At 42.8% G+C, this 72,089-nt stretch overlaps 2 protein-coding genes across 2 annotated transcripts; both read right to left on the bottom strand.

Moving 5' to 3' along the window:
* Positions 1–18,491: 18,491 nt before the first annotated feature.
* Positions 18,492–44,898, bottom strand: LOC115177115 (Golgi-associated kinase 1A-like). Its single transcript, XM_029737635.1, has 5 exons — positions 44,520–44,898; positions 25,660–27,168; positions 20,472–20,594; positions 19,505–19,608; positions 18,492–19,120 (listed from the first exon to the last, which is right to left on the bottom strand). Exons 1-5 carry the CDS (start codon positions 44,520–44,522, stop codon positions 18,916–18,918), a joined length of 1,944 nt encoding a protein of 647 aa, XP_029593495.1. The 5' UTR covers positions 44,523–44,898; the 3' UTR covers positions 18,492–18,915.
* Positions 44,899–45,864: 966 nt separating this feature from the next.
* Positions 45,865–65,639, bottom strand: LOC115176812 (ectonucleoside triphosphate diphosphohydrolase 3). The gene is made up of 10 exons (XM_029737132.1): positions 65,354–65,639; positions 62,784–62,903; positions 58,514–58,631; positions 56,488–56,647; positions 56,024–56,183; positions 54,220–54,450; positions 53,252–53,512; positions 53,025–53,135; positions 52,121–52,258; positions 45,865–47,541 (listed from the first exon to the last, which is right to left on the bottom strand). Exons 2-10 carry the CDS (start codon positions 62,898–62,900, stop codon positions 47,350–47,352), a joined length of 1,488 nt encoding a protein of 495 aa, XP_029592992.1. The 5' UTR covers positions 62,901–62,903; positions 65,354–65,639; the 3' UTR covers positions 45,865–47,349.
* Between the last annotated feature and the right edge of the window lie 6,450 nt (positions 65,640–72,089).

The raw sequence follows: 72,089 nt of genomic DNA, 5'->3' as shown, positions 1-72,089 counted from the left end.
AGAAACGTCTGACCTCTGTGATTGCCAACAAGGCTTTTGCCACCAAGTGCTAAGTCATGTTTTGCAGAGGGGCCAAATACTTATTACCCTCATTAAAATGCAAATCAATTTATAACATTTTTGATATGCGTTTTTCTGGATTTCTTTGTTGTTATTCTGTCTCTCACTGTTCAAATAAGTCTACCATTACAATTATAGACTGATCATTTCTTTGTCAGTGGGCAAACGTACAAAATCAGTAGGGGATCAAATACTTTTTTCCCTCACTGTAGATTTAGGGTTGAACTGGGATGTGGACATGAAACTAGGGTTAGGGTTGAGGATAGGTTTAGGGTTGAACTGAGATGTGGACATGAAACTAGGGTTAGGGTTGTGGTTGAGGCTGGGGTTAGGGTTGAACCGGGATGTGGACATGAAGCCTCAACCCTAACACTATGCACAGCTCTAACACCAACCCTATCCCTAACCCTAGTTCAGCAATACTTATCATGACCTATGCCTAGATTAAATCCGTAGTGCGAAAGATCTGAGTTAAAGCGTGACTGACATTTAAAGGCAATATTCCTGTGTTTGCGGAGACTGCATTCACGGTAAAAGCTGCATATGTCGGCTCAATTACCTTCAAATGGCAACCGCTACAACATCTAGCATCTAGCACCTAGCATTATGAGTTTTTGTTGTAAGGTGCCCCATAATGAGCCATATTATACTGAGCTCAGCTGACATAGTCCCAACACTCTTGGGTGCAGTCGGTACAATTTAGTAACAGGAAACTAGCTCTGCCAGTGCACTGGTTAATATCATCCAAACACTTCCAAACTGGCAAATTTACCGGAACAGTTCATACTTTCCAGAGGGGAGAGGGAGTGAGCAGAATGAGAGTGTACTGTAGGTTGTGAAAATAACATTCTGTTCTCCAGTGTGCATGTCCTGTTGAATATCCTCTTTTTCCAGTTTCATTGGTCCATCAACTATTAATTTCAACCCCTTTCACCATTCCATGATATATTCCATGATTGAATATTGAGGTTTACAAAGCTGCATATCTTTACACATATTTTGCTTTCAGCCCTTTTCCATGTAGCCTATTTGTCATTGCCTCACATGGAGATTTCAGGTGAAATGGAAGTCTGCTTTTATTTGACAAAGTACCAGACTGGTGTTTGGTGTGAGGTTATTTTAGTTAGGATCCTCAGTTTTGCACTGCAACTTTATAGCTTTGCTAAGTGCTGGTTTGCCTGGAGGAATTTCTCTTGATGGGCCTGCCAGTCAGCAGACGCAATTACAAAGAGAACGAAGCCTTAGCTCTCTGAGAGATGTATAATTACCTCAAAGCATCTCTCACTCTCGCTCTCTCGCTCTTTCTCTCTTTTTCTCTCTCTCTCTTTTTGTGTAATCATAATCTCTGTGTTTATAACAGTTGCTCCCCTAGTTATGATTAATTGAAAGTTTGCCATAAAAATAATTACAAGCTCAGGAAACACATTGGAGACTTCTGTTGTAAGGACTAAGCTTGAAACCACAGTGCATTCCATTTGATTGGAGGCTGTGCCTTTATTTATGTTATGTCTGGTGGTGTGGTTTTTCTCCCCTAAAAGACTAAATGTTAGTTTTGGTAAATAGATCCACTAAAATGCAACTTTTGTGGAAAGGCTTATACATACCCATTGGCAAACAGATCATAGAAAAATAAGACATGATGGAGGAGATTGAAAATAATAAAAGAGGACAATAAATCATGTTTGCCAGGTGAAGATCAGAGATGAGAAGTGGAGATCATTGCTTTTTTAAAGCCATTAAAATGTTGCCCTTATCTGAGGCCAAATTACAAAGTGGCCCAATGGCAGAGGATGAGTCAGATTGAAGAGGGAGGGACAGGTGGCTTGGGGCCATGTCTATCTGCACTGACTAACTTTAACATTTACATGCGAATTAACTGGTAAGCGGCAAGTCCTCCAAGCATCAACACTGAGTTAGTCCGCTGAGCTGAAGCCTAGGCATTAGCTCACAGGAGCTAATGCGAGTCCTCAAATCTCAGGCAAGGTTAATCATCAGACAAGCATGGTTCTGGACCACTTCTTACACAAGCACTCTACTAGGGGTTTATTTGTGGTACATTGACGTCTGTCAAGAACATTTCAAAATCTGAAGATGGCAGCAAATGTGTAAATGTATTTTATTCATGTCTGGGTAGCAGTAATAATAGCATGCAGGGAATGGACTACCAATCAAGGGAAGATTTCAGGGGGAACTCATAGATTATAAAATGAGCTGAGCCTAAAGATTTGCACTGTTGAAACAATCAGGATTTATAGTATAAGCACTGACAAATATCCTTTCTGCACATTTACATCAAACTGACAAGAAAATATGATAACACTCCTCTTATCGTGATTAATTGAAAAAGTGCACAACTTTATTTAACTACAAAAGACGTATAGAACTTAGAGACCTAACGGATATCATTCAGATTCAGGCGTTTCCTCTCATGTTGGAACGATATGGAATCAACGTGAATGTAATGTCAGGGAGCAAACTCAATCACTATTCCTCAATGTCTGTGATCCAATTTAATCTTTTCACATGGATTGGGAGTACCACTGTCTGAAGCTTTTAGAATTTTTTGAGGAAGAGACTACTTAAATCTGTAGATATTATGAAGTAACTTCATGCAATAAATATTTCTTTTTTAACACAGAGCATGCAAGAAAGTTGTCAAATTTTTTACCAATGATCAGGTTAGCTCTTATAATAAGAGCACAACTGTGAACAACTGACTGACTGCTAAGCCATTGGACTGTAGATGGATACTACAGTACCATCCATGGGACGGTCCCGAATGGCACACGCAAGGCACTAAATCCAAATTGCTCCAGGGGCGCAGTACAATGGTGACCCTGGCCATGACCACAATCCCTGCGGTGTCTCAGGGGGACTTGGGATATGCAAGAAACATATTTCCATTACATACCTCCCACTGGACACAGATGTCAATTCAAAGTCTATTCCACGTTGGTTCAACATCATTTCCTTGAAATGACGTGGAAACAACATTGATTCAACCAGTGTGTGCCAAGTGGGTTGTGTGTAGCAGGACAAATATAAGCAGCCTCAAAAAGATTGTTATTAATATTATTATTGTAAATAGTGCCCTTGTTTTGACCAGGGACCTGGTCAAATGTAGTGCACTATATAGGAAACACTTTAGTTACCCATTCCATTCCATCTCACAGAGAGATAAGACAGTCTTTCTTTATCTTTATCAGATTTTTCTACCACTGAGTTGGTTCAGTGGTTGGGTGTTCTATTAAATAGTTTTCTATTTTTAATAAAATGGGTAGCATGGATTAAACGCTGTAATAGCCTCCAAAGTGAGAGAATTTATATTGAACACAATCAAAGAATGCAAAGACTCGTCTCTTTTAGAGGCATTTCATTTTTTAAATGTTTTCTCAGCCTCTTTATGCCTTACAAAATAGTTTTCCGTCTCATTGTGAGATATTCTTTTCTGAAACAATCTGTATTCTGTCCCCAATTCATACGCATTGGCTATGTAACGATTACTATTCACCCTGCAGTAACAAAGAAATGGACTAGCAATACACTACCGCTCCACACACAGATGGTCAGTCTGTCATGATGAATAACATTGTAGCTGGGAGGAGATTTTCTCCACGTTTAATGTTGAGTTTTCATAGCATGCTAGCCCTGACCTGTCTCCTGTTACTTCAATTATGCATGGAGAGTGCTGTGCTGTGCTCCTCCCTTAAGAATGTGTATGCGTGTTTGTCTGACATAGCGGGGTTGACAAGACACCAGACCAGAGGATCTTACTCACAACACATCCACCATGATGATGACTCACCTAGCTATGCATTATAATAATATGACTAAGCCGCATCCTTAATGGCACCCTATTTCCTACATAGGAAAAGCACTAGGAAATAGGGTGCCATTTAGGACACAGACCTGTTTAACATCTGTGTACTGCAGATTCTCAGGGTTAAGGTGCCAACCATTATCTGATCATAGATAATGTATGAAGGATCTAATCTTTTTTCTTCTTCTTTTCTTTTCTTTCCTGCCCTACCATCCCTACCATCCGTACCCTGATTGGAGTAAACTAACGGACAACAATACTTCTACTGTTACTTACAGTTATTTTCGCTCACATCTATGGTACCTGTAGTTAAATAATTATACATACAGTATATTCCTAATTTCCTCTTTCTTCAAGTGCTCCTCTTTCTTTAACCCACAGCGACCAATCCACCATTCATTCTGATCTTAACTTCACCCTTCCGGATCTAATTGTCTTAACAGTGGATAATATTTTAAGACCACTTGAGTTCTCATAAAACAAGAGTTCTGAATTTGTTGACTAGATTGGTCTCTCTCCCCCTCTCTCTCTCTCTCTCTGACATTTTGTATGACAACAGCATGGGTCAATAAATGAAAAACAAGAAATCATCTTAAGAAATACAACTACAGTGCTAATAATAACCATATTTTAGCTAACATGGTGAGATAAGATGGAAAGACACGGAAGTACCGAAGTAGGTGTTTATGCAGATGAATAAACGCCTACTTCGGTAGTTCGGTAGTTCAGTATTTACAAAATGTAGATCGACCACTGTGTTTTTTTTTAAAAAGCCCTAATTATCAAATATGGCAACTAAGATATTAGTAGAGAAAGTGTGAAAAATTGAACAGTAATTCAAGTGCTTTGATGTTGTGCCACTTGGACTAGCAACACAGTGGATTAGAGTGATTTGAGGTATTGTTATTGTTATTTGTTATTTTATTAGGATCCCCATCAGCTGTTGCAAAAGCAGCAGCTACTCTTCCCGGGGTCCACAGAAAACATGAAACATAATACAGAATGACATAATACAGAACATCAATAGACAAGAACAGCTCAAAGACAGAACTACATACTTTTTTAAAAAGGCACACGTAGCCTACACATCAATGTATACACAGAAAACGATCTAGGTAAATTAGGGGAGAGGCATTGTGCCGTGATGTGTTGCTTTACCTGTTTTTTTAAACCAGGTTTGCTGTTTATATGAGCAATATGAGATGGAAGGAAGTTCCATGCAATTAGGGCTCTATATAATACTGTATGCTTTTTTGAATATGTTCTGGATTTGGGGACTGTGAAAAGACCCCTGGTGGCATGTCTGGTGGGATAAGTGTGTGTGTATGAGCTGTATGTAAGTTGACTGTGCAAACAATTTAGGATTTTCAAAACATGAATGTTTCTTATAAAAAAAAGAAGTGATGCAGTCAGTTTCTCCTCATCTCTTAGCCAAGAGAGACTGGCATGCATTGTGTTTATATCAGCCCTTTGATTACAATTAAGAGCAAATGTGCCACTCCGTTCTGGGCCAGCTGCAGCTTAACTAAGTATTTCCTTGCAGCACTGGACCACATGACTGGACAATAATCAAGATTAGACAAAACTAGAGCCTGCAGAACTTGCTTTTTGGAGTGTAATGTCAAAAAAGCAGAGCATCTCTTTATTATGGCAAGACCTCTCCATATCTTTACAACGATTGAATCTATATTTTTTGACCATGGCAATTTACAATCTAAAGTAACGCCAAGTAATTTAGTCTCCTCAACTTGTTCAACAGCCACACCATTAAATTCCAGATTCAACTGAGGTCTAGAACTTAAGGAATGATTTGTACCAAACACAATGCTCTTAGTTTTAGAGATGTTCAGGACCAGTTTATTACTAGCCACCCATTCCAAAACAGACTGCAACTCTTTGTTAAGAGTTTCAGTGACTTCATTAGCTGTGGTTGCTGATGCGTATATGGTTGAATCATCAGCATACATGGACACGCATGCTTTGTTTAATGTCAGTGGCAGGTCATTGGTAAAAATAGAAAAGAGTAGAGGGCCTAGAGAGCTGCGCTGAGGTACACCACACTTTACATGTTTGACATTCTTTTATTTTTTATTTTTTTTTATTTCACCAGGTAGGCCAGTTGAGAACAAGTTCTCATTTACAACTAAGACCTGGCCAAGATAAAGCAAAGCAGTGTGACAAAAACAACAACACAGAGTTAAACATGGGATAAACAAACATACAGTCAATAGCACAATAGAAACATTGTGTGCAAATGTAAAAAGGCAAAAATAGGCCATAGTGGCAAAATAATTAGAGTTTAGCATTAACACTGGAGTGATAGATGTGCAGATGATGATGTGCAAGTAGAGATACTGGGGTGCAAAAAAACAAAACAATATGGGGATGAGGTAGTTGGGTGGGCTATTTACAGAAGCTGATGCTTATAGTTAGTAAAGGGAGATATCAGTCTCCAGCTTCATTGACTTTTGCAATTCGTTCCAGTCGTTGGCGCAGAGAACTGGAAGGAAAGGCGGCCAAATGAGGTGCTGGCTTTGGGGATGACCAGTCAAATATACCTGCTGAGCACGTGCTATGGGTGGGTGTTGCTATGGTGACCAGTGAGCTGAGATAAGGCGGGGCTTTACCTAGCAAAGACTTATAGATGATCTGAAGCCAGTGGGTTTGGCGACGAAAATGTAGTGAGGGCCAGCCAACGAGAGCATACAGGTCGCAGTGGTGGGTAGTATGTGGGGTTTTAGTGACAAAATGGATGGCACTGTGATAGACTACATTCAATTTGCTGAGTAGAGTGTTGGGGGCTATTTTATAAATGACATCGCCGAAGTCAAGGATCGGTAGGATAGTCAGTTTTACAAGGGTATGTTTGGCAGCATGAGTGAAGAAGGCTTGTTGCGAAATAGGGAGCCGATTCTAGATTTAATTTTGGATTTGAGATGCTTAACGTGGGTCTGGAAGGAGAGTTTACAGTCTAACCAGACACCTAGGTATTTGTAGTTGTCCACATATTCTAAGTCAGAACCATCCGAGTAGTGATGCTAGTCGAGCGGGTGCGGGCAGCGATCGGTTGAAGAGCATGGATTTAGTTTTACTAGCATTTAAGAGCAGTTGGAGGCCACTGAAGGAGTGTTGTATGGCATTGAAGCTCATTTGGAGGTTTGTTAACACAGTGTCCAAAGAAGGGCCAGAGGTATACAGAATGGTGTCGTCTGCGTAGAGGTGGATCAGAGAATCACCAGCAGCAAGAGTGACATCATTGATATATACAGAGAAAGAGTCGGCCCGAGAATTGAACCCTGTGGCACCCCCATGGAGACAGAGATCCGGACAACAGGCCCTCCGATTTGACACGCTGAACTCTATCTGAGAAGTAGTTGGTGAACCTGGCGAGGCAGTCATTTGAGAAACCAAGGCTATTGAGTCTGCCGATAAGAATACGATGATTGACAGAGTCGAAAGCCTTGGCCAGGTCGATGAAGACGGCTGCACAGTACTGTCTTTTATCGATGACGGTTATGATATCGTTTAGGACATTGAGCGTGGCTGAGGTGCACCCATGACCAGCTCGGAAACCAGATTGCATAGCGGAGAAGGTACGATGGGATCCTGGTTAAAGACAGCAGAGGTGTATTTGGAGGGCAAGTTGGTCAGGATGATATCTATGAGGGTGCCCATGTTTACGGAGTTAGGGTTGTACCTGGTAGGTTCCTTGATAATTTGTGTGCGATTGAGGGCATCTAGTTTAGATTGTAGGACGGCCGGGGTGTTAGGTATGTCCCAGTTTAGGTCACCTAACAGTACGAACTCTGAAGATAGATGGGGGGGCAATTAATTCACATATGGTGTCCAGGGCACACCTGGGGGCTGAGGGGGGGTCTATAACAAGCGGCAACAGTGAGAGACTTATTTCTGGAAAGGTGGATTTTTAAAAGTAGAAGCTCGAACTGTTTGGGCACAGACCTGGATAGTATGACAGAACTCTGCAGGCTATCTCTGCAGTAGATTGCAACTCCGCCCCCTGTGGCAATTCTATCTTGATGGAAAATGTTGTAGTTGAGGATGGAAATTTTAACATTTTTGGTGGCCTTCCTAAGCCAGGATTCAGACACGGAGACACTAGAGAAGCTTCCATTAAAGAAAACCCTTTGAGTTCTATTAGATAGATAGCTCTGAATCCACGATATGGCAGAGGTTGAAAAGCCATAACACATACGTTTTTTCAACAACCGGTTATGGTCAATAATATCAAAGGCTGCACTGAAATCTAACACTACAGCTCCCACAATCTTCTTATTATCAATTTCTTTCAACCAATCATCAGTCATTTGTGTCAGTGTAGTACATGTTGAGTGCCCTTCTCTATAAGCATGCTGAAAGTCTGTTCATTTGTTTACAGAGAAATAGCATTGTATTTGGTCAAACACAATTTTTTCCAACAGTTTGCTAAGAGCTGGCAGCAAGCTTATAGGTCTGCTGTTAGAATCAGTAAAGGCTGCTTTACCACTCTTGGGTAGCGGAATTACTTTGGTTTCCCTCCAGGCCTGACGACAAAGACTTTCCTCTAGGCTCAGATTAAAGATATGACAGATAGCGGTGGCCATAGTCAGCTACCTTCATCAGTAGCTAAGTTGTCAAGTTGTCTAAGTTGTCAATGCCAGGAGGTTTGTCATTATTGATCGATAACAATAATTTTCCACCTCCACTAACTTTACAAAATTCAAACTTGCAATGCTTTTCTATCATTATTTGTTTTTTTATGCATGAATACCATTGCTTACTGTTAGTTGTTGCCATTTCCTGCCTAAGTTTGCCCATTTTGCCAATGAAATAATCATTAAAATAAATGGCAACATCAAATGGTTTCGTGATGAATAAGCCACCTGATTCGATGAAAGATGGAGTTGAATTTATCTTTCTGCCCATAATTTCATTTAAAGTACTCCAAAGTTTTTTCCATCATTATTTATATCATTGATCTTTTCTTCATAATACAGTTGCTTCTTTTTGTTGAGTTTAGTCACATCATTTCTCAATGTGCAGTAAGTAAGCCAGTCAGATGTGCAGCCAGACTTATTAGCCACTCGTTTTGCCTCATCTCTTTTTCAACCATACTGTCACGACCGCCATATAAATAATTGGACCAAGGCGCAGCGGTCGGTGCGGACTCCGACCGCAAAACCTGAAACTAGATGGGGAGGGTTAGGGTGGGCAACTAGCGTCGGTGGCGGCTCCGGTGTGGGACGTAGCACCCGCTAAGACCGCGGATCCGGCCATGGAGCCGGGTTGAACGCCATGCCCGGACTGGGCACCAGCGCAGAGGAAGGCTCCGGCCATGGAGCGGGACTAGACGCCATGCCTGGACTGAGCACCGGCACAGAGGAAGGCTCCGGTCATGGAGCGGGACTGGACGCTGTGCCTGGACTGAGCACCGGCGCAGAGGAAGGCTCCGGCCATGGAGTGGGACTGGACACCGTGCCTGGACTGGGCATCGGCGCAGTGGAAGGCTCCGGCCTGTACACACGCACTGGTGGACGAGTGCGGGGAGCCGACACAGGTTGCACCGGACTGATGACACGCTCCTCAGGGCGAGTGCGGGGAGCCGGCACAGGACGTACCGGGCTGGGGAGGTGCACTGGAGGCCTGGTGCGTGGAGCCGGCACACGTTGCACCGGGCTGGTGACACACTCTTCAGGGCCAGTGCGGGGAGCCGGCACAAGACGTACAGGGCTGATGACACACTCCTCAGGGCGAGTGCGGGGAGCCGGCACAGGACGTACCGGGCTGGGAAGGCGCACTGGAGGCCTGGTGCGTGGAGCCGGCACAGGTTGCACCGGACTGATTACACGCTCCTCAGGGCGAGTGTGGGGAGCCGGCACAGGACGTACCGGGCTGGGGAGGCGCACTGGAGGCCTGGTGCGTGGAGCCGGCACAGGTTGCACCGGACTGATGACACGCTCCTCAATACGCCTGCGCTGCAGCATACTCCTAGCCAACACCTCTCTCCGATATCCCTCCTCAAACTGCTCCATCGACTCCCAGACGGTCTCTGGCTCTCTCCTCGGCTCGGTCGACCGCCCCTTGTGCCCCTCCCAAACAAATCTTGGGGTTGCCCTTGGGTTGTTTGTGGCCGCGGACCCCGGCGTTGTTGCTGTCCTCCTTTACTCCTCGGCGACTCCCGCCAAGGAAGGGTCTCGCATCCAACTAGTATCTCTTCCCATGACCAACTCTCCTTCACCTCCTGGACACGCTGCTTGGTCCTGTTTAGGTGGGATATTCTGTCATGACCGTCGTATAAATAATTGGACCAAAGCGCAACGTGAGTAGAGTTCCACATTTTAATGATAGTGAAACTTCCAAAACAACAAACATATAACGATCGTGAAATACGTTGCGGACATAGGCCCTCATACAAAACATACAATATCCCACCTAGCAGGTGGGAAAAAGGACACACTAAGTATGATCCCCAATTAGAGGTAACGATATTCAACTGCCTCTAATTGGGAACCATACACACACACCAACATAGAAATGTAATACCTAGAAAAACCCCTAGTCACGCCCTGACCTAAAAAACCATGGAGAACCCCGAGAGCTCTCTATGGTCAGGGTGTGACACATACAGTTTTTCAATTCCTCATCAATCCATGGAGCCTTAACAGTTCTAACAGTCAGTTTCTTAACAGGTGCATGTTTATCAATAATTGGAAGAAGCAATTTCATAAATTCATCAAGTGCAGCGTCTGGATGCTCCTCATTAATCACATCAGACCAACAAATATTTTTAACATCATCCACATCAGAGTCACAGCAAAATCTTTTGATTGATCTCTTATACACTATTTTAGGCCGGATTGTTGGCTTTCCAGGATATAGCCACTATATTGTGATCACTGCATCCAATGGGTACGGATACAGCTTTAGAACAAAGTTATACAGTTTTAGTAAAAATGTGATCGATACATGTGGATGATCTTGTTCCTGCAGTGTTTGTAAACACTGGTAGGTTGATTAATAACCTGAACCAGATTACAGGCACTGGTTACAGTAAGAAGTTTCCTCTTGAGTTGACAGCTTGATGGTAAACCAGTCAATATTCAGTTCCCCAAGAAAATAGACCTCTCTGTTTACATCACATACACTATCAAGCATTGTACACATATTATTTAGATACTGACTGTTAGCACTTGGTGGCCTATAGCAACACCCCAAAAGAAAAGGCTTTAAATGTGCCAAGTGAACCTGCAACCACAACACTTCAATAACACCTCCCCCATAAGCTTTTCTGTCTCTTATATAGATGTAATATCCTTGTCTTGCTACTGCTGTATCATCAAATTAATTATCTAAGTGAGTCTCAGAAATGGCTAATATACAGTATGAATGTTATCTGATGTTAGCAAGTTATTGATTTTGTGAACCTTATTTCTAAGGCTACATATATTAATATGGGCTATTTTCAGCCCTTTCCTGGGTAGCTTATCAGAGATAGACATAGTACTGAAAAGAGTAAACAAAGCAAGATAAATAAATATACATTCAGCAGTCCATTAATCAATTGGTGTGTGTGTGCTGCAGGGTTGAAGCTATAAACCCATAGGCTTGGCTCTCTCATCCTTTCCAGGTTTCTGGAAGGGAGGGTGGACAATGAGCCTGTCATAACGGATGTAAGCAATATCTCCACACCCTCTGGCAGCTTTCATGGCTGGGATCAGTTCTTTCCTCTTCTGGCGCACAGCTTCAGGATAGTCCTCGTTGAGGAAGATATACTGTAAGTTCCTCTCAAGTTCTTGGCTCTTTACAGAACAGCTACCTTGTCCTTGAACCTCAGGAACTTGACCACTATTGGCCTGGGCCTATCACCTAGGCCAGTGGGGGGAGTTTCCAGTCCTGTGGACATTCTCCACCTCAATCTTCCTGTGGTCCATCTTCTATTTCTCAGAGATCATTTCCCTCACTTTGTCCTTAGACTCCATCCAGGTCTCATGTGGAGATTCTGCAATTCCGTCCACAACCATGTAATTCCGCCTTGATTGTCCATCGAGATAGTCTGATTTATCTGTCATTGTTATCATGGATTCACACACAGAACTGATGTCCTGTCTCAATGACTTACAGTTTACTGTCATCTTGCCGTTCTCCTGTTTAAACTTATCAAGCTGACCCATGCTGGAGATGAAACATGGGTTGTGTCCCAAATGGCACCTTATTCCCTTTATTGTGTATTACTTTGCTGGTCAAAAGTAGTGCAATATAAAGGAAATAGGGGGGCATTTGGGATGCACCTGGATAAGAAGAACAGTACACTCCATCCATACATCAATTACAGTCAATTGTATTCACTCAGTAGTACAGAATGAACCGTCTTGTTATTGAAATGCAAAAAAATGTAATTATTCATAGAACATTGATCACTTGTCAATCACTGTTGGGTACAGTAACTAAATGTGTTATTGTTGTGTGGCGTAAATATAATTGTTCAGTCATAACAGTCAACAATATGAAAATATGAGAACATTTAAATCATACCATCTGTGCTTGACCCAGGGGAGAAAAACTGCCCCCTCTCATTGAAGCCACGGAAGTTCAAGGCAGAAAACACGATCCCCCATTATAGTGAATGGAAAAATGTCAATCTTCGTTGTCAATCTTCGTGTAAAAATTTTAAAAAAAATCTAAGACAATTATGGTACTAATAATTACTTCTCTTACACCATATTTATGTCCTTCAACCGATTATTATAAAATCACACACATAAGAAGTTATAAGGACAATTTAGTAGCCAATGGCAGCCTGCAGTATCCCGGTCATCCTTCAACTTAAATTACTCAATGAGAGAGGCAGCACTAAACTTGTCTGCAATGTCCCTTCTTGGAGTAGCTCAAACTGTGCATGTCATGTCTCCATGAATCTCCATCTTCACCGACTTCATTTGGCTTCAATTCGCTGCTGAGTCTTCATAAAGGAATGAATGGCGTCACGTGATCAATGGCTTGGTCCATTATATACAGTCATTGGCTTGACCTTACATACCATAACTCCAAGGAAACGTTTTATTGCGAAGAGATTAATCAACATATTCCTACTTGCAAACACCAGTGAATTCCTACCCAAACAAACTAGTTATTTTTTCTTGAAGTCATATACAGTAAAGTGTATAAAGGATCAATTGTCAAGGAGCCCAATCTTTTTTTTTGTGACCAACTTTTATTTCGTTTGGTAATTTTTCTTTTTCAAAAGAGGGATACAGGTACAAAAACAAAATAAATGCATACAAAGATAACCCCGACCTATTCCCACCTCAGGCCCCATCAGATATGTGAGTGAAGCGGATTTGGAGCGTACCCAATTTGACTGGAGCATGGAGTGAGATTCCCAAAGGCTGGAGCCTTCTCACCCACTCCAATTTTGCTCCAGTAGTGTTCCAGTAGCGGTCACTTCTGGAGCTGAGGGCATACCCAGCCCAGCATGCAATTGTAGTCTACTTGTGTGCTGCTATAGCCCCTTGCTTTAGACACTGTCATAGAGTTCGCTAAATATTTTCATAAAGAAACTAATAAAACACACAGGTGCTAAATCAAGGTGACTTACAAAGATGAGGACCAAGAGCAAGAGAGGTGGTGCGATGATTTAGTGTCCACAACTAAAGAATCATTGTGGAATCTCAATCGCACTCCACACTGCCCTTTCCCACCTGGACAAAAGGAACACCTATGTGAGAATGCTGTTCATTGACTACAGCTCACCATTCAACACCATAGTGCCCACAAAGCACATCACTAACCTAAGGACCCTGGGACTAAACACCTCCCTCTGCAACTGGATCCTGGACTTCCTGACGGGTCGACCCCAGGTTATAAGGGTAGGCAATAACACATCTGCCACGCTGATCCTCAATACAGGGGCCCCTCGGGGGTGTATGCTTAGTCCACTCCTGTACTCCCTGTTCACCCACGACTACGTAGGCAAGAACCACTCCAACACCATAATTTAGCTGGCTGATGACACAATAGTGGTAGGCCTGATCACCGACAACGACGAGACAGCCTATAGGGAAGAAGTCAGAGAACTGGCAGTGTGGTGCCAGGACAACAACCTCTCCCTCAATATGAGCAACACTAAGGAGCTGATCGTGGACTACAGGAAAAGGAGGGCTGAACATGCCCCATTCACATCAACAGGCTGTAGTGGAGCCGGTCCAGAGTTTCACGTTCCTTGGTGAACACACCAAGACAGTCATGAAGAGGGCACGACAACACCTTTCCCCCTCAGGAGACTGAAAAGATTTGGCATGTGTCCCCATATCCTCAAAAAGTTCTACAGCTGCACCATCGAGAGCATCCTGACCGGTTGCATTACTGCCTGGTATGGCAACTGCTCGGCATCTGACTGTAAGGCGCTACAGAGGGTAGTGCGTATGGCCCAGTACATCACTGGGGCTAAGCTTCCTGCCATCCAGGACCTATATACTAGGCGATGTCAAAGGAAGGCACCAAAAAAATGTCAAAGACTCCAGTCACCCAAGTCATAGACTGTTCTCTCTGCTATTGCATGGCAAGCGGTACCGGACCGCCAAGTCTAGGTCCAAAAGGCTCTTTAACAGCTTCTACCCCCAAGCCATAAGACTGCTGAACAATGAATCAAATAGCCACCGGACTATTTACATTGACACTCACCCCCCCCACCCCTTTGTTTTTACACTGTTTATTATCTATGCATAGTTACTTTACCGATACCTAAAGTACATGTACAAATTACCTGGACTAACCTGTACCCCTGCACATTGACTCTGTACCGGTACCCCCTGTATATAGCCTCGTTACTGTTCTTTTATTGTGTTACAATTTATTTTATGTTTTACTTTAGTTTATTTAGTAAATATCTTCTTAACTCCATTTCTTCAATTGCATTGTTGGTTAAGGGCTTGTAAGTAAGCATTTCACAGCACATGTGACAAATAAAATTTGATTTGAATCTGAAAAGACACTTATCCCAACAGCATGCTACGTGCACATGCTAAAAGAAAGGAACAAGGTGGGTAGATAACTAAGTGAGGCATTGTAGCTAAGCATTTATAAACTAAAAATCAGACCTCCCACCACTTCCCATCCCACCCAGTAACTGGGGTTGCTCATTGCCCTCACCCCCAAAACTACCAGAGACCACCCCTTCCCCATGGGCCTGAATGCAGAGAAAGTAACATTGGTTTGTATGTGTGGGAATTTAGCTGAGATTGTTCTTTACAGAATCAAGTATATTTGTCCAGGCCTCAATTGTTGATTGACTAGCACCATTCACTCTCGCTAGTGATAATTCTAATGTTATAACTTCTAATAGTAACTGAATCCACTGGCTAAATTGGAGAGAGCGATGTGGTTGCCATCTTAGAGCCAACAATTTTTTACTGCCTGCCAACAGTAATATTCTGGATCGATCGAGAGATTCAAGGGGCTATCATCGCTAAGTAATATAATAGATGGAAAGCATTGAATATTTAAATTCATGCACTTCGAAAGGAATGTTGTAACTTTTCCCCAGAAGCATTTAACTGCAGGGCACTCCCACATCATATGAAGGAATGTACCTACCTGATTTAGGGGACACAGTGATCAGTTGGGAGATGGGGCAAATTTCATTGTAAAATGTTTCCTTGGTATTAAATATAGTCTGTGAACAAATTTAAAATGTATAAATTGATGGTTCGGATTATGGGATGTGAAGGTCATATTTTTCCATATTCTGTTCCAGTTAAAGGGTTGTTAAGATTCAATTAGATCTGTGGACCATACTTTTTTAATGACTAGCTCAGAATATGAGCTTTCCAAAAGTTGTTTATATATTATAAATCAGTCTTTTTGGGAGATATTTATTTATAAATCTCACCATTGGATGTTTCGGTAGTTGAGTTTCCCAAGGGACACCATAGGCCAGCATAGGCCAGCATAGCTGTCTGAAATTATAAATATTATAGAAAAAGGAGTTCCTTGGTAATGTGTATGCATCTTTCACATTTTGGAATGTTCTCAAACCACTACATCGGTAGGGGTACGGATTCCATATTTGGACCATTGGGGTAATGCAAAAGGGCGTCCTCCAGATCGCAAGGCATTATTGAGGAATATTGAAGCATGAGCATGCTGTTTTGATTCCCAGTTACATTGGTTTTCAATTTTACGTCAAATAGAAATTGTGTGAACAATAACAAGACCAAAGGTTAGTTTACATTGTTTAAGGGATATATCAGTGAAGACCACCTCTTCCAGGGCAATAGGAGACACCATATTTATACCTATACTCAGCCAGGGGGCAGAATAATCATTTCTAAACCAATTAAGGATGGGGCGAAATGCTAGAGCCTGAAAATACAATTAAAAGTTTGGAACGGATAGTCCTCCTACGTCTTTCCCTCTTTGTAAATGTATACATTTTATCCTGGATAGTTTACCTTGTCATATATATTTTAAATCCACACTATGAATTCCCAATAGCCAGAAGAAGGAGCCATGGGAAGCATTGAACTATATGAATTCAGTCGTGCCAATATATTCATTTTAACAGTAGATATTCTGCCAGTTAAAGCAACTGGGATATTATTACATCTACTGAGGTCACATTGAATTGATTTGAACATTCTGTTAAAGTTTCTGGTAATGGTTTTATCTAAAGAAATATATATGCTCCCAAATATTTTAAATAGGAAATGATTGGGATTCCATAAGTAGAGAGGGGGTCCTCCATCAGGGTCTTGTGAGGCAGTTGGGCTGATTTGGTTAGATTAATTTAAATTGGATCGCCTTTTCTGCTGCTTCTAGTGACTCTAAACGAAGCAGAACAGATAGTGCCTGTTATAACTATGGCTGAGGGATTGACATATATTATTTTAATAATTGGAGCCAATTCCCATCTGTTCCAAAACAGACCAGAGATATTACAGTTCTGTTCAATCAAATGCTTTTTCTGCACCAAGAGATAATACAGGCCAAATTGCTGTTTTCTGATTAAGTATCTAAGATATGTAATAGTCGACGAAGGTTATCTGAGGATAAACACTTTTTAACAAACCCGCTTTGGTCCGTGTGGATCAACTTGGGTAAGTAAGTCTCGAGTCGAGACAACAACACTTTGGAAAACAGTTTAATATCTGTGTTTATCAAAGATAGGGGGCGATAATGAGAACACTGGGTGACATCCTATCCTTTTTTTATAAAAGCAAAATTAGTGCTGTATTCTCATGTCTCCAAAATTAACTTTTGTGAACAGCTGTATTAATAATTTAGAGCAATAGTGGACCTAATTGATTCCAAAATGTTATATAGACCTCAGGAGGAATATTGTCCCCTCCAGGTGATTTTCCTTTATCATGCTATCCATTGCACTTTTGAGTTCATTGAGAGAGATTTGGGCTCCCAAATGGCTTTTTCTGTTAAGAGAAGAAGAGTTCTTAATTATTTTAGAAAAGCTCTATTCAATCAGATCCACTTTAGCCGACATCCGCATAGCAGTTGTTTTGACGGTGTCGGAGGTGGAACTGCGTTAGAGCTGTCAAATCCACAAGTGCTCCTGGCATTATACCTAAAGCAAGTACAGGTTCTGAAATTTAAAGTAGTAAGTGTGGTGGTCAGACAAGCTCATATGTCAAATTTCTAGTTTCTTGATTGAAGAAAATAGAGGTGTACAGTGCCTTCAGAAAGTATTCACACCTCTTGACTTTTTTCGCATTTTGTTGTGTTACAGCCTGAATTTACATTTACATTTAAGTCATTTAGCAGACGCTCTTATCCAGAGCGACTTATTTAAAATCGATTCAATTGAGATTGTGTCACTGACCTACACACAATACCCCATAATGTCAAAGAGAAATAATGTTTTTAGAATTCTTTAGAATTCTTGAATTCTTTTTAGAATGTCTTGTGGCTCAGTTGGTAGAGCATGGTGTTTGCAACGACAGCATGGTGTGTGCAACACCAGGGTTGTGGGTTCGATTCCCACGGGGGGCCAGTACAAAAAAATTAATAAATTAAATTAAAATAAAAAAAATGTATTCATTCACTACTGTAAGTCACTCTGGATAAGAGCGTCTGCTAAATGACTAAAATTTAAAAAATTAAAAATTTAAATATAACAGCATACATGCAAGCCTAAACAGTAAAATATCCTCTTTGGTATTAGCAATATGGTTTAAATTACCTTAAACATAGAAAAACATGTTAAATAAATGAATTGTGTCGAAGCCTATGGGACTGGCCATCTATCCTAAACAGTTAGCCCATAGGAATGCAATGTGCTGTAGCCCCACAAGGAAGCAACTCCAGTCTGTAGGTCACTTCAATATATTGTCCTTTGTCTAAATGTCTAACATTGTCTAAATGTCCTGGAACATAGGCAATAAGTCCAATGTTCAGCAATAATAATAATAATAATAATAACTGTGTTCCTTTAACCCAATTGAGAGGGTTTCCTCATCATTGTCTTAGGAGCACAATCTTATAAAAGGTTTGGTATTTTCTTATCGACAAGAAGCCTGGATCCAGTTCGGAAGCTATTCATTGATCTAAAATTTCTAATTTTAAGATTACAGCCAAACGCTTATCTCATATAACAGACATTAAATAAATCTTTCAATCTGCTATTTTTTATTAGAAAATACAAAACTCACCTCATGAACAGGCAGGGAAGAAGATGGTGCAATTTCAATAACATAATTTGCATGGCTTGAGGGATGTTGGCAAGATGTATGGACACAACATGGATGGGAACCACAACCAGCATGGAGCAGGCATACTGTATCTGCGGCCCAAAGAGCACCCTCTTCCCTATATAGTGCATTACCTTTGACCAGGGCTTGTAGGGTGTTTATAGACAATGAAGGGCTGTGGTCATATGTAGTGCACTATATAGGGAATAGGGTGTCATTTAAGACACACCCTGTGTCTTTAGGCTGGCTGGGACCTTGAGGAGGCTTCCATGTCTGTCGCTGGCACCCCCTGCCTGGATGAAATGAATGTGCTGCTGGGTGCCTTCTGGGCCATTGGATTCACAAATCCCTGTTCAGTCTCAGTCTCTTGTCGTGGATGTGCTGCAGCAGAATCCTCCCTCTCTGCTCAACAGTGTGGATGAGAGGTTTCAGGCCACGTGCCCCCCCTCGGCTCTCCCAGAATTCCTTGTCCATATACAGGGAGCTCAGGAGCATGCTCTCCAAGCAGCCAGACTGGAGAACTGATACAGCTCTCTCTGGAAACCTGCCAGAAAAATACAGTAAGACTGTCAAATCCAGACAAATACCAGACAGCGGATATCAAACCCAATTGACTGAGCATATTGTGATGATGTGGGCTATTTTAGTTTAATCTACCAACAGTTATACTGCATCTCTGAAGTATTCAGAAAGAAATCATAACAATGCATCGCTAGAGTTATGAAGATCCGCCCACTCGCGTCACTGGATTTAGAAAACACACATCAAGGCTGTGTGATGTGGGGTTGATGTAGGGTTCAACTGAGCTTCTGTACACTAAGGTGCTTCCTAAATGGCACCCAATTGCCTATATAGTGCAGTACTAAGCCTATTTCCATGATTCTGTCTAGCCTTGAATAGAGACTGGATAATAGATGTTTGTACTCACTCATCGATGCCCTCTACTAAGCGGAAGTTGAGGTTGTCATGGGGATGATTTGGCCTGCCTGCATTGTCTATAAACACCAGTCTGGTAGGCTCTGCCCTCCTCACCTGTAGAAAAAAACATAGACAGACAGTATAGTTTAGCATAAAGTATCATCAACACTAACTGTATCTCTTTGATAGATATTAATATAATAATTATGAGATGAGATGAAGGCTTGGGAGAATAACTTTAAACTAGATATTACTTTTTTAGACCTCTCACTATATATCAAACTATAAATCGAAGTTTACTGGTCACATATAGTGTTATAGCGGGTGCAGTGAAATGCTTGTGTAATTAGCTCCTAACAATGTACTAAAAATGTCAAAGTACACTTAACATCTTCAAAAACGAAGAAATAAGAAATCAGAATTGTCAGGACAGATCCAGTTAACAACCCAAATAACACTGTATGAGTAATTCAAATGCAATCTATGTGTATATACTGCACATCAAGAACATAGACTAAGAATGATATGTACAGCAGAAGATACACTATATTACAGTGAGCTAGGTCAAGAATCCAGTATATAGATACAGTTGAAATAATAAAGCGTAATGTGCTTAATAGAATTCTATTTGTCTTTGTCAAGAGCGAGTACCAAGTATCAGCAATGAGTTCAGCAGGTTCAGTGGAAAGAGGGAGTAATTTTCCCACAGAGCAGTTGTAAAAGAATAGTGATCATCTTTGTCCAACATCGAAATTCTCTTTGTTAAGAAGAAAAGGTCTGGATAGTAGTAATAATATTAATAAATGTAGAGGTCTGTTTACATTGTCCTATTCGATTATTTAGACAAGCCTCCTCCTAAACCTCCTGCAGGCTATTATCTTACATTATGACCAAGTAAGTAAGTAAGCCTTGTCTGAGCCAGAATGGCCCATACATTATGTCCATGTGATGTTTCTTGGGTGTGATATGACAGTTACCAGGATGTGCACCAGCACTAGATCCTTTGAGTTCCTGCACTTGGTATGTAGCAGGTTCTCCACACATGGTTCTGCTGGGTCAGGCTGGAAACCGCAGCAGTACCGGTCCAGACGATCATTCACCTGCACGGGGGGGATGGAAGAACATGGATTAGTTGGGATTGACCATCAACAATGTCCTTTCCATGGAATTACATACAGAACTGTGTAGCAAGGGTTCCCAATTGTTTTAGTTTTTTACAATTCCTGATTGTATACCGATCTAAAACAACACATAAATCTGTGATTCTTTAAGCTAGAAACAAGCAGTAAAACACCCAAGGAAGACACAGCTCTGATGCACATGGGATTATATTTGATTGGTCTCTATGACATCCAGAAGCTGAGCTACGACATTCTAAATTCGAGGAGTGAAAGATATTGGACTATGCGTCATTTCAGACTATCATAATAAAACATATTTGATAACAGTCTAGACTACTTTCTTTATCCATTATTAAGATCATTATCTCTAAAAAACGTAGAATTGCAGGTAATTAGCTTCAGAACAACACCATTTTCCCAGGTCCCACAAATGAAACAAATTCAAGCTGGTGGTGTATTTAACATATGCTATCTCAATAAACAGTAATAAAAAAAGTGGTGGGGTGCATGACATTTTTTTACATGTGAAAAAGGGGCCCTGGTGAAAAAAGGTTGGGAACTCCTGATTTATAGGATCTCTTCAGTCCTTTCTTTATAAAGAACTTCAGACTCCAGAACAGCTTTCAAAGAGGAAAATCAAGGGTGACTTCAAGAAACAAGTTAAAAATATATTTTGTTGTTGAAATCATCAACCATAGCAAACAACTCTTACCGTTTGTTCTCCATGGATCATTTTGTTAACATAATTCCAAATGCAAAGTGTTGATAGAGTCAGTGACAGTTACAGCTTAAGCCTTTGGCATGAGAGCGAGAGCGAGAGCGAGGTGAGAGGAGGAGTGGAATGGTGAGAGGAGGAGTGGGGGGATGGTGAGAGGACGTGAGAGGAGGGATGATGAGGAGGTAGTTACTTGTGTGAGACAGACCCCTGCGGGAACTTTGACTTTGAGGTCAGAGGTCACCAGAGTTGATTACAGTAAGAGGTGGATCAGTCATTGCAGTGAGGGCAAACCAGAGCAAGCTAGCAAAAGCAGTAAGACTGCTTCTTTTGCCACCTCATTTATTGCAGCACGTCCAATTCTATGAACAAGAATGCTATAGTACAGCCAAACTTTTAAGTGTACTTTAAATTCATATTTATTGTAACTTCAGGCTGACTTCTCTCCACTTCACCAACTTCAATAATCACTGTTTAAAGAAGGAAGCTCTTTTTTCAAAGTTAACACCCATCATATTATATTTTTTCATGCATGTATGCATTTACTGCAGTTTATTTGTTTTTGCATTTTCACACAAAAAAACCGCTAAACACTATGATGCAACATCAACACCTGTGGTATTATTCTCTTCCTCATTACGCCGCAGAACAAACCAACTATCAGGGGAGGAAGGGAGCAATGTCATCACTGTTGTTAAACTGAGAAGTGAAGGTATTGCCACACTCCTCTGAGTGTTACCAAGATGAGATATGCCCCCAAGGCTGTCTGGGCCTCTCTGTGGTAAAACTCACACCACACCATTTCGCTTCACTTCTTTAGCGCCTTCAGGAGTTTTCACATCCCTACTACATTTCACCCTTACACTAGAATACACTCATTCGCGTAGGGACAGAGTACAAGAGTCTCCTGGATACGGTTCCAGTGTTGACATACAATATTACACAACCACCAAGTCTCTGGGAAACAAGACATGCTATTAAGGTCTATATCACACACAATAACATCACAAGCAAAGCAAAAAGCCTACTCACAACTAATTCATAACAATACTTTGGTAGCCTTCTTAGCCTACAATGGCAATTCAAAGCATCCAAGGCAATGAACAACAACGAGGACACTTGGCGCAAGGTCCTCTGTCTCCTCTGTTTTTCCCAGGCAAAGTGCGTGTGTGACTGTGTGTCCTTCACACTGTTCCCCTTGCTAATTGGTGTTAGGTTCCACATCAGAGCCATTAGATGTGTTAAATGAGCAGGTAGGAACAACTGTTACAGGGTCCCAGTCAGCAATTCCACTGAATCAATACAATCAATACAGTTGGCCATGTTACAGGTATTGACTTCTGCAAAGAGACTACTCATGTATTATTCATACAGTGGCTATTCACATCCCAAATGGAACCGTATTCCCTATATAGTGCACTACTTTTAATCAGAGCCAGTCAAATCTGGTGCACTGTATAGGAATAGTGTTCCATTTTGTATTCAGCCACTATTATCTCCCCCCATAGTTCAGTTACCCATTCTATTCCATCTCACAAAGAGATAAGACAGTCTTTCTTTATCTTTATCATATTTTCTACCACTGAGTTGATTCAGTGGTTGGGTGTTCTATTAAATCGTTTTCTATTTTTAATAGAATGGGTAGCATGGATTAAACGCTGTAATAGCCTCCAAAGTGAAATCATTTATATTGAACACAATCAAAGAATGCAATTTGTGACTCATCTCTTTTAGAGGCATTTAAAAAAAAATATGTTTACTCAGCCTCTTTATGCCTTAGAAAAATTGTTTCCTTCTCATTGTGAGACATTAATTTCTGAAACAATATGTATTCTGCCCGCAATCTGTACTGACTATGTAACGATGACTGTTCACCCTGCAGTAACAAAGGAATGGATGGAAAAAGTAAGCCCCACGACATTTTTCTAAATGTTTTGTTTACTATGTGGTGTCATCCACATAATTTTTCTGCCAGTCACAGACCACCCTTTTCAAAGAGCACCTAATACTAAGTCTCCATGGCCTTGTAGTTTTCATCCATCTGAGCGCACCAGCACACTCTTTATTTCTTCTGGGGTGTTCTCTAAACAAAGAAATTGACTTTCTTTTGGCAATAGAGACAGACATCGAGAGGAGCAGCTGCTATCACTTTCCTCTCAGTCCTTCCTAATGTGGACTTAGGCATCCGTGATTGCCGAGCATCACCATGGCAACCCTGACTTTGACTTCACACTGCCAGCTGCCAGTCATTGGGTCTTTAGAGGCCTGATGGAGACCGAGACTGGTGTGTGTGTGTTTGTGTGTCAAATATTGTACAATGTACTCTCTCTATACCATACGTACTAACTCTCTCTTACATGCAATAAACATCATTGGGTTGTTGGCTTTATTGCCACCTCTCATTCCCTAATGGCAGCTTAGATATTCCCCATGCAGTTTTAGACTGACATACTATTCCATTTAGAGTGACATTGTGGCAGAGCTGGCCTTATCAGCCCTGTTTTAATTACATCCTCTCAGGATGTCTCAGCTTTACAAACACACACACACACACACACACACACACACACACACACACACACACACACACACACACACACACACACACACACACACACACACACACACACACACACACACACACACACACACACACACACACACACACACACACACACAATGATCCTCCATCTGGCTCTTACAAGGACCATCAGCCATCATCTCTTACACAATAAAGATCTCCAACTTCATTATAGATCACAGGCAGTTCATAAACGAGATAGAAGCTAAATTAGAGACAAACATTGTGTTGATTTTTTATTGAACTGCGCTGATACATTCATCTACTGTAGTAGGGAGAATGATAATGTTCATTCATCTAGCATGGAGAATGATCATTTAAAAAAAAAAAAAATTATTTCACCTTTATTTAACCAGGTAGGCCAGTTGAGAACAAGTTCTCATTTACAACTGCGACCTGGCCAAGATAAAGCAAAGCAGTGCGACAAAAACAACAACACAGAGTTACACATGGGATAAACAAACGTACAGTCAATAACACAATAGAAAATCTGTATACAGTGTGTGCAAATGAAGTAAGGAGGTAAGGCAATAAATAGGCCATAGTGGCAAAGTAATTACAATTTAGCAATTAACACTGGAGTGACAGATGTGCAGATGAGGATGTGCAAGTAGAAATACTGGTGTGCAAAAGAGCAGAAAAAACAAAAACAAATATGGGGATGAGGTAGGTAGTTGGTTGGATGGGCTATTTACAGATGGGCTGTGTACAGCTGCAGCGATCGGTAAGCTGCACTGACAGCCAATGCTTGAAGTAATGACTTATTTTGTTGTATGTCTAGTAAGCTGATGGGATGCACTCACTACAATACCCTTCCACCTGTGATCCATGAAAAAACATAATTATCTGATAATCAATTACATTTATCGCTCCAGACAGAGAGATCTCCACACTCTTTTCATTGGCCGGCATCTTTCAATCAAAGGCAGTTTAGTGAGTAGAGTTCTTCAGATGATAAGACCTTGGCAATACAATCCAGTGCTCAAATAGGCTCATTATCAAGGACTGCCAGCCTACTATTAGACGAGGTCGGTGGATTTCATCCAGTGAGAATGTTCTTTAATATAAATGCAAAACAAGAGTTGCATCCCAAATGGCACCCAATTTCCTTTGTAGTGCACCACTTTTGACCAGGGCCCATAGGATTATAGTCAAAGTAGTTCACTATATAAGGAATATGGTGCCATTTGGGACACAAGCAAGGACCGTTGGCTGCCATGAGTTTTCCCAGTCTGCCTGACCTCATTAGTCCTTATCAACTGGGCCCTCCATAGTGACGTTAAGTGAATCACCAGCTAACTGTTCGTTTATACAGCGTACTGGAATAACAACTTTACAAAACTTACATCTCTCAAGGTGAGGTGAGATTTCAATCAGAACTCTAGTCTATGCATTATTTCCATAGGTTGTCTTCACGTGGTGCGATTGAAAGGATATAGAATGCTATCAGTTTGGATGTGTACGTTTGAGTGGCACATCAGGATAAAAATGAGTTAAGGTTATGGCTAAGGTTAGGGATACGGTTAGGAATTAAGATCGGGTTAGAATGCCTGGCATTAGGAGCCATATAAAATATAACAGTCACATATAAAATCTAAAAGTCACATTCACTACCTATTAGTTTTTCTGACCTCTTAACTCTAGCCAATGTATCTCTTAAACGTTCAAATCAGTGCTGTCAATAAGTTAAATAAAAGGGTTTAACAAGTCTGATTGGAGGATACAGAGTGTTATCAGTTGTTCTATACCTGTAGGAGGAAGTCAAAGAGTGCCAGGTGCCCCCACTCCGCATGGTGAACCCCCACACAGGGGGTCTCGTTGAGGGCCACGCCGCTGCCACTGCCACACCTGGCCCTCAGCAGGCTCTGGTACTGGGGCCAGGTGAGAGGGAACGAGTTCTGGTCATTGTCATCATCAGCCAGGTGCTGGATGCCTGGGTCCCACCACACCACGGGTCTGGCTGGCCCTCTGGTGTATTTATAAGGCAGGATGTCACTGTGGAAGGCCCTGAACACTGTGGGCAGACTCCTGTTCAAGCCGAGAACACGGTCTAAATGGAAAGCAAAGACTTCGAACCAGTCGTCTGGACGTTTGATCAAGGCACAAAGACCCTGTTGGCAGTGCCCACTGTGGTCAGCCAATGGAGCCCCAAGAGAAGGGGGATGATGAGGGGCACTCAGCCCTACATGGAGGACCTGTCCGTGGGCTGGGACCCTGGCCTTACTGACAACCTCGCTGCCCGAGAGGAACTCCATCTTGTGAATATCGTCCTTGCTGAGCCATGGCAGAGAGTCAGGGTCCCCAGTCCTTATTCTCCGTGTGTCAGTGTCTGGGAACTCCCTCTCTCCAGCTGACATCTTACACCAGTGGGCCTCCCTCTCACTCCCTTTCTCTGCCTCTGCTGCTGTTTCTGCTGTGGACCGGGTCTTTTTACGCCCAGACGAAGGCTGTCTGTCACGTTTCCTGAGTTCTCTGGGGACCCTTTTCACAGCCTGCTGCTTGGTTAGGTTCTTCCTCCCTGCTTTCCCTGCCTGCCCTGCCTGCCTGGTGTGCCCCTGGTCCTGCCTCTGTTCATCTGGAGTACATTTGTGCTCAGAGTCAGACAGGCCGAGTAGTAGAAGGGCGGCAGTAGAAGGGCGGCTCTGGCTGTGCGCTACAGTCTGGGTCACGGCTGGCTGGAGGTTCCCTTGTCTGGGAAGAGGTGGTGGCTGGGTGGAGTGCTCTGAACCACTGCAGTTGGTTAGATGGCTTCCATCATGCCTTATTAGCACATCATTGACTGTCAATGGCTGGATATCATGTTGTTTGTCTCTACTAGAACTTGGCGGCATCTCTTTCTTCTTTTTCCTTTTGGAGGCGATGCCCTTAGTTTTACGATTCTTCTTGTAGTTGTTGTGAGTTCTCTCATCTGTCATGCTAGCTGCTCTCCTATCCAGTTTGGGCTGGGCCATGACCAGGTGATGCTTTGAGGACTCTTTGACTTTGACACTCTGCTTCCAACCTCCACTGTGACCGTTGAGGGGTAGAGGAAGATGGTGTTGGTGGTGAGGGGCCAATGAGGCCCTTTCCCTGGGTCTAGCCCTCGCTCTATACCCTTCGGCTCCAGCAGAGCTCAGGCCTCGTGAGGGCAGCCTGTGTGTCTCAGAGGGGGGGAAGGGGAGGGTGTTGATCACCACCACAGACAGGGTAAAGAGGAGGAGGAGGAAGGCCCACACTGCCCACCTCTTGCAGCAGATCTTGGACCACACTCTCAAGGCCTGCATGCATGGGAAACAGGAAACAAAGAGAACGTTAGGTCTGTAGTTGGGAGGAAACCACCAAAAAGCCATGATTATAATGGAGCAGAGCCATAAATCAAAGATCATATATTTACTCTCTAAACTGTACGGTCGCTGGTCGGCCCTTGAACTGAACAGCTCAGATTCCAGTGTGTGTTTACAGAAGAGGAAACTTAAATCTCTCAGAGGTTGACAAATGCAAATATCGGTATACAGACTGAAGGACAACGGCAAACCAAAAACTTTTTTTTTAAAGGATTTGGTAAGTTATTCTGTTAAAACACTAAGGAGAGAGAGAGAGAGAGAGAGAGAGAGAGAGAGAGAGAGAGAGAGAGAGAGAGAGAGAGAGAGAGAGAGAGAGAGAGAGAGAGAGAGAGTTGATCCACATGTATCCCGGCTGCAATGCACACAAGTGTAAATAAAGCCTTTTTCAGCCACAGCTGGGCTTTCCTCAGCTTATATTGTAGGAAAGTTACAGTTACTGAGTTGAGACAAATACTATGGCAAACACATAGATATTTCAGCATTCCCTTCTGCACGCCAGATCATCCAGAATGTGCTGACAGATACTGCGTGCCAAATGGTATATAGTGCACTCCTTTTGACCGAGGCCCATAGGGAATAGGGTGCCATTTGGGACACAACCAGATTCTGGATGGCTTACTTCTACTGCAGCCTCTGTGATGATGAATTACTTTTCTGTGGCATAGGCCTAAATACAAACCGGTCCCATTCCATAAAGTCTCCATCGCATATAGAGTATGTATGCCATAGAGATAAATCAATTCAGATGGATCTCTATGGAATATGCTCTCAATGTTATTCAAATCTACTGTATGGTAAATCCAGAGGCAGTTATTTATCTGAATCACATATCAATGAAAGGATTAGGCTATTGTATAGAGCTATAGAGGCTATGGTATAGAGCTATAGAAACTATGGTATAGCTATATAGGCTATGGTATAGAGCTATAGAGGCTATGGTATAGAGCTATAGAGGCTATGGTATAGAGCTATAGAGGCTATGGTCTATATATGTCACGCCCTGACCAGGTGAACTCTTCTATTTTGGTCAGGGTGTGGCATTTCTATAGTTTATTTTCTATGTTTTGGTATAGCCTTGCTTTGGGGCGTATTTCTATGTTGGGTTCTGTCGATTCCCAATCAGAGACAGCTGTCGCTAGTTGCCTCTGATTGGGGAATCATATTTAAGTTCCTTTTCCCCCCACGATGTTTGTGGGTTGTTGTCTCTTTTTGTTGAGCAGTTAATGATCAGGCATTTTCTTGGTTTTGTGTACGTGTTTTATTCAGTGTAAGAATAAACATGTGTTCGCTCCCAGCTGCGTTTTGGTCCGCTTCTTCGTCACCAGGCGACGAACGTTACAGAACAACCCACCGAACCAGGACCAAGCAGCGGGAGGATAAGGAGCGCGAGAGATGGGCTCGCGAGGGGAAGGAGTTCTGGACCTGGGAGGAGATCATGTCGGGGAAAGGACCCTGGCGGAAGGATTCCGCGGTCGAGGAGGCCCGGAAGACACCCCCAAGAAAATTTTGGGGGGGGGCTAATGGGGTGGTCCGGAAGGGCAGAGGAAGAGCCCAGACCACTGCTCTCGTGGGGGATAACGGCGAAGGAGGAGGCAGAGATGTGGCAGGTCCTGGAGGACCTGCGTAGGGACAGCGTGGAGGAAGAGCCTTGGGTGGCAGAGGTGCGCACGGTATCGCCAGTGCGCCTGCACAGCCCAGTGAGCTCTGTGCCGGGCTAGGGGGAGTGTTCAGCGAGGACGTGTTGTGCCGGCTCAGCGCTCCTGGCCTCCGGTGCCCCTTCTCGGCCCGATGTATCCTGCGCCGAGGACGCGCACTGTGTCTCCGGTACGGCTGCACAGCCCAGTGCGTTCTGTGCCAGCGCTCCACACTTGCCAGGCTAAGGTGGGCGTTGAGCCAGAACGGGTGATGTCAGCTGTGCACTCCAGACCTCCAGTGCGCCTCCTCGGTCCAGGATATCCGGCGCCGCTTATGCGCACTGTGTCGCCGGTGTGCGGTCACGGTCCAGCACGTCCTGTGCCAGCACCTCGCCCTTGCCGGGCGAATGTGGTGCGTGTCCACAGTCCAGTCCGGCCCATCCCTGCTCCCCGCACCAGGTTAGTGGTGCGTGTCCCCAGTCCGGTCCGGCCCATCCCTGCTCCCCGCACCAAGTTAGTGGTGCGTGTCCACAGTCCTGTCCGGCCCATCCCTGCTCCCCGCACCAAGCCAGTGGTGCGTGTCCCCAGTCCTGTCCGGCCCATCCCTGCTCCCCGCACCAAGCCAGTGGTGCGTGTCCCCAGTCCAGTCCGGCCCGTCCCTGCTCCCCGCACCAGGTTAGTGGTGCGTGTCCCCAGTCCTGTCCGGCCCATTCCTGCTCCCCGCACCAAGCCAGTGGTGCGTGTCCCCAGTCCAGTCCGGCCCGTCCCTGCTCCCCGCACCAAGCCAGTGGTGCGTGTGTCCAGTCCGGCCCGTCCCTGCTCCCCGCACCAAGCCAGTGGTGCGTGTCCCCAGTCCAGTCCGGCCCGTCCCTGCTCCCCGCACCAGGTTGGTTGTGCGTGTCCCCAGGCCAGTCCGGCCCGTCCCTGCTCCCCGCACCAGGTTGGTTGTGCGTGTCCCCAGGCCAGTCCGGCCCGTCCCTGTTCCCCGCACCAGGCCCACGGCGCGTGTCCACAGTCCGGCACGGCCTGTGTCCGGTCCACCGGTGACCAGTCCTGTTCCGGTCGGCGGCTCCGCTCCGGAGCCTGAGCATGCCGCTCCACCGTGGTCCAGTCCGGGCCAGAGGGGTAGGGCTAGGGTGGAGGCAGGGGGAGAAACACGCCCGGGGCCAGAGCCTCCACCGAGGGTGAGGCGCCCACCCGGGTCCCCCCCTAATAGACTTTAGGTTGGTGCGCCGGGAGTACGCACCGTTGGAGGGGGGGTACTGTCACGCCCTGACCAGGTGAACTCTTCTATTTTGGTCAGGGTGTGGCATTTCTATAGTTTATTTTCTATGTTTTGGTATAGCCTTGCTTTGGGGCGTATTTCTATGTTGGGTTCTGTCGATTCCCAATCAGAGACAGCTGTCGCTAGTTGCCTCTGATTGGGGAATCATATTTAAGTTCCTTTTCCCCCCACGATGTTTGTGGGTTGTTGTCTCTTTTTGTTGAGCAGTTAATGATCAGGCATTTTCTTGGTTTTGTGTACGTGTTTTATTCAGTGTAAGAATAAACATGTGTTCGCTCCCAGCTGCGTTTTGGTCCGCTTCTTCGTCACCAGGCGACGAACGTTACAGAACAACCCACCGAACCAGGACCAAGCAGCGGGAGGATAAGGAGCGCGAGAGATGGGCTCGCGAGGGGAAGGAGTTCTGGACCTGGGAGGAGATCATGTCGGGGAAAGGACCCTGGCGGAAGGTTTCCGCGGTCGAGGAGGCCCGGAAGACACCCCCAAGAAAATTTTTTGGGGGGGCTAATGGGGTGGTCCGGAAGGGCAGAGGAAGAGCCCAGACCACTGCTCTCGTGGGGGATAACGGCGAAGGAGGAGGCAGAGATGTGGCAGGTCCTGGAGGACCTGCGTAGGGACAGCGTGGAGGAAGAGCCTTGGGTGGCAGAGGTGCGCACGGTATCGCCAGTGCGCCTGCACAGCCCAGTGAGCTCTGTGCCGGGCTAGGGGGAGTGTTCAGCGAGGACGTGTTGTGCCGGCTCAGCGCTCCTGGCCTCCGGTGCCCCTTCTCGGCCCGATGTATCCTGCGCCGAGGACGCGCACTGTGTCTCCGGTACGGCTGCACAGCCCAGTGCGTTCTGTGCCAGCGCTCCACACTTGCCAGGCTAAGGTGGGCGTTGAGCCAGAACGGGTGATGTCAGCTGTGCACTCCAGACCTCCAGTGCGCCTCCTCGGTCCAGGATATCCGGCGCCGCTTATGCGCACTGTGTCGCCGGTGTGCGGTCACGGTCCAGCACGTCCTGTGCCAGCACCTCGCCCTTGCCGGGCGAATGTGGTGCGTGTCCACAGTCCAGTCCGGCCCATCCCTGCTCCCCGCACCAGGTTAGTGGTGCGTGTCCCCAGTCCGGTCCGGCCCATCCCTGCTCCCCGCACCAAGTTAGTGGTGCGTGTCCACAGTCCTGTCCGGCCCATCCCTGCTCCCCGCACCAAGCCAGTGGTGCGTGTCCCCAGTCCTGTCCGGCCCATCCCTGCTCCCCGCACCAAGCCAGTGGTGCGTGTCCCCAGTCCAGTCCGGCCCGTCCCTGCTCCCCGCACCAGGTTAGTGGTGCGTGTCCCCAGTCCTGTCCGGCCCATTCCTGCTCCCCGCACCAAGCCAGTGGTGCGTGTCCCCAGTCCAGTCCGGCCCGTCCCTGCTCCCCGCACCAAGCCAGTGGTGCGTGTGTCCAGTCCGGCCCGTCCCTGCTCCCCGCACCAAGCCAGTGGTGCGTGTCCCCAGTCCAGTCCGGCCCGTCCCTGCTCCCCGCACCAGGTTGGTTGTGCGTGTCCCCAGGCCAGTCCGGCCCGTCCCTGCTCCCCGCACCAGGTTGGTTGTGCGTGTCCCCAGGCCAGTCCGGCCCGTCCCTGTTCCCCGCACCAGGCCCACGGCGCGTGTCCACAGTCCGGCACGGCCTGTGTCCGGTCCACCGGTGACCAGTCCTGTTCCGGTCGGCGGCTCCGCTCCGGAGCCTGAGCATGCCGCTCCACCGTGGTCCAGTCCGGGCCAGAGGGGTAGGGCTAGGGTGGAGGCAGGGGGAGAAACACGCCCGGGGCCAGAGCCTCCACCGAGGGTGAGGCGCCCACCCGGGTCCCCCCCCTAATAGACTTTAGGTTGGTGCGCCGGGAGTACGCACCGTTGGAGGGGGGGTACTGTCACGCCCTGACCAGGTGAACTCTTCTATTTTGGTCAGGGTGTGGCATTTCTATAGTTTATTTTCTATGTTTTGGTATAGCCTTGCTTTGGGGCGTATTTCTATGTTGGGTTCTGTCGATTCCCAATCAGAGACAGCTGTCGCTAGTTGCCTCTGATTGGGGAATCATATTTAAGTTCCTTTTCCCCCCACGATGTTTGTGGGTTGTTGTCTCTTTTTGTTGAGCAGTTAATGATCAGGCATTTTCTTGGTTTTGTGTACGTGTTTTATTCAGTGTAAGAATAAACATGTGTTCGCTCCCAGCTGCGTTTTGGTCCGCTTCTTCATCACCCGACGCCAATCGTTACAATATAGAGCTGTAGAGGCTATGGTATAGAGCTATAGAGGCTATGGTATAGAGATATATAAACTATGGTATAGCTATATAGGCTATGGTATAGAGCTATATAAACTATGGTATAGCTATATAGGCTATGGAATAGAGCTATATAAACTATGCTATAGCTATAGAGACTATGGTATAGAGCTATATAAACTATGGTATAGCTATATAGGCTATGGTATAGCACTATAGAGGCTATGGTATAGAGCTGTAGAGGCTATGGTATAGACCTATAGAGGCTATGGTATAGAGCTATAGAGGCTATGGTATAGAGCTATAGAGGCTATGGTATAGAGCTATAGAGGCTATGGTATAGCTATAGAGGCTATGGTATAGCTATAGAGGCTATGAGACATGACTACATGGAACTCTCTCCCACCTCAGTTAACCCAAGCAATAAAATCAGAAATAAATTACCCTTAAAACACCACCTCACAGCACAAAGTGGACTCTGAAGACACACACTAACACATGCTATACACACGCACCCACACATTATTCTTAGTAATGTAATATAGTATTGTAAAATTGTAATACAATAATGTCAATTTGTATGATGTTTTGTATGATGTAATGTTTAATTTCTGTTTGGACCCCAGGAAGATCCCTATTAGAAACAGCTAATGGGGATCCTAAAAAATACTAAAGACTAAATATTATGGTTCCATTCGATCTTCACATACATACAGTATTATTATGAATATAACTTAGCTTCTTCCATCTTTTTTTTCTAATCACTTTTTACATTTTAGTCATTTAGCAGATGCTCTTATCCAGAGCGACTTACAGTAGTGAATGCATACATTTCATACATTTATTCTTCTTTATTTTTCTATTTTGTCTGCGTTACATTTAGCTGAATATTTAGTAACAGTGACTAGTGAGAAACTGCCATCAAGGATCAGCTTTACTGGCCCACAATGCAACTCTACTAATTACATAACCAATAGTAGGTGAAAGCAGTCATCTCTCAGAAAGACAACCTACATCAGCTGTCCCTCTGCCTGCCTCTGTCCTGTCCTCGCTCCTCTCTTTCTCTCTGAGGGAATTCAACCGAAGGAATGTTTCAAACCCATGAGATCTTTTCCCAGTCGGTGGCTGACGACAGTTTTACAGCTTTCCCAGACCCCACCTGTGAATGGATTTCATTATGCTCTTCTGAAAGAATGTCATGCCAGTAGTTCTGTCTGAGTCAGGGTCCTGATGGGCTTTTAGATGTCCGTGGAGATCCCTGTCTGAATAAGATCGACTACTTACCCAGCTGACTTACCCAGCTAACCCCCAGGCATATGAATAGTAGATATGAGATAGTTGGATAGGTGGAATATAGTATACCACCAGAATATGGTGGTAGCTCCATCTTGCCCTCTGATAGGCCAGGTGAAATTCCCGCCATATTGCTTGCACCTATCCAATCCTCTCATATCTACAGAAGTGCCCATAGGGTGTATATCTAGGGATTAATTTGCATAAGATATGTCCTGCACCTATACTGTACTGTACATTGTAATAAACTCCTGAGCAGCAGAGATATTCTTTGGCGGTGGGTAGATGAAGCTGAAGTTTCCCTATGCCACGGTCCAACACCCTCCCTCCAGTGACTCACTACACCAGCCTCCACCTGGCAAAGCCAGAAGACTCACTCACACTCACTGATGAAACCTGCTCTCCAAGAACACATTAATCACATTCCAAAGTTCTGGAATTTTGTGGAAGTGACACAGATGCACCCTGTCTTGACCCTTTCCAAATCCTGCACAAAAGTAGTGCACTATATAGGGAATAGGGTGTCATTTCAGATGCACACAGGGTCTATTTTCTTGTGGGTTTTGTGCCACAGGCAGGTGAAGCTATGGAGCATTGGTTAGGATAAGCAAAGGCTAAGTCCCAAAACGCACCCTATTCCCTATTTTAGTGCACTATGGCCCTGGTCAAAAGTACCGCACTATATAAGGAATAGGGTGCCATTCGGGATGTAAGCCAAGTGTCGTCTTGTCCAGTGACTCAGTTTGTTTTCCCAGTGGTTTGGCCAACCAGCTCTAATTAGTGGTCAGGCATGTAGCACCTTGTATGTCTGTGTGTCTGTGTGACTGTGTGTCTGTGTGACTGTGTGTCTGTGTGACTGTGTGTCTGTGTGACCGTGTGACTGTGTCAACATGAAGACATCGTGTTGATTCTTAGTGGCTTTAGCACTTCTCTATAGCAGACATGCACAGCAAGGGGGTATGATACACAGCTCAACACCAAACCACAGCACAAAAAAACAAGACAAATGCCTTGGTGTCACATTTGATAGGAATTTTAATCATCAGAAAAACAAAATAGCACGAAATTGACACAAAGTCATTGTTGTATTGCATGGCTGCTGTTGAACAGTTTTCAGCTCACATGCTATATGATCTGTTACATGGCCACACAACACATCTTAGCACCTACAGTTGAAGTCAGAAGTTTACATACACTTAGGTTGGAGTCATTAAAACTCGTTTTTCAACCACTCCACAAATTTCTTGTTAACAAACTATAGTTTTGCAAGTCGGTTAGGACATCTACTGTGTGCATGACACAAGTCATTTTTCCAACAATTGTTTACAGACAGACTATTTCACGTATAATTCACTGTATCACAATTCCAGTTGGTCAGAAGTTCACATACACTAAGTTGACTGTGCCTTTAAACAGCTTGGAAAATTCCAGAAAATGATGTCATGGCTTTAGAAGCTTTTGATAGGCTAATTTACATAATTTGAGTATATTGGAGGTGTACCTGTGGATGTATTTCAAGGCTTACCTTCAAACTCAGTGCCTCTTTGCTTGACATCATGGGAAAATGAAAAGAAATCAGCCAAGACCTCAGAAAAAAATTGTAGACTTACACAAGTCTGGTTCATCCTTGGGTTTGCAACTGCACATGGGGACAAAGATTGTACTTTTTTGAGAAATGTCCTCTGGTCTGATTAAACAAAAATAGAACTGTTTGGCCATAATGACCATCATTATGTTTGGAGGAAAAAGGGGGAGGCTTGCAAGCCGAAGAACACCATCCCAACCGTGAAGCACAGGGGTGGCAGCATCATGTTGTGGGGGTGCTTTGCTGCAGGAGGGACTGGTGCACTTCACAAAATAGATGGCATCATGAGGGAGGAAAATTATTTGGATATGTTGAAGCAACATCTCAAGACATCAGTCAGGAAGTTAAAAGCTTGGTCGCAAATGGGTCTTCCAAATGGACAATGACCCCAAGCATACTTCCAAAGTTGTGGCAAAATGGCTTAAGGACAACAAAGTCAAGGTATTGGAGTGGCCATCACAAAGCCCTGACCTCAATCCTATAGAAAATGTGTGGGCATAACTGAAAAAGCGCATGCGAGCAAGGAGGCCTACAAACCTGACTCAGTTATACCAGCTCTGTCAGGAGGAATGGGCCAAAATTCACCCAACTTATTGTGGGAAGCTTGTGGAAGGCTACCAAAAACATTTGACCCAAGTTAAACAATTAAAAGGCAATGCTACCAAATACTAATTGAGTGTATGTAAACTTCTGACCCACTAGGAATGTGATGAAAGAAATAAAAGCTGAAATAAGTCATTCTCTCTACTATTATTCTGACATTTCACATTCTTAAAATAAAGTGGTGATCCTAACTGACCTAAAGACAGGGAATTTTTACTAAGATGAAATGTCAGGAATTGTGAAAAACTGAGTTTAAATGTATTTGGCTCAGGTGTATGTAAACTTCCGACTTCAACTGTATCTAACACAAAGAACACTCGAAGAATACAGGAAGTATACAGTAGCTTAACTTTATTAAGTGGAGTCATCCTCGTCAATTACCTTTCTTGCAGTGATCTTTACCAATTGTTGTTCAGCATTTGTCTGTGTTCCACTTCAGTCTAATTCCAGCTATGACAACCGCAAGGCTGAAATTCTATTAGACTATAGCCTCCCACTCATTTCAGCAGGCCAGGTGTCTGATGCCTTTACCTTCTGTTCCATTCTTTTTACATCTCTTCTCCTTTAGTAGACGGAATGCTCGAGGACAGGTTTGCAGGAATGCTGAGACATGCAACAAATGCTTTACAGGATTCAAAGAAGATTAGGAGAAAATCTATCTCATTATTTTCTGTGTTTAGCGGAGAGGGGGAGGAGGAGAAAGAGGAGAGAAAGGTGGAAGTAGGGAGTAGGGAGGGAGAGTGGGAGGGGAGAGAGAGAAAAAGGGAGAGTGAAAGGGAGAGGGTGAATACTGTAGATGAATAGCATTAATATTACACCGAGAATAGCATCTAAAAAGAGCTCCCAAAGTAGCCTTGTTCAGTGGGAGGAGAACAGACTTTCTTGGTGGTCAGGCTTTAGGGACTGTCACAGTCATATTCTGGAAAAGCACTGGGCTGCAGCTCTATTAGCATAACCACGTACACTAGTATGTGGAGGGAGGCTTTCTCTCTTTCCTGCTGATATGTTGTAGTTAATCACCCGTTGAGAATGAAACTCCTGCATGGCAGAACAAAGAAGTACATTCTCTCGCCATTCTACCATGACAAAATGGTTACACTGTGACTACACACAGAATATTATTCAGTTAATGGGCATCATCTACTTGGTAATGGGCATGTATGAATTGTACGTGTGAAACTGTGTGAAAACATCTATTCGCATAAGTGCACGTGTGTCTATCTGTGAGGGTCATCACACCAGTCTCTCACTCTATTCTTTCTCTTTGCTCTCGTTTTCCTTATTAGGATGCCGGTGGGCGGAGCTGGGAGGGTCGTCAGCGACATGAGACACACCTGGGCCTGGGTGTGTCCCAGGATAAATACACCTCTTCCCCATTCATGGAGGAGACTCTCTCCATGCAGACACCTTTATAGATTTTGTTGTGGTATTTTTGTGGCCTTTTGTTTGTTTGCTTTGGCACCTTTCAACACCCCACATTATCATATTTATGCATGCAAACACTCACTTACACTACTGATTACTGATTACACAGACCATTATTAATTGTATTTAGTTTAGTTTACTTTATTTAATAAATATATTTTGTTATTTCTTGTCTCCACGTTGTCTCCCTTTTGTTACGAACTTCGAGCCGGTTCGTGACAATGGGCACAGGAGGTTAATGGGGGTATTTTCTAACATGAAATGAATTGCTTCCATGTTCATGTAGGTTATTATTGTGTGCATTAAATAGATGTTCTAGTCAAAGAGAGGGAATAATTAGTCTCACATGACCATTCAGTCTCAGCGCTGAGGCAACTTTGAAAAATAAAAATAAACGAGAACCTTCCTCACAACAAAAAGGCTAACAAAGAATGCAATAAATCCACTGACTGCTTTGTAAAACCACACAGAACATCACAACAAACAATTCTGCTGTAGTGTTGACTGGTGAGGGAGAACAAAGTCCATCATCTGACAGTAATATGACATGATGGCATGGAAAAGGCAGCATGAGATCTCTCCACTGATGTCAGACAGGGGAAGACCTTAATTGAATCAGTCACCACATCTCTGCTGCCTGAGAGATCCCACTGACCGGAAGTGTTATGGAGCAAAACATTATCGCAAGATGGCTATACTGAAAGGAAAGGAATAAACTGTGGTTGGTTGAACACAGGTTCATGAGGGAGAGTGGGAGAGAGAGGAAGTGGTGTTTTGTAAGTGTACTGGAGTGGAAGCAGTAATGCACATGACACTCCAGGCTGGATTAAAGTAGTCTTACTGGCAACACACACACACATGTACACACACACACACTTACATGCACGCACACACACTCAAACACTCTCTCTAGATTTATAGCAACGCTGAGTTCCAAGTGACCTTGACAATACCACAATTTGGGCAGCAGGTAGCCTAGTGGTTAGAGTGTTGGACTAGTAACCGAAAGGTTGCAAGATCGAATCCCCGAGCCGACAAGGTAAAAATCTGTCGTTCTGCCCCTGAACAAGGCAGATAGCCCACTGTTCCTAGGCCGTCATTGAAAATAGGAATTTGTGCTTAACTGACTTGCCTGGTAAAATAAATAAAAATACCTGATGATGTGTATTTCACTGCAACGACCCCATCCCATGGGAAAAGAAACCAGCTCTTCCCATAGACGGAAACATAAACTGCTGCTCATCATTTGCCTCTCCAGTCAGCATCAGCAATATCCTCCTTTCCACTGGTCTCTTACTATACCACAGAGGGCCATTCTCATAATGGCTAGTCATAGGTCTACATTCTGCTTTATACCCCGGGACCTGGGAGAAAGAGTGGTGAGATTGGGGCCCAAACAGAACAACAGTGCTTCTATTCTCCTCTATAACCGAGCCTCTCTCTGAGTGACAGCCAGGCTGATACAGGTGTGCTTCTCCGCTGCACACAGAGAGACCTTCAGTGTAATGACTTGATGATGTTAATCTACAAAGGGAACTCTGCAGGTGTGTGAGAGAAAGAGAGGACAAATAGAGAGAGTGAGAGAGAGATAGAGAAGGGAAGAGGAGAAGAGGGGCAACCATCTGCTGCTTTGCCTGTCCTGTGCACGTGTGTTTGTGTGTATATGCGTGTGTGTGTGCCTGTGTGTATACGTGTGTGTATACGTGTATGTGTCTGTGTGCATACGTGTGTGTATACGTGTGTGTATACGTGTATGTGTCTGTGTATACGTGTGTGTATACGTGTATGTGTCTGTGTGTATATGTGTATGTGTCTGTGTGTATACGTGTGTGTATATGTGTATGCGTCTGTGTGTATACGTGTGTGTATATGTGTATGTGTCTGTGTGTATACGTGTGTGTATATGTGTATGTGTCTGTGTGCATACGTGTGTGCCTGTGTGCATACGTGTGTGCCTGTGTGTATACGTGTGTGTGCCTGTGTGTATATGTGTATGTGCCTGTGTGTATACGTGTATGTGCCTGTGTGTATACGTGTGTGTATTCGTGTGTGTATACGTGTGTGTATACGTGTGTGTGCCTGTGTGTATATGTGTATGTGCCTGTGTGTATATGTGTATGTGCCTGTGTGTATACGTGTATGTGCCTGTGTGTATACGTGTATGTGTGCCTGTGTGTATATGTGTATGTGTCTGTGTGTATACGTGTGTGTATTCGTGTGTGTATACGTGTGTGTATACGTGTGTGTATACGTGTGTGTATACGTGTGTGTATACGTGTATGTGTCTGTGTGTATATGTGTATGTGTCTGTGTGTATACGTGTGTGTATATGTGTATGTGTCTGTGTGTATACGTGTGAGTATATGTGTATGTGTCTGTGTGTATACGTGTGTGTATACGTGTATGTGTCTGTGTGTATACGTGTGTGCCTGTGTGTATACGTGTGTGTGCCTGTGTGTATATGTGTATGTGCCTGTGTGTATACGTGTATGTGCCTGTGTGTATACGTGTATGTGTGCCTGTGTGTATATGTGTATGTGTCTGTGTGTATACGTGTGTGTATTCGTGTGTGTGTCTGTGTGTATACATGTCTGTGTGCCTATGTGTATGTGTGTGTGTGTGTGTGCCTGTGTGTATACGTGTGTGTATACGTGTATGTGTCTGTGTGTATACGTGTCTGTGTACCAATGTGTATGTGTGTATGTGCCTGTGTGTATATGTGTCTGTGTGCCTGTGTGTGTGTGTGCCTGTGTGTATACGTGTCTGTGTGCCTGTGTGTATGGGTGTGTGTATAGGTGTGTGTATGGGTGTGTTTGTGTGTGTGTGTGTGTGTGTGTGTATGTGCCTGTGTGTATACGTGTGCACGATCAGCAACGCCTCTTTGTTATGGCAGAGGCCTCAGTACTCAGTATAGGAGTGTGACAACAGCCGATCTGCTGCAGTCAATGTTTCACTCACACACAGTGTGAGACTGAAGAAGTCAGCCCAGTGCTGTTTATATCATTTTGTGACATCAGCTGATGTAAAAAGGGCTTTATAAATAAATGTGATTGATTGAATTTGATTGATATCAAGTTAACACAGACACAAAAGACACAAATAGAGACCACTACACATATTCTACACACACACACACACACACACACACACACACACACACACACACACACACACACACACACACACACACACACACACACACACACACACACACACACACACACACACACATACACACACACACACACACACACAACCTCCCGAGCAGCGAGCATAGCAGGGCCTGCCTGGAGAGACAGATGGGGACAGCTCTGGATCACTGTCAAGATCCTGTTATCACAGTAGTCAAATCACCGCAGGTTTTCTGAATGACAGTGGAAAACGTATTGAAGTGTGACAGGCAAACTGTATGCGCAGTACTGTATGGATGGATGTGTGAGATACAGGAGAGTCATGATCCAAACATTCCCCAAGGCTATACTGCTACTGTGTCAGAGGAAAATCTACAAGGTAAAGCCTACAAGACAAGAGGATCAGTGTAGCCTACGGTGAGGTCATCAGTCAATTACTTTCAAGATATACCCAAAGAACAAAGGTGAGGTCATCAGTCAGTTACTTTTCAAGATATACCCAAAGAACAAAGGCAATTTGAACAGGACACTAGTGTGCATAAATGTCAAATATTGCAGTTATTCAAATGATGTATGAGAGCAGCATGTCCTAGTGTGATGTTGAATTACAAATTGATATCACCCACCTGCAGTATAAACTGCTTAAGGTCAATTGACTGTCCTGTGGCAGTGTGGCTAGCTGCTGATAACATTGTATTCTATGCATGTAAATGAATGCTGGCCAACTGACTTCCCATGGGGCACACTGTTGATGCATTTAGCCGGCTGAATACATTTGTGATTTACTACACACGCACACACTCACACAGACACACACACAGAGACGTTAAGCAGGAGCCTTAATAGTAGTCAGTGAGGCGCTGCTTTCTGCTGTGCACTTTATAGGCCCCGTGCCAAACCCTGCCTGCACAGTGATAAATAATGACACACACACAGTGGTGTAAAGTACTTAAATAAAAATACTTTAAAGTACTACTTAAGTCGTTTTTTTGGATATCTGTACTTTACTTTAGTATTCATATTTTTGACTACTTTTACTTCACTACATTCCTTAAGAAAATATTGTACTTTTTACTCCATACATTTTCCTTCACACCCAAAAGCACTCGTTACAATTTGAATGCTTAGCAGGACAGGAAAATAGTCCAATTCACGCACTTATCACCTGAACATCCCTGGTCATCCCTACTGCCTCTGATCTGGCAGACTCACTAAACACACATGCTTTGTTTGTAAATGATGTCTGAATGTTGAAATGATTTAAACTTTTACTTGAGTCCTTTTCTATTAAGGTATCTTTACTTTTACTCAAGTATGACAGTTTGGTAATTTTTCCACCACTGCTGGTACTGACTTGAGAGCATGTTTGGTACACACTGGTACCGACTTGAGAGCATGTTTGGTACACTCTGGTACCGACTTGAGAGCATGTTTGGTAAACACTGGTACCGACTTGAGAGCATGTTTGCCTTTTCAATTGTTGCAAGTTGAAATCATAATCTAAACATTTCACAAAAAAGCCTGATAGACGAAACAATTTAAATGAATTGTCATGCTTCCACCAGTCATGCATGTTAGTAAATTAAGGAATGATGCCTAAGGACATACTGTATGTTCTAAACTTCAGGCCTTAGTAACATCTATGAAAAACATGAATCCCCTGAGCAAGAATGTTCTAACCATATGGCTGCAGTGTGTGAGCACATTTAAGAAGGTCTGCTTTTAATCTGACATGCTATGGCAAGAGAGGAACTTCAGAAGAAGGATGACCATTTTGGTGCAAAATTGGCCCAGAATAAGCAACATTACATTCTTTCTTTATCGTAACACAAAAACAAGACAAAAGATTAATTTACCAACAAAATCACCACTATTTGGTGATAGAAACCTCCTGCCAGACCTCTCCTCCCCTCCCATCCTCTCCCCCCTCCTGAAAATCTATTTTCTATGTGGATTACTGAGATTATAAACAACCTACAACCCATCAGAGTTTTTCCTGGTCCCCAGTTGGACCAACCTGATTTTTTCATCAATATACACACTCTGGAAACCTCAGTACCACACACAGTCCTGCAGCCACATCCCCGGACTAATCTAACCATCAACCTTTTACCAGGAGCCATCTTTCCCCTAATGCTCTCTGGGACTGGGAGATGTAAAGACGCTCTAAACCCATCAGGCCTCATAAAACAGGAGCTTATAGCCAGAGCTCAGAGCTGTTATGACATGTTCCTTTCTTCCCAGTGAAAAGGTCAGCTCACTAGGTAGAATTCCTGCACAGTGCACACTGACACCTATGAAAGTGTATACTGTATAGGTTTCACTGATCGCACACAAGCATTCAAGTACGCACACGCACACACACACACACATACACTAAAACCTAGATGGAAAGTGTGTGAGTTATAAAAGTTCAGACGCCAGTGTTTGGATGGTAATTTTGCCTACTTCACGCAGTCCTACTAGTCCATATAAAGAGATCCACAGGTACTGTAGAACCTGTTTAGGACTAATATGAAACTGTATTTGACTCCAGTCTTTTCATCACAATTCAATAATTTTAAGTACTTAACGTTATCTTTAGTTTATGGCATAAGGGCAACATAATGTTAAGTGTTTTCTAAATTGAGAGGGCGTTGTTTTGTCCCCCAGAACTGCAGTGGTGTGGAGTCCTGTCCTCCAAACAGATTTACTTGGAAGCCAATATTACATGGGTCATTCATAATGCATTGAGGCAACAAGCATTCCATCCCGTCTGAGACAGGAACCATGGGCTTATTTGGACTGCTCTGCTCCGAGACCCGATACTGCCTGGAATATGGTATTTGACATCGGTTGGCCCTCCCTTTAAGCGCACAAAGTTATGGCACTGCTTTCACTTTCAAAGCAAACCCAGGAACTGAAATCCCAGCTGAGAATACAGCCATGGATGGACGGCACTCACAGTGCATTGTGTCTAACCAATATCCTGTGGGGTTTGAGGTTTTTTTGTGTGCCTGAGTACAGCAGTGAATTCCAATGGTGCCCCTTGAATGACTTGAGGCAGACTTGAGGTTGAGGTTGTAGTCAGTGCATGCTTGTGTTTGAAGAGAAAAGATGCCTCTCTCTACCTCACTTGAGCTTTGAGTTTATGTCTGAGCACAGAAACATTGCATGCAGAAGCTGATCACTATTCAAATACAGTCTAGGGTGCCAAACACTTTTTTTGCCAGGAGTAGTAGTGCTCCTCAAAATGTAAAAATAACACAATAAATAACAGGTTGTAAAATTCATGACACAATACTCCTTATGCTTCATTTAAGGTCCAACAGATGAGAAGTTGGAGTTATTCTTGGATTCCATGGAGCTGTTCAAACCAGGGTCTCCTGTCTACATGTATGGAATCAATTAAGAAACTGTGAGACTGCAGGGGCTGGCTGGTGGAACTGGGAGACTTGATTCCTGATCACCCAGTTGAAAGAGTGTTTTGACTAAAACCTTTTTAAACTTTCTGTAAGAGGGTTTACTATCAACTTGAATATTTGTAAGGCATGAACATATAATTTTCTATCAGATTAATATAATACATTATCATGCTTTCCCAATATGCAAGATATTCAGAATATAAACATGTATTACTTCTAGTCTCTCCACTCATTCTACTGATACTCTTACCATAAGTAATGACACCTCACACGTTTCTCTGATCAGGAGTCAGTGCAGAACAGACAGAATGGATAGAGGAAGTCAGCTCTTGGTGCTGATGTGTCAAACTATGACCGATAACAAATGCTCTGAGCTGACCACTTTCTTGCTTCTTTTCCTTCAGGCTAAATAGGATTACAATTCCGTATCACATGAAATAAAGGCACACATCATTTTGGCGATATAGTGTAGTCTACAGATAAAATTGGTTTAGCTTTTTTAGCCAAACGGTTTGGAAGTTGTCTGTTCTGCAGCTTTATCAGGAACAGAAACAACAAAAGTGCAGCAAGACTATGCAAATTCAGCACTTTCACGTGGATGCACAGACTAAAACAAAGTTTGAAATTCTGCTATCGGGCAGCAAAAATAGAATGCTGATTTAAGGAAACATGAACCACACTTACCATCGTTTTCCCCACTCGGGTGCATTCCACAAGGAAAGTTTACAGCGTTTATTATAGTGCAAACATGTCCGGTGACACCATGTAGATATGGTTACACAAACTTTATTGAAGACTAGACAGCATTGGCTCTGAAGATGCAGCGTGCGTAAAGTCTCCGGTTTCTCCACAGGGCTTTTTCCATAGACTATCACTTTATCATTTGAATTGAGCTGTTTAATCTCCTTCTATAGGCTACATTGAAGTTGTCATTATTGTAGGGTACTTTGGCTTCAATAAAGGTAACAATAAATCTCGCAAATTACAATACTTAACTAGGCTACAGTACGTTTCAGTGGCTTCAAACTTTCGTGGTAGCCTACTTCTCCAGAAGAAATCCCAACCCACAGTTTTGCTTTAGTGGAGCATAGGCATATATCACAAGCAGCCCTCACTCCCGAGGGACCCGTGCGTTTCGGAGAAGGTTATTTCACAGTGAAAGTCCTCTTTTTGGGACTGGATGGGAATTTAGTAGACTCTAGGAATGCGCTGTAATTTGAGAGCAGGCGGCCTGCCCGCGCAGCGCTTGCGTGGTCTAGCTGTCCATATACTGGAGACAGACGCCTTGAAATTGCAGAGCACGTTTTTAAATGAGTCATGAAGCCTAATTTGAATAACAGACACGCACATATCCTTGGTAGATGAGAGCAATAAATGATAAGAACCAGACCCATAAAAATGAATTAATGTTGCTTTTTATCCACTTTGAAATGTGCTTGAATTGTAAAGTATTAGGCTCACTATCCATCCCTTGGCAAAGGAGTCACAGGAGACAGATCTAACAAAGACCCCTTACCAATTAGGTCTATAACTTTAACTAATAACACATAGCGCTATTTTTTGGAACAAATATTAGGCCTAGTCTTAGACTAAAAAACATGCTCAACCTAATCTCCATTGAAAGTGATTTTTAGTCTAGCACTAGGCTTTATCTGTGTCTGGGAAACTGGCCCATAGGGTTCTATCCTCTTCAGAGATGAAGAAAAAACTGTTTGATTTCTCTGAAGATGAGGTGCTTTTCTACCATGAACGGATTAAAAGACAATGGACAATGGATGTCAATTCTTGGCTCACTAGGTAAATCTTTATGGTCAAGGACTGCCCCCTTCTGGTACTGTAGCTACTGACCTAGGACACATTGAATTACAGTAAAAAACGGATTAAAAAGGAAAATGCATCCCAAATCTCCGCCCTTCTGAAGGGGAAAGTACAAGTGTGGAGAATCAGAACACATACATAAAGTCGACAGGGGGAAGTAGGCTAGGTAAAGTAAAGAAGAGGGAGGAAACAGATATAACTAGCTGGAGTCTGGAGATGATAACATCATGGGTAATGTTCAGTTTATTGTTAATATGGAACATTCAACCAACACAAAATGACTGCATGACAAGGATTTGCTGATATAGTACATCAGATGAGAAAGATGCAAGATCTCAGAGGTAGATAACCGATAATGCCATGCCATCCAGCAAAATATGTAATAAAGAGATTTTACCATGCTACCTTCAACCTTCATTCAACCTCCTGATCTACAGTACTGTATAGCTGATGACTTAGTGCAAACGGCGATCATTTTTGCTCAGCAGTTCATTATGCAATTAACACTTCTCATTTACCATACTTTAAAGACCAATTGAGCATTTGAAGTCACTGAATCTCTTAGAATTGTCTCATTCGTCTGTTTGGGATGAGCCTAAAGCAGCGAACAATATCTTATAATGCATTACTGACCCTCAAGTGTATCTTCTCACTGAAAACACTCAAACAAACACATGGAATGGAGATCCTTTAAACAGCTTAAGATACATTATTATGTTTTGTATAATTTCAGCCAGTAGTTTTGAAAGTACCCCGAAATACCCCGAAAATGTTGCACAATTGTGTACAATTGTATCCATTTTGTATGATATGATACCTCTTGCAAAATGTTTTTTTTATTCCCCTGCAATGCATATGATATGTTACGAATTCCAATTTGTACAATATGTTATGCATTTGTAAGTGCTTAGAGGGGCAGTGCAGTCAAAACGTGATTTCCCTCTTTTTTGAAATTATATGTCTTCACTATGAGGTCAAAACAACACTATTAGGTGGGAGGGAGTTTTTGGCCCACAGTATGACATCACAATCTGATTATTTTGACCAATGACCAGTCAATTTTTATTTGCATATGTTTCATCCTACTTTGAAGGGGTAAGCGGGGTAGGCTCTAGTCTAAAGTCTAGACGATCCTATCTGCCAATCAGGGCTGTGTATGTAAATATTATTTCATTTGTATCAACACACCCATACGATCAGACTGAGCATTTCAATGGCAAAAGGAGGCTCAAGAAAATAAATAATAGCAGATATATTTGGAGTTATTTTCATGAAATAAACACACACAGTGATTTATTAGACATATAGTGATGATTTAAAAAATAAAATGAATAAGACTGCATGTGGGCTTTAAGATCCTGTTAAATCTCTTTATCTGAGGATGATAATATCTGGTGATAATACCTTCCACCTGTCCATGTTCTATTGTTGCCTGCTGTAACTGTGTCTGGGTGGGACCAGAAGCACTTTCCTCCATCGGGTGTAACTAGGGATGAAAAACTGCTGTAACTTTCCCAAAATTCCAAGGTTTTCTAGGAATCCTAGTTGGAGGATTCCCAGATTTCCTGCTCATTCTCTCCTGATTCCAGGAATCTTCCAACCCGGATTTCTGGAAAAAACACATTTTGGGAAAGTTACTGTAATTTTGCAACCCTAGGTGTAACTGTAATTTGAACACTCTGCCCTCTAGTGGGGGTCAGTAGCAGGCGCGCACAGCCTTGATGATCAGGAACATGACACTGACGATGGTGAGGGCGGTGAAGAGGAAGAGGAGGCCACCGAACACAGAGTTGGCTATGGGCAGACGCACCAGCTTGGCCTCAGCAGGGATCATGTTGGATGTATGTAGCATGTAGCCCAGACTCCAGCCTATACTTGTGTTATGTACCTGGAGGGGACAGAGACAGTTTGAGGAGAGAGACAGACACTCACTTAAAACAGACTATTGACCACTAGCCCCTACACCTGCGAATAGGGGTTCCCAGACTTTTTCACTTGGGTCATTTTACCCCCGCGCCCCCCTGCCGACCCCTAGGGGGCACACCGCACAGTAGAGGATTGACAAGACAGTTTGAAGACAGACAGACTCACTTAAAACAGACATGTGTTTCCCAAACTAGGGGTCTCCTGATTTGAAAATGGGGTCGCGAGTGAAACTGAACCGGGGTCGCTTGATTTATTGTGTCAGTAGCTTCCGGTAGCCGCTAGATGTGGTTGTAATAAACAGAGGGGTTTCTGTTTTCTGCCTACACATGTGGCTCTATCTTTTGATCTGTTTAAGCTATTTTAACTGTTTAACTGTTTTAACAAAATATTATGAACCCATCACTGAAAGATGAGACTCTTAGGAACACATATGTGTCTGTTTCCCTCTACAATGTCCACAAGCCTCAATAGAACAGAGTGGACAAGACTAAATCATAGTGGGGGGAAAAGAACATCAATTATGTGTTATTTTCTACACAGAAGATCATACAACATGATTGCCTAATGATCTTCTGAACCTCCCAATACCTTACTGATGCAATTCAGCCACTTCAAACTATACTTTCTTCAGATTGAAGTTCTGTCAGACTGATTTGTAATAAACTGTCATAGCACCTATTTAAAAAGTTCATATTGGCCGTTGATTACATCACTTTGTTTGCATGATGGTGTGGCGAACATTTTATTGATATCAAAATGGGATCACTGTCACAGGTGTCGATGAAGGGGGACCAAAACGCAGCGGGTAAAGTGCTCATCTTCTTTTATTATTTAAATAAAGTGAACACTTAAACAAAAATAACAAACCGACAATAAACAGTTCCGTAAGGCACACAGGCTATACAGAAAACAACCACCCACAAAAACACAGGAAAAACAAGCTGCCTAAGTATGGCTTCCAATCAGAGACAACGAAAGACACCTGCCTCTGATTGGAAGCCATACTTGGCCACACATAGAAAAAGAAACATAGAAATAGAAAACTAGAACCAAAAACCCCTAGAACCAAAAAACCCCAAAACACACAAAACAAACAACCCCCTGCCACACCCTGACCAACTACAATTACAAATGACCCCTTTTACTGGTCAGGACGTGACAATCATGGACCAAAAATGTTTGGGGACCCCTGCCTTACACCATAGCCCCTACACCAGGGGTGATCAAACTTTTGGGCTTGGTGGGCCAAAATCTAACCTGAGTGATGGGCCGCAGGCTGAACAAATAGACATTATCTATTTAGAAAAATAAAAGGTAAACAATAGCTTTTTAGAGTATTTAAACAACAACTTTTCAGTAAGCAATCATAAAATCACACTAAAACATTAATTAAATTGTAGCCATATAACTTGACACCTATCAACACATTCTTATTACCAATATTAAAGATGAATGAAAAAATGTAACCGTTGTGGCACAGAAACGTTTCATAAGGCTCATAACTTGAAAATGGGAAAGGTGTAACAATTTGTATTTTCAGCAGGAAGTAACAGAAATGCATCAGAAAGGTATTGGAAACTTCAGGAAAACATCAGGCAGAAGCGCCATTTTGGGGGCCCTAATGGACATTTGGTTGGGAGGCCCACCCACCTCGTGTGCAAAACATTTTAGTCCCACCCCTCTTGGTAGTTCTTTTTTTCAGTGTTAAAGTAAATTCTCTGCAATTCTACACATTTGCCATAGGTGTAGAGAAAATGTGGCCGTTTTAAAACAATGTTCATGCAATTCTACTCATGTTTCCATAGGACGTTGAGAAAATGTTGCAGTTTCAAAGGTAATGTCCTGCAATTCTACACATTTTGCCATGAGGTGTTTTTTGTTGTTGCAGTTTTAAAGCGAATTTCCTGCCGTTCTACACATTTTGCCATGACTTATGCCATGTTCATATGTTTACTGAGTGACTAACAAAATCAATGGGGGCCACCTAGAGGTCAGGGCTCCAGGGCACATGCCTTGTGTGCCCGGCCGTTAATTTGGTGATGATTACTAGTAGAACTGTAGACTGCTAATGCACTACCAAATTTCAAAATTGTGTATTCTACTTTTCTAACTCTGACTAAGCTTAAAAATTATTCTGGCGGGTCAAACCAAACGTTGGCCCACGGGCCCCAGTTTAGTCTGCCCTGCCCTACACCCTAATCCTAATCTGCCCTGCCCGACACCCTAATCTTGGTTAACCCAAAACTAAATTCTTTGGTCAGCTTCTCGATTAAGTTCTGGGTCCCATAAAAGAGATGATAAAACAAGGTCCGGAACCGGAATGAGGAATTTCTGGGTGTCCCATTTTTTTGTTAGAAATTATGGCGATCCCAACCCACCCCAAATCTAATGATACAACCTTAAAATCGGTACATTTTGATTTTCACATCAACAAATAACCTTCAATTCATGAAATGTTCAGCTCTCTTATAAAAATGAAGAGAAGCAATAAACACATAGTTTTCAAATTATCTTTCTTAAAAAAACGTTTGTATATTGTCTAATAGTAAGTACTCTTAATTTTAAAAACATTTTAAATTTGGCAATCCCACCTTTGAATACCACTGTCTCCTACACCCTAGGGGACAGACAAGACAGGGAAAGGGGGATACCTAGTCAGTTATCTAACTGAATGTATTCAACTGAAATGTGTCTTCCGCATTTAACCCAACCCCTCTGAATCAGAGGGGTGCAGGGGCCTGCCTTAATCGAAATTCGCGTCTTCAGCGCCCAGAGAACAGCGCGTTATCTGCCTTGCTCAGGGGCAGAACGACAGATTTTTACCTTGTCAGGTCGGGGATTCGATCCAGCAACTTTCCGGTTACTGGCCCAACGCTCTAACCACTAGGCTACCTGCCTCCTCTAACCACTAGGCTACCTGCTGGTTACTGGCCCAACGCTCTAACCACTAGGCTACCTGCCTCCTCTAACCACTAGGCTACCTGCTGGTTACTGGCCCAACGCTCTAACCACTAGGCTACCTGCCTCCTCTAACCACTAGGCTACCTGCCTCCTCTAACCACTAGGCTACCTGCCTCCTCTAACCACTAGGCTACCTGCCTCCTCTAACCACTAGGCTACCTGCCGACCCTATAAAGACAGAGGTCCTCATAAATTAACCACAGATGGTTCAACACAACTGACCTGTTCTCCTTATTTATATACCTACAGATACCAATAGTCATGGAATGCATTGCCTCTGTTTATTTAGTTGAGGAAGCTAAAACCTATCTTTGCAAAATCTCAAATGCTTCACTGCCACACCTATAAACCCTTATCTCCATCACCCCAGCCTATGGGATGAACAAGATTTATGGGACGAACAGACTTAAAACAGATTATTGGTCAATTCCAAATGGCCGCCTAGCCCTTACATCCTAGGCACTACATTAGATTTGATAGGATTGGATGGATACAGTATAAAAATTTGGTCAATATCTTCATATTACCTTCTGATTGGCTAGGTGGAAATATCTCCTTACTACTTCCACCTATCCAATCCTCTCTGATCTACATAAGTGGCAGGAGAGTAGGGGCTAGTGGTCGATTTGGAGTTCAGAAATCCTGACCCTTTTCCCAATTCTGGCACCCTCTATCATATCTTTTTTGCTACAAGCTCTCACAGTCTCACATCAGAATTAGACGTTCATCCAACGTCAAATTTCGAAGTTATAGATGCTTATGCCCATCCCCCATCCCCGTCCACAACGCCCTAGCAAAACCTAAACCTAATTGAAGATAACAGCGCTCACTGTTGCCCCTAGTGGCCGGTTTCCACATCATCTCCCAACGTCATCAGACATGGATGGAAGTCGAATACTGACTTGTATCACGGGTGACCTGCCTTCTTTTTTAACATCAATAGTCTATTGGAAAAGGCTGAAAGACAACAATGAATAATGAACATTACAAGTTAGAAGAATGTTTGCCGTTTATAAATAATTGAGGCAAACTATGCCCCCCAGGGGGAAAATGACTCTAAAATCCGTCTTTCCTTCCACTGAAGAAGTGACATCTTTCAACCCCTTTTGATGATGGGACAAAGGGCATCAATTTCTCCTGACACCCAAAACACAAAAGACAGAGAGACAGTAGCTCGCTTGTTTGTAAGAATGAAAAACAGAGAATCGTCATCTTGGGATCTTGGGGGACAAATCCCTCATTTTTCATAATGTCAAACAAGCTACTGTAACCAGTCTGTATTGTGCTTTGATTTTGAAAGAAAGACTTCATGTTACACTTCCTTGAGTCTAACAGACTGAAAGACTTCAGCTGGAAGTTCCAGTCTGGACTTCCATCACAAGTTCCATTTCCTGGGGGCATAGGAAACTATTCTAGCCGCTTCCTTGTCAAGATCTTGACCTCTGTTAATGATAGTATACCCACCATTTATATTGGTTTCTCTTTTTGCAGTACAGTATATGACCATAAAAACATTTGCTTCATTTGGAAGCATGTGTTTGGATCCTCCAAGGTACATGGCTGTATTCTGCCACACTTACCTGTTTTTGGAAGTCAATGTGTTTCCAGGTGTCTTTATTGAACTTGTAGCCATTTACAAGCAATGTCTGGACGTAATGTGCTGAATAGCAGTAGGACTTTCTGTATTTTTCAGCTATCCAGCCCTTTTTTAGCGTGAGCTAAAAAAGAAGGGAAAAAACAACATTCCATTTGTCTATCCATTACATTTTCCATGTGTTGAGGCAATTTTCTAATTATTTCTTCTAATGATACATTTCTAATAATACATTGCAATAGCCTTGATAATTGTTGGACAGCACCCATGTCTTACAAAATATGTCTCTGTTGTCTGTGTGTAGTTCCATGTAAAACACCACCCAGGAAAGGTCCTCATAAATGAACCTCAGATGGTACAGTACAGTTGACCTGTTGTCCACTTTTCTATATACCTACAGATCCCAATAGTCATGGAATGCATGGCCACTCTTTCTCAGGTGGAGTAAGCTTACCCCCATCATTAAATAGAACATCTATTTACTCATATTTTACTTCTATGCTTACCACTATTTTAGCTAATGTCAAGCTCTTCCCTTTTTCTGTCACAGCTATAAATGTGAAAATTGCTGTACAGATGTAGGATTTTAATTTGATCACTCTTTTGTTGCTGAGAAACTTGTAGTGTATTCTAGTTTTGAAATTTCAGACTTGATTTGCCCTAACAAAGAAAGTATAAACCCCTACAAAAAAATACAATTAATTATAATCCACATAATAATTTGCATTTCCTGTTGCTGCAGGATTATTTTCCTGCTGTAGCACACTGGCTCAAATTAAGATCCTACATCAGTAGCTGCCAGTGTAAAAGGACTCCCAGTGGTCCAGTCCATGGAGCAGTGACCACTACCACCACCAACAACAAAAACCACAACAACTACATGGACTCACGGTGGGCCAGTCCCAGGAGCAGAATTCCCAGGTAGAGGAGTTCCACTGGTTCAGTTGTGAAATGCCTTTCAGCCCAACAGCCTGAGCAGTGTAGAAGAACCCAGCATAGGCCTGAGGGACGGAACACACGTTAGGAGCTCAGACAGACACAATATTTATTGGATAACTGCAAAATATGCCCTATATATACAGTATGTCTGTCTGTCTGTATGCGTGTATACGTGTACCAGAAAGTCCCCGGGTCCCACGGATGGTTGGTAGACTCCGTCAAAGGAACAGTTCTTCGTGCAGGTCAGGTCAAATATGGATTGCACCACATCCCTACAGGCTCCGTTGTCTGATGACCCCTTCAGGGTGATCATCTGCTTGGGGTCGTAGTTGGCAGGCGTTTTTATGCATTTAGTACCAAAGATGGACTCAGCCGACACAGTCATGTTGTAACCAAGATTGAAGCAGGGGTTGGTCACATGTGTAGCGTTCTCAGAGTTCTGATCAGTGAGACAAAGAGAGTACAGTAAAAGTATTTACAGTATGTCACTTTAACATTCATGAAGAAGGAATCCAAAGGATCAATAGCTGAGCTTGAACCTCTTTTCTACTGTAGTAATTACAGCGTTACTAGGCTACACAGGTATAATAACAACTATAAGTAAAGTGGGACCCCTATTTACATTGTTGTCTCCTCAAAATGGCTGTCTTCAGTTGTGCATGCATTATCTACCATCCTAGCAAAACAGGCACTTTTCGACCAAGCTTGCAAAGCAAACCATATAGAAATGGACAGATCAATACGGTTAATACCATAATGCACTTTGCCTCATCTCCGAGAGACAGTAAAGTGTCAAGGTAATGAGGTGTCGACAGATTTCTTAGGATGTGGTAATTAGATATTAATGGGTGCTGTGGACTTAGCCAGAAGGATTGCATTAATTACACAAAAAACAGCACTTAGCTAAGTATAAAAGCATCATCATCATCATCATCATCATCATGTTGACAATGCTGCCAGGAATGAATGTGAGGGATGACATCATAACAGATTCTGGGTTCAAATAGTATTTATTTTCTTTCAACTTCTTTCAACAGTCCCAAACCTCCAAACCCAGCCCATTTAGCACTCCAGGCTTGACCAATCAGGTATTTGGAAGAAAAGAAATACTATTTGAAGTAAACCCAAATTTCCTTTACACAGTACCTTCACTAAAGCAGCAAGGACTCTCTTCTCTGCCTCGTTCTTCCCATAACACAAGAAGCTGTGAGTGTAGATGTTGTATTCGTAGCCATAGAGGGTGACCCGCATGATGTCTGTTCCCCGGGCGTTGGGATCTGGGAGGGTGAACGCTATCTGGGTGGACGCCCCTCCTAGATCCATGGAACCCACCATCTTCCCTCCGGCAGGCCGCACCCACATGTTCCATATGTTTCTCTGCAAACCAGAGGATAGATTGATGTTTTCGAATCAATTATGATCTTTATGAAACACAGTGATAAGAACTGTACTGTATTGTGATAAATTCATTCTGATAAAAACCCTACACTGCTAGAATAAATATTGAAGGGTTCAATGGCTCGCTTCATACATGGCCCTGAAAAAGGTTCAATATAGAGCCGCAAAACAATCTTATTTTAAGCATTGTAGAAGCTAAAGAACTTGTCTGTCGGCCCTGCATTGAAGACCAAAGTTGGTCAAATTCTTGTTTGATCAATCAAAAAATATACCAGTTCCCTTTAAGGACAGAAAATTACAGCTGCACCATACAGGTTGCAAAATAGTTGGGAAGAGATGTTTGATATGCTGATTCCATGGTTTATTAACTGGTATACAAAACAACGCCGGATTCAAAACTTTGAGTTTTTCAATTTAAATGATTATAGAAAATCCTTGCAACCAATAGAATGCATTGGGGATACAACCATCCCAGCTCTGCAGATTTTGCTGCAAAGAGACAGATTCATTAAGTCACTTGTTTTGGTACTGCACATATGTAGCTTGTTTTTGGTCGCAGTTTCAGGAATGGCTGAAAAATCACAACATTTACCTAAAGCTAACTCTGCTAAAAGCACTGCTGGGTGACATGAAAAGCCACGGTCATTCGATCAATAATATGATAGAACTATTATTTTTTTAAATCATCTTTAATTTACAATCTGTAGAAACTGAGAATAGTAAGGTTCATAACTTTTGTGAAGTATCACAGGGCAGTTAAAGAATATATGGCAAATAGAAATCAAAACTGGATGGTTTTCAGAATAAATGAGAGGGGTTGAGGGTAGCTGAAGGGTAAAAAATGTATAAAATAAAAGGTAACTGATGTAAACTGTACCGTGTCCATAAAATGTATATGGTATGTATAAGCTGGAAGTAGAACCCTAAGTATTGTTGTCCATTAGTTAACTTCAATTAGGAGAGGGGTGGTAGGGTTATGGTCAAATAATTAAGAAGGAAAATATATTTAAAAATAAGAAAAAAATGTGGGGGATTGGAAATAATTGTCTGCATCATTTCCAATCCCCCCCATATATATATATTTCTTATTTTTTTAAATATATTTTCCTTCAAAACCATCCAGTTTTGATTTCTACTTTCCATATAATTGTAACACTGATATAAACCACAATCTATCTGCAATATTAAAGCTGATCTACACCCTACATTTATATATACTGTATAAACATTGATTTTGTGTTCAAATTTCCATGATTTATTTTTTTTTATTTTTTTTAATCCCCATTAGCTGTTGCTGAAGCAGCAGTTACTCTTCCTGGGGTCCACACAAAACATGACATAATACAGAACATCAATAGACAAGAACAGCTCAAAGTCAGAACTACACACATTTTAAATAAGAACAATAGAACCAAAAATAGTTCCTACATACACTTACACACATTACTGACAGTTACCCACACATCAGTACATATACATATGCCTAAGAGTTATTTAGGTAATTCTAAAGTTATTGTAAAGGTTTTGAAGTTAATGTAAAATGGTAATGTACCTCCAGGAAGTTTCCCATCAGGTAGTTGACGGTGATCCAGCCATACAGCCCCTCCTCATCCCCTGACATGATGGAGGCGTTTTGGAAGTTAAACGGCAGAGATTGGAGGTAGTTCTGCAGGTTCCTTAAAATCTCATTGGATTTTGTTTCATTCTGTGAACTTGTAATCAAGAGAGAGATAGATAATATACAAGCTCAAAATCTACAGTCCAGACGAGAATTTAGAGATCAATAATAGGCCTATAGAAGGTTGATTAAATATGGTGTAAAACCTATTAGTATTCTGTGTGTGGGATCAGTATGTGTGTGCATGTGTGCGCATGCACACGTCTACTTCTGTATCTACCATGGATCCATTCCCAGAAGTGCAACAACAGAGATAGGTCAGCCAGATAGACTAGACTCCATGCCTAGAAGACTGGTGAGGCACGCTCACACTGGAGGAAGACAAACCCACAACTCACTGTAGCAGTCTCATCCCAGCAGTCGCCCCAAGGTAGAGGACGGTTGAATTGTGTTGGTCTGCGGGGACGATTTTTGTGATGTTGTTCATACATTCTCTGATCGACGCCCAGGACTGTTGGTCCTGTGCATTGTCAACTAACATATCCGAGATACCAGGGCCTGGGGAATCAAATCAGACTGAGCTCAGAGTCATACAATACTTATTATCTAAGTCACAAGCAAATGATACACTAGATAGCTAGCAAGTCTGCATCACTATACAACACTGGATTAAATGTATAGTGCTTTTAAACCAGGTGCTTATAGGGCAACTCCACCACTTTTCAACCTCATTTTCATTATCTCCAGCACAAGACCAGTTTCAACATTTGTGAAAGCAGTACATGTTTTGTAGAAAAAAATAAAGTTAAAAAGTTCTACCCGATGACATCATCAAAAGTAAAAAACTGTTATTTTCAAACACTGAGGTTCGCAGTGACGTGGGAGCAAGAAAAGACCCTCCCTTGGTCTAGAAACTTAGGTTGCTGTTTTTTTTACTTTTAATCCTACCTTGTGATGTCACAGAGAAGCGTTCTTTTAGGACCTTTCTTCTTACCTTTTTAACCACATATCATAGAAACACACTTTTTTCACATATTAAGACACTTGTTGGTGCTGGAGATGATGAATATGAGGTTGGAAAGTGGCGGAATTGCCCTTCAACATAGTATATAAAAGGAGTATGACATACAGTACTGAAAGGTTGTATGATGATAAGTGCATTTCACATGCAAGTCCTTTTCCAAAAAGTAATGTATTATGGTATCTTCATAAAAAAGATGAGTACAAGGGCATCCCGAGTGGCGCAGCAGTCTATGGCACTGCATCACAGTGCCAGAGGTGTCACTACAGACCTGGGTTTGATCCCAGGCTGTGTCACAACTGGCCTTGATCGGGAGTCCCATAAGGCGGCACACAATTGGCCCAGCGTCGTTCAGGTTAGGGGAGAGTTTGGCTGGGGGGGGCTTTACTTGTCTCATCGCGCTCTGGCAGGCCGGGCGCCTGCAGGCTGACCTTGGTTGTTAGTTGTACAGTGTTTCCTGCAGCTGGCTTCCGGGTTAAGTGGGCAGGTGTTAAGAAGCGCGGTTTGGCGGGTCATGTTTCAGAGGATGCATGACTCAACCTTTGCCTCCCAAGCCCATTGGGGAGTAGCAGCGATAAGACAAGATCAAAATTGGGGAGAAAAGGGGGTAAAATACAAGAAATAAAATATGACGACAAGATTGCGACCTGTGTGAGAATGTGTCGGGTTCATCACACTACGATGCAGACTCAACAGTGACACATTATGAACATACAGACTCCGTTTTAAATGTAAATTATTATACAGCATTCTTGCCATCAGCATAATGTTAGACAGTATATGAGGCATACAACCATCTCAACTCTGCAGATTTAGCTGCGAAGAGATATAATCATTAGATGATTTATTCTGGTTTTGCCCCCATGTAGCTTGTTGTGGTCACAGGTTCAGCAGAGGCTGAAAAATCACAACATTCATCTAAAATTAACCCTACAAATTGTACCATTGGACGATTTGGAACGCAAAAGTCAATATATCAGCAATATAATACTCTCAGCAAATATATTCATCTTTAACTTACAATTTGTGGATACTATGCGATTGGAAAGGTTCAGAATTGATGTAAGACATCACAACACAGTTGAAAAATATATGTCACATTGAAATCAAGAGAGGGTGGTGTACGGAGATAGGTGGGATGGGCTGAAAGTAGCTGAGGGGTGGGATTAAAAGCTGATGCTCTATAATAGTTAGGACCGAAAACACTATCATGTACATCGGATATGTCTCAGTTCTATGTATCCACATTTAATGTGTTTATCCCAAACATATATTTCTGTTTTTGTAATACTGTGCATATACGTAAAATTTCTATTTCACAAAATAGCTGTGAAAATAACGTTTCTTTAGTCCGCTGAAGAGGGTTGGGCCAATAAAATAAAATGAAAAACATGCAGACTTACCAGTGACCATGCATCTGAGTGTCTGGCTCACCACTCCAGTGTTATTTTGCTTCTCGGCTGGCCATTGATACAGATACATAGTAGAGCGGGAGGAGCCTGAGTCGATTACTATGCCATACTGCACGCAGAGGAGAGCAGGAAAATCACATTACATATCCAAGATGCTAGTTCATATACAGATGTTTTGTCTTAATTTGATCACTTTGTTATTGCAGATGAGCCTTGTGATTAATTCACTGAAAACCCGCAGTTCTCTTTCGCTCAAACACTAAAGAACCAGACAGAATAAATGTCCTACTACCTTAGGTCCTACTGCTGCAACATTCATATGTACAAAAATGTCTCTGAAATGCAGCCATACACAACCTTTGTTTTACATAGCTCAATAACACAAGATAGATATTGGTCTCTACTATGATATACAAGTGTATCCGAAATGCAACCATAGGCTACACCTAAATTATAGCCTACTTTAGCCTATCAAAAGCAACTTTCCGTAAAAAATTATCAGTTTTTCTTTTTTTGAATTATCAAATCCTCCTGCTGCAGGATTATTTCACTCATACAACGAAACAGGTCAAAGTCAATTGATACTGTCACGGTTGTCGTCGGGAATGGAGGACCAAAACGCAGCAGGAATGTGGATGCTCATCTTGTATATTTATTTTAAATCAAGAAAACACCAAACTAACAAAATAAAGAACTCCCGAACAACAAAACAGTCTTGTCAGACACACTCAGCAAAACAAGAAACAATCTCCCACAAACACTAAACCAAACACATACCCATATATAGGACTCCCAATCAGAGGCAATGAGAAAACACCTGCCTCCAATTGAGAGTCCAACCCCAATAAACCAGACATAGAAATACAAAAGACCAGAGACCACATAGAAATACAAACATAGAACATTACCCAAAAAAACGGAAATAATAAATCAAACGCCCTACTAAATAAACCTCCACCCCGAACCACAAAACAAATACCCTCTGCCACGTCCTGACCAAACTACAATAACAAATAACCCTTATGCTGGTCAGGACGTGACAGATACAGCTATAGTGGATCTGAACCTAAGGAGTGAAAACATACTCTTTACTGCTGTCCAAGAGTAGGAGGATTCTATTAGAGATCAAGAAATGATGCAGTGGCACGCACATAATCGTTGTATAATGAAAGGCAATCATGTATGTTATGGTAAACAACCACTATCCCCTAAAGTACAGTCCATCAAATACCTCATCATTATCACACAATTATTGCACTAGATTCCTGATTGGCTAGAAGCATAATGATTGCACTCCATTATGGTGTGATTATTACTTCCATAAAGCTGAGAACAGGGACAGAACGTAAATATACTGCTCAAAAAAAATAAAGGGAACACAAACAACCGTCACGTCCTGGCCAGTATAAGGGTTAATTGGTATTGTAGTTTGGTCAGGACGTGGCAGAGGGTATTTGTTTTATGTGGTTCAGGGTGGTGTTTTTGTAGTAAGGGCATTTGATTTAGTATTCCGGGGTTTTTGGGCACTGTTTGAGTTTCACGTATTTCTATGTTGATCTAGTTAGTTGTATGTCTATGTTTGGTTAATTGGGGTGGACTTCCAATTGAAGGCAGCTGTGTGGTGTTGCCTTTGATTGGAAGTCCTATATTAGTTGGGTGTGTTTGTCTGTTTAATTGTGGGAGATTGTTTCTTGTTTTGCCGAGTGAGCATTTCAAGACTGTGTCGTTGTTCGTAAGTTCGTTTCGTTTTGTTGTTTTTGGTGTTCACTTAGTTTGTAAATAAATACACAAGATGAGCATCAACATTCCTGCTGTGTTTTGGTCCTCCTTAACCCACGACAACCGTGACAACAACACATCCTAGATCTGAATGAAAGAAATAATCTTATTAAATACTTTTTTCTTTACATAGTTGAATGTGCTGACAACAAAATCACACAAAAATAATCAATGGAAATCCAATTTATCAACCCATGGAGGTCTGGATTTGGAGTCACACTCAAAATTAAAGTGGAAAACCACACTACAGGCTGATCCAACTTTGATGTAATGTCCTTAAAACAAGTCAAAATGAGGCTCAGTAGTGTGTGTGGCCTCCACGTGCCTGTATGACCTCCCTACAACGCCTGGGCATGCTCCTGATGAGGTGGCGGATGGTCTCCTGAGGGATCTCCTCCCAGACCTGGACTAAAGCATCCGCCAACTCCTGGATAGTCTGTGGTGCAACGTGGCGTTGGTGGATGGAGCGAGACATGATGTCCCAGATGTGCTCAATTGGATTCAGGTCTGGGGAACGGGCGGGCCAGTCCATAGCATCAATGCCTTCCTCTTGCAGGAACTGCTGACACACTCCAGTCACATGAGGTCTAGCATTGTCTTGCATTAGGAGGAACCCAGGGCCAACTGCACCAGTATTTGGTCTCAAAAGGGGTCTGAGGATCTCATCTCGGTACCTAATGGCAGTCAGCCTACCTCTGGCGAGCACATGGAGGGCTGTGCGGCCCCCCAAAGAAATGCTACCCCACACCATGACTGACCCACCGCCAAACCGGTCATGCTGGAGGATGTTGCAGGCAGCAGAACGTTCTCCACGGCATCTCCAGACTCTGTCACGTCTGTCACGTGCTCAGTGTGAACCTGCTTTCATCTGTGAAGAGCACAGGGCGCCAGTGGCGAATTTGCCAATCTTGGTGTTCTCTGGCAAATGCCTAACGTCCTGCACGGTGTTGGGCTGTAAGCACAACCCCCACCTGTGGACGTCGGGCCCTCATACCACCCTCATGGAGTCTGTTTCTGACCGTTTGAGCAGACACATTCACATTTGTGGCCTGCTGGAGGTCATTTTGCAGGGCTCTGGCAGTGCTTCTCCTGCTCCTCCTTGCACAAAGGCAGAGGTAGCGGTCCTGCTGCTGGGTTGTTGCCCTCCTACGACCTCCTCCACGTCTCCTGATGTACTGGCCTGTCTCCTGGTAGCGCCTCCATGCTCTGGACACTACGCTGACAGACACAGCAAACCTTCTTGCCACAGCTCGCATTGATGTGCCATCCTAGATGAACTGCACTACCTGAGCCACTTGTGTGGGTTGTAGACTCCATCTCATGCTTCCACTAGAGTGAAAGCACCGCCAGCATTCAAAAGTGACCAAAACATCAGCCAGGAAGCATAGGAACTGAGAAGTGGTCTGTGGTCCCCACCTGCAGCACCACTCCTTTATTGGGGGTGTCTTGCTAATTGCCTATAATTTCCACCTGTTGTCTATTCCATTTGCACAACAGCATGTGAAATTTATTGTCAATCAGTGTTGCTTCCTAAGTGGACAGTTTGATTTCACAGAAGTGTGATTGACTTGGAGTTACATTGTGTTGTTTAAGTGTTCCCTTTATTTTTTATGTGTATGTACTGACATGTACTGATAGTTGCAAACACATGCCCACACTACATGTTATTGTTTTTAAATGTATTAAATGTTATGTGTCAGGCCCCAGTAAGACTAGCTGTTGCCATTGGTGTTGGCTAATGGGGATCTTAATACAATTAAAAAAGGCAGCAATAATACACATTCCAGACCCAGACCTGGATTCAAACAGGCCAAGTATTTGCTATCTTTGAGTGTTTGTTTGAGCCTGCCCTGGAGTGCTAGACGGGCAGGGTTTGCACTTTTGTGGACTACTTCCATTAGTACCATTCCATTGCGTCAAGCAAGATTAAATAAAGCACAGCTACATTTTTTGGAAAGAAAACAAATACTATTTGAACCAACCTCAGAGTCTCAGTTCCTGCAGAGTTGAAGTTAGTTTTCCCTTCTCTTATATAACCTGGTGTGCTGACTAAAAGGTGATTGGTTTTTATTTCAGAGTTATTAAACGTTAATCATCTTTTGATTAATAAGAAATCATGTATTAACCCTGTTACCCAAAGTTGTATCAAGTCAGCTAGGCAAGAGTCCCTTCGTCCTTCCTTTTGAGTGTGTCCCACTCGCAGCAAATGTTTCCCCAACACCAACCTGCCATGAATACAAACTCCCCTGGTCTTTATAATGCCATCTATGCTAACTGCCCCCATTCACTGTAGTTTGGCCTGACTCCTAAACAGGCTGTAGAGACCCAGTCTGATCTGTCACCTTCTGTTTGTGATGATTGTCTTGATGTCTGGGTAAATACTAGGTAATTCATTTACATTTTAGTCATTTAGCAAATGCTTTACACTGTCAATACAGCTATTTGAGCAGAGAAGGATGAGGAATGTGGTTGCTGTTTTTACCTTCAGACGTGACTCAAAGACACGCTTATGACCCTGGATCACGGACATAGTAATGATGGCAGCCAGACTAGCCAGGAGAAAGAAGAAAGCTAGATATGTCCAAAACTTGCGTGCCATTTCCTGTAGGGCAGAGGACAGTATGTTTTAGCCGTTGACGTTTGACATTTATCATGTTGTCCAGGCCTTACACAGACTGAACAAACCCCAATGCAATAAGCAGGGATGCTGAACCCTGTTCCTGGAGCGCTACCATCCTGTAGGTTTCGGCACCAACCCTATAATCTAGCACACCTGATTCTAATAATAAGCTGGTTGATAAGCTAAATACACTGTCTGTTTTTTGTTTTGTTTGTTTTTTTGAGAACGTTATGACACAGTAATTACATGCTTGCAACTGCCGATAAATACAGCAATTATATCACCAGTATCTCTTTCTTCTGTGTGTCAGTGTCATCACCTATTGTTTGTGTCCCAAATGGCACCCTATTCCCTACATAGTGCACTACTTTTGACAAGAGCCCTATAGGCCCTGGTAAAAAATGAGTGCACTATACAGGGAGTAGGATGCCATTTGGGACATGAGCGCTGTGTCATCAGCTACAGGACTGTCAGTGGTCTAGTTTAGCCATAAAGTGACTGTTTCTGTCACAAACACACTGGTCACAGTTGTCATTTGTGAGATGAAAGACTCTGTGGGAGCTATTTCCAGAGCTGAAGCCTTTCACAGACTCAGAGGTAATCCAATGTTTTTCACACCTTGTAAGGGATGTTTTATCATGTTAAATTAACAACAAGGCTGTTGTTCTTTCTTACAAGGATACTGTAGGCCCCTCAAACTCAACTCTGGACCTCGAAACCAGTTCCACTGTATTTTGTCATTGTTCACTACTGATTTACACCAGGTGCTTGCAATTCATTATCAGGTAGAACAGAAAACCACCAGGCTCCGGAACTCGTAGGGTAAGAGTTGAGTACCCCTGCTGTAGACCTTTTCTAATTGCATAGCAATCTGATATGTAATGTAGTGCAGTGGTAATATTGTCCCCCCAAAACACTCAACTCTTAAGTTTTTGCCTGCTGAAAGACATGAAGTTTCATACAAGGTTACAGTCCTAACCTCTTACCTTTTAATTCAGACCATCTTGGTAACCACTGGTGTAACTGCATCCTTATGTCAAGGATGACTACAAAGTAGCCAACAACAAATCTATTATTTTACTTCCTCAAACACCATATGGAGTATACACAAAATCGAGGTCACAAAGCATTAGGCCTACCTGCTTGGAAAGAGCTTACATAATCACTGATTTGAATGAATTAAGATACAGAAGACATTATTGTTTGTCACTTTATCTTCTTACATAGAGATAAGAATATACACCACCCTGGACTTTATAATGCCATCTATGCTAACTGCTCCCATCCACTTAAGATTGGCCTGATTCTTAAACAGGCTGTAAAGACCCAGGGCTCTATTCAATCCGTATCACCATTGTTCAGCGTTACAGCGTGAATGAAATTTAAAGGCAATGTTCCAACATTAGCAGAGACCGCATTCACGGTAAACGCTGCATATGTCTTCTGTCTCTGAAATGACCGTTACATTTCTATTGCGCAATCTGTAACGCTTCAGGGAACCAGACTGAATAGAGCACCCAGTCTGATCTGTCCCCTTCTGTTTGTTATGATAGTTTTGATGTCTGGGTAAATAAAAGGTAATGCAGTGTCAATACAAAATCAAGCACACAAAGCAAATACCTGCTTTGAAAGAGCTTACATAATCACTGATTTGAATGAATTAAGATACAGAACACGTTGTTGTTTCATTCACTTCATCTTCTTACATGGAAATAATACAAACCACAGTGTATTAACTGTCCTGCACATTCTTACATGGAGAAATGTGTATAATGAAGCAGAATGCATATCGAATTCAGCAGGTTAACTAACCAATAATCTTTCATTGGGAACAGTGAGAATGCATTATACCGCTGCTTTCTATGTATCATGTTGCCTTTAGTGTCTGAGGGTGAGATGTTGACCTACCCCAACCTATTGGCACTGTGCCCCAAGCACCTTACTACTCTCTGTCTCTACTGAGCAGTCTCCACCCCAAGGCAAGACACAATCTCAGCTATGTTTTTATTCACATGACTTGCTACGGTTAAAGAGTTCCATGAGAACATGCACACCAAGACAGTGTTTCTAGCTGTGGTGCTGGGAATAAGACAAAACCTGTCCTTCTGTGCCAATTTACCTAGTTAAACATGCATGTTCATTTCGTTAATCTCTTAAAGTTCGACATTTGCTTAATTAACACAGTATGGTTTGAAGGTGTATTCCTTCAAAGGACAATACAAAATTGGAATAAAGCGTATTGTTATTAATTGATCGTTATTACATTACCTTCACTGAATTACTCAAATGAACTGCAATACACCAAAAAACTGATAGAAAAATAGACTTAAATATGAAAGGTCAGAGTAGTCTTACACAGTATCTTACCCTGCAGATAACAATACATCCCCCCTGGTCTTTTTCTCAATGAATGAGTAGATCTGTTAACTTACCTCAGAGTGAGTGTGGACCTTCCTTTGTCAGTTGGAAGCAGCAGAGCATAAGTAAGTGTTCTGAAGAAAACAGCTCCTCATTCCTCATTGATCAGCCTAACAGGCCAGGAGACTTGTACTCCAAGAAGGAGGGGCCTCAACCACAGGCCAGCAACACCCAACAGAGGCCCTTCCCATCTGAGAAGACCAATATCAAGAAAGCGGTGGGATGTTTGTTTAATTTATATTAGGAGAAATAGACAATAGAGATAATCTTTCACACAACAGCCTTTATTTAACTAGGTAAGTCACTGAGAACACATTCTCTTTTGCAATAACGACCAGAGTTAAATATTTACGGTAGATCACTCTCATACAATGACTGCAATTGGGTGTGAGGTAAGTGTTTAATTTATTGATTGATTGTTTAAACACATGGCAGAGTTCTACGGAAAGCCCAGTGAAGAAAACAACGCATGGAACATTAGTTAGAATTTGACCCAATATTGGGTGCACTGTAGCAAGTTTAGTTTTACCGTCCGACACAGGTGAGGTAAGTGAATCAACCCCACCTATTTGACATACTGTACAGTATACTCTAAGAATTTGTGGTGACTCGAGGAACCCTGGAGATCTTCAAGGAACCCCTGGAGTTCCTCAAGGAACCATTGCTAGTCAATTGTTCATATTTGCACCTTTGGTTAGTTGAGGGGTTCCTGGACTGGAGGTGTGGCTTAGTAGGGGCGTGGCTTATAAGTAATTGACCCCCTCTCAATCAGAAAGATTTCTGTCTCCCAGGTGTCTTTTATACAGGTAACAAACTGAGATTAGGAGCACACTGCACTCCCTTTAAGAGTGTGCTCCTAATCTCAGCTCGTTACCTGTATTAAAGACACCTGTCCACAGAAGCAATCAATCAATCAGATTCCAAACTCTCCACCATGGCCAAGACCAAAGAGCTCTCCAAGGATGTCAGGGACAAGATTGTAGACCTACACAAGGCTGGAATGGGCTACAAGACCATCGCTAAGCAGCTTGGTGAGAAGGTGACAACATTTGGTGCGATTATTCGCAAATGGAAGAAACACAAAAGAACTGTCAATATCCCTTGGCCTGGGGCTCCATGCAAGATCTCTTGCAATGATCATGAGAACGGTGAGGAATCAGCCCAGAACTACACGGGAGGATCTTGTCAATGATCTCAAGGCAGCTGGGACCATAGTCACCAAGAAAACAATTGGTAACACACTACGCCGTGAAGGACTGAAATCCTGCAGCGCCCGCAAGGTCCCCCTGCTCAAGAAAGCACATATACATGCCCGTCTGAAATTTGCCAATGAACATCTGAATGATTCAGAGGACAACTGGGTGAAAGTGTTGTGGTCAGATGAGACCAAAATGGAGCTTGTTGCCATCAACTCAACTCGTCATGTTTGGAGGAGGAGGAATGCTGCCTATGACCCCAAGAACACCATCCCCACCGTCAAACATGGAGGTGGAAATATTATGCTTTTGGGGTCCTTTTCTGCTAAGGGGACAGGACAACTTCACCGCATCAAAAGGACGATGGACGGGTCCATGTACCGTCAAATCTTGGGTGAGAACCTCCTTCCCTCAGCCAGGGCATTGAAAATGGGTCGTGGATGGGTATTCCAGCATGACAATGACCCAAAACACATGGCCAAGGCAACAAAGGAGTGGCTCAAGAAGAAGCACATTAAGGTCCTGGAGTGGCCTAGCCAGTCTCCAGACCTTAATCCCATAGAAAATCTGTGGAGGGAGCTGAAGGTTCGAGTTGCCAAACGTCAGCCTCGAAACCTTAATGACTTGGAGAAGATCTGCAAAGAGGAGTGGGACAAAATCCCTCCTGAGATGTGTGCAAACCTGGTGGCCAACTACAAGAAACGTCTGAGCTCTGTGATTGCCAACAAGGGTTTTGCCACCAAGTACTCAGTCATGTTTTGCAGAGGGGTCAAATACTTATTTCCCTCATTAAAATGCAAATCAATTTATAACATTTTTGACATGCGTTTTTCTGGATTTTTGTTGTTGTTATTCTGTCGCTCACTGTTCAAATAAGTCTACCATTAAAATTATAGACTGATAATTTATTTGTCAGTGGGCAAACGTACAAAATCAGCAGGGGATCAAATACTTTTTTCCCTTACTGTAAATCCTTTGTTGTTGCTGTAATTAATACTTTACAGCCATGTTTTTTTCCCCCATCTGATTTTAATGACAGTACGTCGATAGGTTTTATTGGTTTAAACTCATTTGTATTGTTTCAGTTACCACTGGACAAGTAGTTAGCCAAAATGTACCATAGGACCATATCGTCCTAGTAAAAAAATGCCAGTGGTATACAGTTACCACACAGTTTACCATTACCACAAAATGTGGTACCACCAAATTACCACACAAAAACCACAAGATTTGTAATGAGAGCAGGCTATGCTGCCTTCCAGTCATGCTAATGCTAACATACCTGTGCACGGGTTGAGTTTCTTCCTTGGTTGTTTGATGTAGGACAAGGTACTTCAAGTTTCTTAATTTTTTCTACATTATTCTCATTTGAAAATAAACTAAAACCTACAGTCCTTTTGTCCAGTGTTTTGGCACCTTAACACCACTCCAGCCGGGCGGTCTCTTTACAGTAACCATTCTAACCAAGGTGAATCATAGTTTTATGGGCAACATGAACATGCCTCAGCATGGGGCTGTCAGAAGCGACAGTTAACACACACACACACACACACGCGCACACACACACACACACACACAAACAGTTGAACATGCACCAACAGTGTATTTTGAAGCACTCTGTGGAAAACCGAGAAGCTTTGCTGCATTATGATGTGGGGCTTATCTTCTGGGAAATGCACAGACCACATGACAAGGGACCTGTCATAAGGGAGGCTGCATATGCTGCTGTAGTCTGCTGTCCAGATCAAATGGACAAATAAACCTCAAACAGCACTCAGAAGGGCAGGCTGGACAGGCTTCCTTTGATAGCCTACAGTAACAGTATGCAGTGTCAAAAGTACCACACAAAGACAGCTAACTAGACTACTGCTGCCTGCATTGAAATCCACTAGACTCGTGTGTGGTCCAAGGCTGAATACAATACAAAGAAAGGGCCAATGATCAAACTGAATTTGATTTGTGATTCATCACGCAGAGAGATTTACTGGGGTATTTTTAGCTACTGGGAGTGTGATCTGACACCCGTTTGTCTGAGGAAAGCGGAAAGGCAGCCCCTTACAATTAGATTTAGGAGGAAGATGCAGGAAAGCTAGCAATACTCCACTATCTCCTATACTGACTGAAGCTCTCTGTCTTCATAGCTCTGCACACAAACAATAGCTCCTGCGAACATCAGTCTTTTAGATTGTGAACTTTAATTCAGTTAGCAACGCAAATTGATGGTGTGTGTGTGCTCATCTTACACTGTGACAGTGAAGACATTTTTTGCAGTTGTTTTATCATAGTTATTCAAAATCGTAACCCAAACTTAGGTGTTGTCTTACCTCAAGGGGAGTTACGTGGTTGTCTTACAATTTTAATACAAGCTCTACCTACAGAAATGCCTGCAGTAAACAATGCATGCAATGCAAGCATAAAAACGTTGCACACTGAAATGCAACTTATATTGCAACAATATCTATTGAGAACATCTGTGATTGACTTTTTGGAACATAACTGTTTTGATCGCATTATAACTATAAAATGCTCCATGCATTGTTTTCATACCAGGGCTTTCCGTTGACCTTTTAATTCAAATTCTTCCATTTCAGTTCATCAGCATCAACCTCGCTACATTAACAACTGCATTACGACATCTGAATAGACCCAAAAATTCATAACATTGAACCCAATGATCTCAGTGCATTAAACTCCCCACTCGGAGATGACACTAGCGTGAATAGTATGTGGTCTTGCTTGTGGTCTGATCAATTAGAACAGAAAGCTCTTGGATCCTCGGTTGGGTGACGGTCAGGAGCCACAAAAGAAAATGACGTCCAAGTCCAACAGAAGGACAAGCTAATCAAAGAGGATCATTAGAGAAGAGACAGATCATATATGGTCTCTCTGCGGCCAGCAGCACTAGGAATCAACTATCAATCAATTATGAGACAAATTCCATTAAAATGGCCTCTACAACCTGAGTTAATTCAGTCTAGAACAACGCTTAAGGTGTCAAATGAGTCTTTCTGAAAATGTTATTTTCTCATGACGTTGTGAGATATTGAAACAGTGGAACACTATTCAATAGCAGGCTATGGGACAGAATTCCTGAATTCAAATCTAAGTTCTATCAACATTATCTTAACATTGTAGCCTACTAACTCATGAAAATGAAGTAATGATGTAAGGCAAATGCTACTGTTAGATACTCTGCTGTGTGTACATTATTTGTCTCTCCCAATACAAAGACAGTTTTATTAGAGGAGCCTTAGATAGCCAGCAGTTCAATGTATCACAAGAAAAGGGAACTGTATATTCCATGAAGTACCCAACTACTCAGAAATGTGGAATTACTCAGAAAATATAGTTTGTTTGGAGTAGGCCCACATTCCATCCATGATATCCTCCAGACATGGGTTCAAATAATATTTGAAATATTTCACATACTTTGATAGTTTGGTTGAGGCTGCTGGGAGTACCAAATAGGAGATGTTTGCGAATTCAGGACTATTTTAATGATTCCATGATGCCAGGCACGATCAGTCAAACACAGTTTAAGTATTTTAAAGATTTCAAATACTATTTGAACCTAGGTCTGATATCCACTAAACAATCTACCCCCATTTGAACCGTTTTCTCCTGTTAAATACAATCAGTCAACTGAAAGTATGTTGCTAATGTCCCCCCATGTGTAGATGATGCATTTGAAAACCTGAGGTGAAGCCTGTTTGATGCTAACAGATTTAATATTTTATTACATGTTATGATAATTATTTATAGAAGCTCATTATTCTTTTTATAACAGCATCATATATTTCAGCCTTACTTCTACTATATTACTGAAGCAGCTTCTCCTTAAAGGAGGTTACATAGTACAATAGGTAATAGGCTTTGTATGTAAAGTTGTGAAATACTAACCTTCATTAGCATTAAATTACTGGGGCACTTTGTGCTAATCACATTTCAATGTGGTACTACATCAATCAAAGCATAGTTCAACACAAGCATTACACGCAAGCTCTGAAACAGGATACGCTAGTTCTCGGATATAGCTATGACTGTAAATTAGATTTGCTTCTTATGACTTGCAGTGATTTCCCATTCGGGTCTGTGACAGTGTCGAAACACATGATCTATCTAGTCTACTTCCAATTAACAATGTCTAATAGGGAAATGGCCACGATGGATTACAGGGACAATTGGGATTGGGAATAGTTTTTAGTACAATTTTGTGGTTGCTGGAAGGCTGTGTGTGTCACACTGGTATAAAGCATTTTGGAGAAAGGCACAGGAATACACAATAGGGGTTTTTAATACACCCAAAACAAACACGTATACAAAAACACTGGGCTGTACTCAAACAAAAGATCTTGGGTAAACCTCATTGACCGACACGGGACGATACCCGTAATACACAATATATAACAGCTGCACCAACACATAGGTACTCACACCACCAACGGATATGGGAACAATAACCGACAAAGACAGAGGTAACATTAACTCAGCAAAAAAAGGAACGTACCTTTTTCAGGACCCTGTCATTCAAAGATCATTTGTAAAAATACAAATAACTTCACAGATCTTAATTGTAAAGGGTTTAAACACTGTTTCCCATGCTTGTTCAATGAACCATAAACAATTAATGAACATGTACCTGTGGAACGGTTGTTAAGTCACTAACAGCTTACAGACGGTAGGCAATTAAGGTCACAGTTATGAAAACATAGGACACTAAAGAGGCTTTTCTACTGACTCTGAAAAACACCAAAATAAATATGCCCAGGGTCCCTGCTCATCTGCCTGTAAGTGCCTTAGGCATGCTGCAAGGAGGCATGAGGACTGCAGATTTGGCCAGGGCAATAAATTGCAATGTCTGTACTGTGAGACGCCTAAGACAGCGCTACAGGGAGACAGGACGGACAGCTGATCATCCTCGCAGTGGCAGACCAAGTGTAACAACACCTGCACAGGATCGGTACATCCGAACATCACACCTGCGGGACAGGTACAGGATGGCAACAACAACTGCCTGAGTTACACCAAGAATGCACAATCCCTCCATCAGTGCTCAGACTGTCCACTATAGGCTGAGAGAGGCTGGACTGAGGGCTTGAAGGCCTGTTGTAAGGCAGGTCCTCACCAGACATCACCGGCAACAATGTCGCCTATGGGCACAAACCCACCGTCACTGGACCAGACAGGACTGGCAAAAAGTGCTCTTCACTGACGAGTCATGGTTTTGTCTCACCAGGGGTGATGGTCGGATTCACGTTTATCGTCAAAGGAATGAGCGTTACACCGAGGCCTGTACTCTGGAGCGGGATCAATTTGGAGGTGGAGGGTCCGTCATGGTCTGGGGCGGTGTGTCACAGCATCATCGGACTGAGCATGTTGTCATTGCAGGCAATCTCAACGCTGTGTGTTAGAGGGAAGACATCCTCCTCCCTCATGTGGTACCCTTCCTGCAGGCTCATCCTGACATGACCCTCCATTATGACAATGCCACCAGGCATACAGCTTGTTCTGTGCGTGATTTCCTGCAAGACAGGAATGTCAGTGTTCTGCCATG

This window comes from Salmo trutta, chromosome 37 (genome assembly GCF_901001165.1).
Source record: "Salmo trutta chromosome 37, fSalTru1.1, whole genome shotgun sequence".
In the NCBI taxonomy this organism is placed as follows: Eukaryota; Metazoa; Chordata; class Actinopteri; order Salmoniformes; family Salmonidae; genus Salmo; species Salmo trutta.
The sequence above is the reverse complement of the archived record's forward strand: the minus strand, read 5'-3'. Positions and strand labels throughout refer to the sequence as shown.

What these genes read in the sequence shown, in the direction of transcription:
- LOC115176812 (XM_029737132.1), bottom strand. Translation starts at nt 62,900, where the DNA reads ATGGCACGCAAGTTTTGGACATATCTAGCTTTCTTCTTTCTCCTGGCT. An exon ending in ACTCAGATGCATGGTCACTG is followed by an intron (nt 56,648 to 58,513) that starts GTAAGTCTGCAT and finishes TTGATTCCCCAG; the next exon opens with GCCCTGGTATCTCGGATATG. An exon ending in GCTCCTGGGACTGGCCCACC is followed by an intron (nt 52,259 to 53,024) that starts GTGAGTCCATGT and finishes CTTCTTTTTTAG; the next exon opens with CTCACGCTAAAAAAGGGCTG.
- LOC115177115 (XM_029737635.1), bottom strand. An exon ending in TCTTTGACTTCCTCCTACAG is followed by an intron (nt 20,595 to 25,659) that starts GTATAGAACAAC and finishes CCCCCCGTGCAG; the next exon opens with GTGAATGATCGTCTGGACCG. An exon ending in TAGTGCTGGTGCACATCCTG is followed by an intron (nt 19,609 to 20,471) that starts GTAACTGTCATA and finishes TTTTTTCTACAG; the next exon opens with GTGAGGAGGGCAGAGCCTAC.